Genomic DNA, 72,089 nt, shown 5'->3' with positions numbered 1-72,089 from the left:
GAGGTCTGCTAAGATTCTTATGTATCTTCATTATAAGATAAAAATAGGAAAAATAGATTTGTCTCTTCTAAGGTAAAGAATTTCATTTTGTATGATTAAACCTAATGATCTCCATCTAGAGAGCTCACTATGAAACTCATTTTTGATTTTTATTGCCTCACTGCTTTGTATTTTCTCATGGCATTGCATATCACTTAGTTTTTCCCTTGCCTCCTCAATATACATGGGCAGAGGCCAAAGGACAAAGTTTCCTCCCTTGTCTGCCTGTCTCACCACAGTGTCTTTTCTCTGATGTATTTTCTGTATGAGACATTTGTATCGTTTCTGCCGATTATTTTTATGCCCCTTTTGGGTGGCCTGTTTATTACTTTGTAATGTCTTTAGATCATTCACTACAGCTTCAGCAAACATATCCATAGAATCCCTAGGCGTCACTGAAGAAAAAATTGATTTGGACTGAACAAAGTACTTGGTCTCTTACATGTATTCCTTGTTCCTGAATAAGCCAACCATCTGAGGCCTTAAATTGATCTTCTCTAGACAGACTATGCAATCACGCAATAAATTTAGGTCAGAAATGGCAAGATTACCATTTCCTGCTTGATCCTGTATATTACTTGCCAAAATCATATTCTTATTGTTAAATAAATTGACATAATTTGAGCTTTCTGACAAATTCAAAACAATCAATTGTGGTTTGTATATAATCTAGGTCTGTAAGAAAGCAATATGATCGTCCTAATTATAGAATTTGAGTTTCTTCACTACTCAGTTCCAAATCCGATAAATTTATGATATTCACACTGATGTTTTCATTCAGTGCTTCTTCCTCTGTTCAATTATTTATTTGTTTCCTTATTCAACCAAATCTTCTGTTTTTCCTTTTCCTTTTCCCCTTGCCACTCCCTCTTCGATTCCTGCTACGTTCCACCAGGGGTCGGAGGGTTAGATTGTGGTCCCAGCGCAAAACAAACATTTCATCTTCTACTGTGGGTAATTGAACAATATGCTGCACCTCCTTACTGTCAGTTTCTACTTCTGAACTTAAATCTGAGCTAGACAATGTCCTGTTATCTTATATCACTTTGGATTTAATCACTTGCGACAATTTCTGGTGTTGTAAATTGTCGAATCTTTTTGAAAAGATAAAGATCTGTCCCCTAAAAACTCTGCTAGACAGTTGGGATTCGAAGATTTGGTGGTACTGTAGGGTGCTCCATATAAAGGAGCTGCTCTCCACATAAAGCTGGAGAACTACCCAGTGTATATGTATGTATATATACTGCTTGATCTTCTCCAAATTTGGCATGAAGGTAGAACTTTACTTAAGGAAGGACTTTTGATTGGTGCAAATTCTTCCAGATGTATTCCAAAAATGAAATTTAGTTTGGGATGGATATGAAGACGTTACATTTTAGAGATAATTTTCAGAGTATCCACTGCACTGATATAACATATCTCTGTGGCTCCAAAGTTAACAAAAATACTCAGATCTGATTGGCTGAAGGAGCTTTTACTCCTATTGGCCATTTTAGTACCATGGATCTGAAGACAGATCAGCAATAATGGAATGATCTGACTGGCTGTTTCCCACATCAGAGGAAAATGTTGCTGCTGACATTACAGGACAATGGGACTGAGTCCCCACATTCTGAAAGTTAATGAAAAAGGGGCACTTAAAGGGGCAATACGAACACACATGGCCAAAAGGCCTATGTGGGGGTCTGTATAGGGGTCCTCCATGGTATTTCTTTAACATAATGTACATTTTGTGTGCGTTTTACAAATCCTCCACAACTCTTAGCGTGAACCCCTCGGTGCTGCGCTACTAGACTGAAATCTTCCAAATCATCAAGCTTCGCAGGCTTGATGTCAGAAAGCCATGGCAAACTTCATTGATCTATTTTACTCTATTGTATGTTTTGCGACTCAAGTAAAAAAAACACAGCTCCAGTACATGTCCTTAAAGGTGAACAGAGGACAGACACTTTTGTTCTTTCGGACCTCCCACACTGCACATGGTCAAAAAGTGTACACAATAAGAGTTGGTAGCTTGCAGAGTCCCAGCCCTAAGCACCACCCTTGTTGTCCACGGTTAAAGGGCATGCACAGGGAGGGTAATATACCTTTATAGGATAAAGTACGAGGGCATGCCTAAAGAACATGCTCTGTGCTTAGCTCTTGTTGCTCATGAGATTATTGACATAGTAAACTGTTTGTCATTTGAAGAACCGATGGATTATCAAAAAAGATCCTTACTGAGACAAATGGGGAAACCATGTAGTAGACACCGCTTTTTCAGTGAGGAGTACTCTCCTTAGATTTAAGAGGTCACATGTCGATGAACTGGATGTGACTAAGGTGCATTTGAGAAATAAGCACTGGATGAGGTACTTGGTTTTTGTTGGTGATGAATCTGAATACATATGGACTAATGTGCCCTGAGGAAGTCAAAGGGAGATTGACCCCAGAAGAAACACATGTAGGCTACAAGCTACATCAACAATGATGTTCTGAATAGATTAGAGTGTTCATGCTGTATTGAACAACAGGATTCCATGTATAATCTTGAAGGATTGGCTGTAATACAAATACTGGACGTTTTGGAATAAAAAAAAGTTGGAGTAACTGCATACCTGTGGGATCTGAATTTTATTGGACATTGCTCAGGAGAAGGATTATCTTTTGTAGTAGAATGGGGCTTTGTCTTCAAGTTGTAGAGGATTCACAGGACCAATAAAGTGTGAAATAAAGTTTTTATTACTGTAAGAATTGAGTAGTTGGTTGAGTGGGGTGTGAGCCCTGTCAAGCAACAGCCACAATCCCTTACAGGGTGAGCCACAAAAAAGTCTCTAAATAGACAGTACTTATCCCTGGGTAGCTTGGCACAAAAGGTAGTCAGGCTTAACCTCTTCTGTGCCAATGACGAGATAGTCTCGTCATGGAGCACGGTCGCGCTGTGCCCATGACGAGACTATCTCGTCATGAACCCCACCCACTAATGTAACGACCGGCACAGGAGGGGGAAAGGGCGTGGCACTGAAGGGGTTAACTTAGAGGCAATGTGCAAAGTATTTATGCAGCTCACAAACAGTAATAGAGTGAAAAACTAACACAAGACAAATCCCACACCAATTTGGAAAAATAGAGTCAATTGTAATACATTATTTGATACCAAAATGACAAAAAACAGTAGAACAAGAGTTATAAAGATTCAGAGTTTTAGTGAAAATAGCGCCCAAAAGCACAAAGCCCAAATTATGGATATCTGGTCATGCTGGACCGGGTCAAAGTCACAAGTTCAGGCTGACCGCGATAGTGCGCAGATCGGCTACAGTCACCAGATTAATTCTGCTGAAAATGTACCTTCTAAGTTCAGTGCCAAGAGTCTCAAGGTTGCCGAAATAGTGTGAAAAGCAGGCCAGGCATTACGGACGGGCATTGCTGGAGCTTCAAATTGGTGGTCCCCATGAGCCGTTGATGCTGTAGCATGAAGAGGTGGCTGCCAGCGCTTTCCGTTGAATGTCGACATGGGAGATGAGGCCTTGGTGCAAACGGGCGCATTCACAGTCATGAAGAGCCCAAACACTTCAATAGAGGTCTCTGAGGCCACCCCAGGGGTCCAGGACCTGCGGGGCACCACTTGGGGGTCAGGAACGCACTTCAGCTGGGTCCAGGTGCTGGTGAAAGATGTTTGGGAGCCTTTTATATCCCTGAGGCTCAGATCAGGAAGTCATCATACTAACCCTTGAAGAACTAGGTTCAGGATGAAGTTCTTCTTCCCCAGGCAGAAGGACAGCAGGGCAGAAAAGCAGCAGTCCAGCAGTCCAGCAAAGTAGCAGTCCTTTCAGCAGCACAGCAGTCATTCTTCCTGACAGATTCCACAGGTCCAGAAGTGCTCTGGAGAGTTTGTGTCTGAGGGCCCCATTTTATAGCCTGGTCCTCTAATTCTGAAAGATGGTAGAAGCTTCTAGACAGTGGATTTGAAGTGTATGGAATCTTCTAACTCCCCTGTCTCGAATCCAAGCTGGTAGCAGTGACAAAATGGAGGTGTCAGGTCCTTTGTGTGAGGGCAGGGCATTCCCTATTTACTTGCAAATGGGGCTATGCTCAGCTCCATCTCGTCATCCTGCCAGCAGATGGCCCACTAAGGCACACCTAATCCCTCTATTGGGTAACTGTCTGGGAGGAATTAACAAAGTCATATGTCAGCTACACTCATGTGTCATGTGACTCAAGACAGGCTTCAGACAAAAAAGGGCTAAGGGCAGGAATGCTAATTTTCAATAAGTAACCTGGATTGTTCCCATTCGGCACAGGGTCACGACTGATTTGCATATGGCTGGATTCAAACTGGAATGAGATGGTGAGCATAAAACAATGGATTTATGTCCATATCTCTGTACTGGGGTGAATGTATGACATTGTGCTGCATTCTGTCAATCAATTGTTGTTTTTGCAATTTTCAATAAGTGTAATTTTCAAAGTTGCAATCAAAAAGCCAACTTAACCATTGATAGGGCTTTTCATAGCAAATTCTGTTGCAAGGATTATGCACATACACAGAACTTTGCACAGAAAAACAGGACCTCTGTGTCTGGGGGCTGAGCCTTCCTATCGCCTCAGTACCCCAAATCCCAGAACCAACGAGCTATAGTGTCTCCTGTCTACATAATCAGGAAGCTACAAATGATTAGACAACGCAGAACAAAACACTTCCGACTCTCTCAGGAATCGTGATGCAGGAAGTACCCTTTCGCTCACTCACGCGTACCTGTCTACAATAAGAATTGACAAAGTTATAGTTCAAAATGTTTATTTTAACTACAGTGCTCTATAATGTAGTATACAAGCTACTACCAGCAGCAAGACGCATACACCTAAAGCAGTTAGCATTGTTGCAATTCCATAGATTATAAAGGGGGATGTCGTTGTATACAGACAGTGGATAAAGGACTATAAAGCCTAACCTCCCTCCCCTTGGCTAGAAGAAGTTTTATTATATAAAAGAAGATTTCTGGGCTTTGTCAGCAGACCCCATACCTTAGTGCCTAGATGGTATTTTTACATCATAGGAACAGCATAGCTCTTCTCCCTGTAGAGGTACCTCTCCAAGTGTGTGTTAGAACCACATGCATCCCCATAATATCAAAGCACGAGTTTCCAGCAGTAGCAGCTGTGTTAGCATGTTTTGTCCAGGTGCTAGGGACTGACTAGAACAGAAAAACAGCGGGCATTTTTTATCGACCTTGCACACCGTGTTCAGACTACACTCTAGGAATAGGCAGAGAATGGAGAAAGCAGACAGTTCTGTGAAAGGCACAGAGTCTTGCAAAATAAAGTCATGTAGTAATGTGCGCAAAAGCAGCATCATGGCAGCAAAGCTCATGCTAATTTAGCAATGTTGACAATGACCCTAACGGCCATATGACACCTTCCCCTTGGCCAGATCGTAGCATATAGATAAAAGACCCAAACAGAGTTCAAAGCTAAGCAGAATCTAGAAGCGCTCGAAAAACACCAAATTGGAATTTAAAAAATAATTGTTTTGAGAGAAACCAAAAAAAGGATATTTCATTTAAAAGTTGCTGTTCATTGAGAAAGGGATTTAATTTGGATCCATTAAAGTGCGTGAACCTAAGAATGCATTTCGTTCCAAAAGGTGTTCCCTATCGTTCGCAGCAAAAAGAGATGCCATCTAATCAAGTAGTTCGAAGGAACAGACATGTTTCTCACAATCCAATGTATCCAAGAGCATATCCGGGCAACTTGAGTGGTATTCAATGAAAATCTGTTGCAAGAGGGTCTGCTCTCCAAGTGCAGCTGCACGCGCCATACAGTCATCCCGAGAGCAGGCCTGGTCATGGGCCAGTAATGGAGCCATTAACAGATCATAATCTGGGTTTGTGTATGATGTATTAAAGAAGCGTAAATCCAAGGCCCAGTAGGAATGGCACTGCTGGCAGTAGAACACAGGTTTCACACAAGTAAAGTAGGCAAAGCGAAAAGTTAGTCCATAACTCACGCTAAGCGTCGCTAATAGCAAGCATCCAAAAAGTTGTTGCATTCGGTCACGGTACAGTTGCAATTGGGCGGGTCTGTGCATCACCACATGATGGGCAGCCATTGCGTAACAGGAGCAGAAAAATCAGCATGCTGCCCGCCAGCGCTACTATTAAGGGGAACCCTCCAGAGACGCTGAAAAAAATAGAATGGATAAATGCCGGTATTACTCCAAAAGTCGTCTGAAAAGAAGTCACAAGGCCGAATCCCACAAGTTAAAAAAAATTAGCAAGGCCTTCAGTGTTAGACGCATTAAATATTGATGTATTAGTTCCCCAAAATGAAGTGGGAGATTCGTGTTCAACAATGACTGAATCTCACTAGATGTCCTAGCCACCTGCAATTCGAAGGTCTCTCGAGCCAAAGTGAGAGCCACTTCTTGTTGAAACACTAGAGCTTTGAGTCTGCTTAATTTATTGAAATGTGTTTTCAAAGTTGGAATGGAAGGCCAAATGGAACTATCTACATTCCCATGTGGGGGTGGAAAAAGCACATTGCTACAAGAAGTAACACGTTGTGAAACTGTTACGATATACAGGATGCCTGCCCGTAAACCATAGCAGTCGTGGTTATTCAAAATAAGATAACTGCAGTTAGAAAGCAACAGGAGAGCGGGAATTATTGACGGTACATGCGTCCCTTTCAAAAAGCAAGTCAGATTAGGTGCGGACACATTACAAGCACCGGGCAAAATAACTTGTTTGCAAACTAGGGAATGTACCAATGTGGAATTGTAGTCCTCCCCTGCTACAAAAAAGTCCTTACCTGTTGACATATGTAGGTGAAAAGCAGGGACCATAATTCATGGAAAAACGTACTACCCAGGGCTTCAAAGTGGCCAATTGGAAAATGTTTCATGCAAGATTTTAATTGAAACAGCAAAAATGGCAGAGAGATAGTGCCATAAATTAACCATACAGCCGAAACAGTTTCCGCTACAGAAAATGGCAAGCGTTCTAATTGTTCATTTTGTAACAGCGTGTATGTAGCCTCTTTCATGGACATGAATCTCTGTTTATCAGTCAGAGTAAATGGTGAAAACAAAGCAGAAGTGTTCAAATAATCCCATGGTACTTTTCCCATTTTGAGAGTTTGTAACGTCCATGCAAATTGCATCACAGATCGTAATTGATTTTGACCATGATTTAACACCGAAACATCACTTTGAACAATATGAATAACAGATGAAACACTATTATCTAAAGCATAAATGTGGGAAGACAGTGTATTTATGCTATTGTTGACTACTGCAAGGAATTTTTCCAAATTTGCTTTGTCAATTTGGCCCAGACGGAACGCTGCTTACATCTGTGAAAATTTCCATAATTATTTGTAAGCTTCATAGATGAATCTCTTTGATCTGGGAGTTTTAGGACCCAAGAAAAAATCAGCCAATTTGATGTTGTTTGACAAGAGGGACAGGTGCTGTTTCACCGGCAACAGAGTGCTCCAACCATTGTTGACACCATTTTCCCACTGAATATGTGGTGACAGAGTGTGAATATGGGTAACGGGGGTCAGGTGTAGTTTGTGTGAAACCGGACGTTGTGTTATGAAAACGCAGTTGACATGCATTTGAATTGGTTTGCCACAACAACCATCCTGAGGGGTCAACATCAGAGATATTGAAACTGTCATTTCGAAACAGAGCTTGTAATACATTGATGGTAATATTGATGTCTTTACGCCAATTATCATACGCCGCCATTAACGGAATGGATGGAATATTCAGGTTCTTGGCAGTAGCCAAGCCAAAACAAGTAGTTTGGGGCACGGTGTCATTCAAAAATAATATTTGAGTCGGAATTAGGCATGCATGATGCAAAGCTTTGGTTACCTGGAGCTGGAAAGCCTTAGTGCCCCAAATCGATTTCAAATAAATGGTATCTTTCCAGTGATCATAACCCTGTAAGGCCAATTCAGTTCTAAAGGAATTGGAATAGATTAATTTTGTGTGTGTCTGAATAAATTTAGATTGAGATGGCAATTTCAATTTAAAGAAATAGGATTCTGGATTGGTCGTGTTGTAACTAGTAAAATAGGTGAGCCTATTTCTGAGCGTTTTTGGACATCCCTGTAGGGGAGTTAGACAATGTTTCCACTGCGTGTAATTAAAAGCAGGTCTTAACGTGTTTGTTTTGTGCAAGAAATTATGGCCATAATGTTGATAACAGAATAAATCAGCATTATTGGCAGAATTTAAATATAAATCTTCAGCATCAAAAGCAGCATAATACTTTAAATCAGAAAGCAATGAATGTACTGCTTGTACATCCCAATCATCAGAATGTATGTCCTGTCTTACCACATCTCCTTGTGAAACGCGAAACACATATGGTATCTTGAGGACTTCCGTCATAACATGGATTTCGAAAGCAACTTTATCCCAAACAATGCCATCTGCAACAGGTAAAGCCGAAATGTTCACAAGGGCTTGATCACTTTTCATGGTATGGGACGATATATGGGGAGCCAGAATTCCATCGACAAACTTCACAGCAGAGCGTTCTGGCATAGAGGAAAATCAAGATAAGCACCAACCAAATGTATTTCCAGGGTTGGACCATGTGAGTCTTTTTGAACCAAGAGATGAAAATACTCGTTGTTGTCAGTGGAGGTGCCACAGAGGAAGACGAGGAGGAAGAGTCATAAGAGAAGCTTGTACGGTCCCCAAAATGACCCCTTGCTCCTACATTCATTAACGGTGGTAGCGCAGCATCAGCTTGATGATGTAAAGGACTGTCCAGTACTTCAATGTGGGACTCATCCAAAGGATAAGCCCACTCGACATCTGTGTGAGAAGAGGATGAAGGTACTGCAGGGAAAAGGTCAATAGTAGACTTCATCTCACCCTCAACGACACAGGCTTTAGTCGAAGAGGCTGAAGCCATCGGATTCAAAGAAATAGCGTTGCATGAAACATTATGAGTCACACTATTCAGAATTGACCAGATGATGTAGCTTGACATTGTTAACTGAAATGTATCTGTTTTCTTTGCTACCAGGCAAAGGTGGTAAAATCACTGTACGAGTACCCTTCAATCCAAGAACTGGGACTGGTGCACGCTAAGAGGGACCAAATTCTTTTTTGTTCTCTAGCTTTTCTCGTACCAGATCTCCAATCTTAGGAAGCCAGCTCGCATCTGGAATCAGCATTGCCATGTCATTGGAAGAGTGTATATGCTCTGAGCGTTTCTGTCATGGTTCTTTTGGAGGTCCTGTAACATAGTATAATGGTTATCTACGTCAAATGTTGCAGCTGCCACCACAACGTCTTGACCATCAAGATTTGGCACAAACATTTTAATGCCAAATAGCATTTCATATGGGGTCCGCCCATCCAGACATCTTCTTGGGAGATTATGAAATGCACTCTGAACTCCATACAAATGGGCGAGCCAGTTCCTGCCAGTACCTTAGAGGCGAAAGTTGGACCTTGGTCAGAATGGAAGGTGCCACAGGTAAACGTCCTGACAAAGACACGCAAATCTCTAATGACATTTTGAGTGTCAGTGCTGCGTTGTGGCCAAACTCATAGGAATCTAGTGCACAAATCAAATGCAACAAAAATATATTTATATGCAGTATCAGAAGACAATGGACCGCAGTGACCAAGATATACACAGCCAAACGGCTGATTTGAAATATATAGCGGAGTTTGTGGTGGTCGTGAAACCGTAGACGGTTTGATTTGTTAACAAATGCCACAAGAAAGCATAGAATTATGGGTTTGTTAATATAAACCACACCACCAATAACGATGCTGTAAAACAGAGACAGTTGCAGGCACCTGGGCATGTGCAGAAGCCATGCCCTCATGTGAGGCTATGATCAAAGCAAACCTGCGGTCCACATTCGGAATCAGCTGATCTCCAACTGATGGAATTGTAGCATAAGGAACTTGTTCGGGAGATGAATGATAAGAATACTTTGAAGGGAAGCCCTGTGGTTAAGCAGTTCCATTCTTCGTAGTAGCTATAGCTGTCAAAATTTCATCATCTATCTTAGTCATGGATCTTGTAACTGCTGCAATGGAACACGTGGCTACTGCAGATTTGGCTGCCTCGTCAGCCCAAAAATTGCCAACAGTAGGTGCTCACACACGCTGATGGCCAAGAGTATGTATAATCTGTGTGAGTGGCAGAAGTTCTGTAAGCTCTGCCACTCGAATCCAAAGCATTTTATACTTTATTGCGCTGCCTATAGAGTCCTGATAACTATTCTGAGACCAAAAAAACAAGTTGTCATTAAAAGACTGGACACAGTAGTAAGAATTGCACACAATGGGCCGATTCACAGAACTAATCTGAGATAAAATCCTAAACTTACTACCTTTGATATTCACAGAAGGCATTTAGAAGAAGTAAAGTTAGGACTCTTAACTTTACTACTACTAAACTAGGATAAAATCCTAAACTTACTACTTTTGGTATTCACAAAAGGCATTTAGTAGTAGTAAAGTTTGGACTCCTGATAACCGAGTGTCCATCAGGGCGTCTGCTTCAATATGTTGTAATGTGTTTGATGTGTGCAATATAGTAAGTCACAACTCATTGAACAACAAAAAGAAACTATCAAATGCACTGTCAATTTATGTTTTAACCAACATTTCCTTCATTTTTGTATTTACAATTTGTCAGTAATGTCATTTTATGTTTCCATCGTTTCTTTAATTTTTTGTATTCATAATCTTGAAGTTTATGTGTAAATATGTATGTTACTGTTATATGCAAGTTTAAAAAATGATCAGATGAAAGAAACAAAAAAAAGATAAACATCTAATCTAAGTCAAGCACCTGACACATGAGTTTTGTTTTGACTAAACCAATTGGATTTCATATAAAAAATAAGACATGGGAAACACCCGTTTTTTCAACAAAAGCAATTCTAAGTAAGGATCATTCATTAGTTGAACAACGATAGGGAGACAGTCTTAGCTCTCCATCAATGAAATAAATACAAGTTCTGGTCTGGGAGGCACTATTTTGGAGGGACTTATTATGCACCCCTGCTGCTCTCCGCTCTTCAATGGAGAATCAGAGGAGAGCTCGCCATGAACATTTAAATGGACTTTAGCTGAAAGATCTGTATGTAAAAAGTACAAAAGTTCACCAGGGGAGGGTAAACTCCTTTTTCCAGCACCATTAACTACAACTTGATTCTGTTTACTGGATCAAAGGCACTGGACAGATCCATAAAGGTGAGATAAATAGGAGAATGTCTGGCATGGGTGTATTTGGAAATTGTCAGAAGCAGGTTCAGACATGGCTCATTGGTACCTAAACTTGGATGAAAACCAAATTGAAAGGGTAAAGAATGCCCTTGTCAGCAGCCCATTTAACTAAGCGGACATGTGTAACTCTGCCAATGATTTTAGTTACGCTGTCGATAAGTGAAATAGGACAATAACACTTGAGAGACAGGCAATCACCCTTTTTGAATATTGGCACAACAGTTGCGATGGACCAGAAATGAGGAAAATATTTTGTTAGGCAAGAGTTGAATAGATTGGTAATAAGGCAGCCCCATATATCGGGCATACATTTTAACAAATCCATTGGTACCCCGTATGGGCCTGGTGCTTTCTCACCCGTACTGTGTTGGATTGGCAGTTCTACTTCCTGCAAGGATATTAAGAGTGATGGTGAGTTCTGTAGTCTGTCCACAGAGAGGCTAGCATACTTGGATCATCCTCAATCTGATAGAAAGAGGCAAAGTGTGTGACCCAGTCCGAGCCTAAAATATTGTTTTGAAAGAGAGGATTAGTAGGGGAATTGCTTGTTCTAATTTAATTTATTATTTCCCAAAAGGACTTACTGTCCTTCTCCAGGGCTGCACTTTCCACCTACTCCCAGTCCTGTTTATATGGTTTCCTCTTCCTGTGTGAGAGCGTGGCTTTATATTCATTGCGTGCATGAAGAAGCTGAGTCCTTACCCTCAGGTGTGCATTTAAGGCCTTTCCCAAATTACGATTCACCGTACAATAGGCCCCATCAAACCACCTAGAATCTACATTGAATGGGTGGATTGGCTTGAGCATAGACTCCCTAATGCTACATATTAACCTGTTATAATGCAAGGCCATCAACTCATGTCCCCTTTCTGCTAGAAAATTGAGAAACAAGCCTAAATGTGACTTAAGTAGAATGGACAGTGATTCTGTGGGTTTATTCCAATGCCATACTAATCTTAGGCCATGTTGTGTGATAGAAACTAAGTTAATATTACATGAATGTCTCTTAAGCAGTAACAACATGGAGGCACAAAGGGCATTATGGTTTCCCCACACTGTGGGTAAAATCTCTCCTTTTGATATAGGGTTAGAGCTTGAGAACATTTGAAAAATTGAAGCTCTCCCCTCCCCCTCTAAAAGAGGGAATCACACTGTTAGAACCTCCTAATGCTTCAAGTAAATCAACCAGGCCATGGGCAGTGAGGTAATCATGGTGCTCTGCCCCATACATCCTGGGCGATAACATACCCATCTGTAACGTCATCATGGATCCAAGAGGCCCCATTTAACTTTGCATTGAAATCACCACAGAGAAACAAAACAAATTGTGAATGACTATTTTCAGCTTCAATTTTTAATTCAGATAGAACATTGAACAAGTTAATATAATGTGTACAAATAGCATTAGTGAAGTCATTATTATAGAAATGTATCAAATAAAAACAATATTTGTCTTGGGAACGCAAAGTGTTAATGCTAGGAAAGATGGCGACAAAAAACTGACTTGTGAGCTGTCTACATGTTGGTTTAAACCGACCCAAATAACTAGCCCATCCATGGCCTGACCCTTAGGGTATGGAATAGCAAGACCGGAATAGCAAGCGTAGCCTTCAAAGTGTGGTGCATTAGTGAGTCAGGTTTCCTGGAAGGCAATTATGTCATGCTTTGAGACAAATAACTGCCATTCCAAATCCAAATTAAAGGTAAAGTGAGAGAGAACCAATATTTGATGGCATTCCTTTCAAGAGAAAAACAAATCACCTTTTCAGCTTTGTATGTCGACACCATACAATGCAAAGTGTGCTCTGTGAAGTAATTGGTTTAAATTCATAAGGCGCTACCAACAACTACCAATGATTCTAAAGTTGCAGTTTGCTAAAGAACAGTCTATGCATGGTGAACTTTTCTTCTGACTAATAACTGGGAACATGCTCTGACCAGTGATCCTTGGAAACTGGTTTACAAAAGTAATAGACTTTTATCATTGAGTCAAGATCTAAAAATATTGGCAAATTCAATCAATGACTTTTGGTTCAATTCACAATTTGGCGAACAAGATTTTACTCCTTCAGGGCGACAGTACTTCATTGCCCTGACAGAGTCTTTGCCTGCAAAATTTTGGGATGGCTGATGGCCCACCGGCCATTTCTGTCATTGGCAGTAACTGCTGTCCAGGCGGTTCCGGTTAATGTAATGTAAGTTTGACGAATCGCTATGTCAACATGATGGCAGGCACTACATGGCAAACATATTTTTAAAAACAAAAACCCAAAGGGGGGGGGGGGGATTGTTTTGGACAGCAAAAGAAAATGCCTTCCTCGACATGGTATTTTTCTTCCATGGTGAGGGGGGTATTTTGCAGCTTTCACCACCCCTTACAGCCAGATTGCCTCGCTGTAATGGAGAGTGAAACTGCCCATGTGTTTGCCTACTCTAAATCGGGTGAACCAGCATATGGCCAGACCTTCAGTGGTCCTTACCCCATAGGGCTATCAGAGGTTTATGTTGGTGGTAGAGAAGGACTAGTCTCTGCCGTTGATCTAAAGAAAACTGTGAATAGAGCAAAGCTCTACAGCATGTGCAGTAACCATGGGACTCCAACTGAAGCATTGAATTAAACAAACAGACCCTAAATGTGGTGGGCGAAAGTCAGTTAATCAGAGAGGGTACTCCATTGCCGATGCAACAGGGTACTCCCTCTGCCAACTCTAAATTGGGCCATTTGTTACAACAAACTATACAAAGGTTTAACTCTAACTAGGTATTACAACCTGACCACATGTATTCATATGTTGATAGCAGTTCATAAAGCTTAGGTCAGTTCACAGAATGATGAAGGGAAATGAGTGATTGAATGCATTTGTTCATCATTTTCATTGGAATATTTCCAATACTTTTTTACAAAGGTTTAGAGAATCTGAGTTTTTGATACTAGTTAGGTTTTGTGCACGTTATCCATGTTCTTGCATTACTGTCTGGGGTATATGATGTATTGTTAAAGTTGAAGATCTTTACATGAAAAGTAAATAGATAATAACTAGGGAAAGATAATTAAAGAGAAAATGAGTGATGCATTTTTATGTTCATCATTGTTGAAATATAGTAGTGAGAATTACAGCAGCAGGTGCATTAACCATACTTTATAAAAGATATCAAGAAAGAGTTGTTGCTTGCAAAGTTCAGGAGAATTCATTTTAAATGCTTTGAGAACAAGTGTTCTGCACATGTGCTTTTGCAATGCTTTGCCACAGTAGCATTAATCATGCTGATGTTAGTTCCACACAAACATGCCCACATTTACTAAGGGTTTGTGGTGGTGCAAAGTAATGTAAGTTCAATTAAAGCATTATAAAGTCTTGCAAGGTTATTTACTTTCCAGCACAAAAGTAATTTCGAACTACAAAGGTCCCCTTCTCTCTATGCAAATACCATTACTTCGGGGCATTATTTTAGTGTAACTTTATTGAGTTAGTTTGTGAGTCTCTCCATAGTTTTTGCTGAAGAGAGCAATCTACACAATAGCCTGCCTGGGCTTTGGGTTAGAAAATAATGTCTCCCTAAAGAAGACACTAACATAGAAAATGTTTTCTTTTTCTCGAACATTCTTCACATTGCATTTGCGCTTCACTGTATACAGTTACAATGTGTGGAATGTTTTAGAATTTGTCTAGGCATTGGAGTTTGTACAGGAAGACCATGCATCCTGTTCATATCCTATGCTAGACAGTATGCACATATCTATTCATCATGTTGCAATGGTTTTTCAAGCCAACCTTTAAGAGTACCCATGAAGGGGATGGCGGCAGCAGCAGCAGGTGATTTTTAATAGATATGGATATGGCCGTTTGGTTACTGCACTACATTTTGCAAAAAAAAATAATAATAATCTAGGCCACAATGTAACATAATAGTGAGGCAAACACTCAATTATTGCAACTGCATATTCAAGAAAATAATGTTATTCAATAGAGAAGGGGCAGTAAAGCTTATGTAGGAATTTTGGGAATCCTAGATAATTAACATTCTAAGAAAGTTGTGCACAGTGTGATTTTTGAGTGAGTGGGAAGGGAAAGGCTGTTGAGACATTGGTGTTTAGTGTAATAATACTGTGATTAGCCGGTTTCCAAAACTATGAATAAGGCAAAGCTCCATTGCAAGTGCAATAAACATGGAACTACTACTGAAACACCGAATGATACAAAACGTTTACTGAAATCCCTTCCCGCCCTCGCCCCTTGTGGAAGCAAGCTGACTGTGAAACGTGTGTTGCAGGACTTAGCCAGTGGGCAGTCCCTACAGCCAACTTTCACTGTGTTTGGCCACAGGCCATGCATTGTAGGGCTTGGCTGCCTGTGGAAGAAGGGATTGTGCTTTGAGAGGCGCAAGTTGATTCTACAGCACACCCCATGTTGTGTACAGTTAAAACCTAAGGAGGTCAAAGCTTGGGGCCAACTCAGGCTGAGAACGGCAGCAGGACACGCTCAGCGGGAGTAAGACAATCGTGAAGGGTGGGTCCCACCTATAGCTCACCTCTGTTTGTCCCCCATGGAGGGTGGATCCCGATTCCTGAACATAGGCCAGGCCCTGCAGGGAAAGCCTGTTGTGCATGGCCAAGGCTGTGCAAAACAAGAGTTGACAGCAAGGTCAGATCAAAAGCCAAGATCTCCTAGCAATGTCCTTAGCACAAGACCAAAGACAGAATTTAGTGGTGGTTATCTGAAAATAGGGAGGTTGCATGCACAGCCTGGATCGGTGTCACCAATTGTGAATGACAATAGGCTATGCATCTCAGGGATTGTCAACTCACAATGGATGCAGGGTCTGGTTGGAGACCACAGCCTGTGGCAAACCCACAATATAAACCCTCTTATTCACTTGATTAGTTTCACATGGTCTGTGACTGAATGCCTAATGCACAGTATCACTCACCCACCTCTCTCATGTAAGTCACTTTCACTGACTCTCGTTTGACATACAAAGCAAAACATAATACATTTTTATATTTCTTCAAACCATAAGAGTAGGTTCTAAAACACATTTTTTCCTTTCATATTTTTTCCAGCTTTGTGGCTGTTATGAGTTTTTCTGTGTTTAAAAAAAACACAACTTCAGCAGTAGAACAGGAAACATTTCTATCAAGTCTGCTGATGTAAGTGCACTTACAATTTTTCTATTAATGCTCCCTGCAGACCAAGCAGTGCGAGTCAATTGTGGAGGGAGAGATGGTGCACTGTAATGTGACAGCTTATGTAGATGCCGCCTCTTTGTATTCCCTCTTCCATCTAATCTTATTAAATTGGCATTCATGACAAGCATTACAATGCCTGTGCATAGACGATGTTCCAAAAGAGCCGCAGTTTCTCTGTCTAAGTATTTACTACTTGAATGTAGAATAATACAGTCACACAACTAATGGAATCTTTTCAATGTTCTGTAAGGGTTTATAAATGCTCTTTGGCAACAACGGAACAACCTGGAGACATGTCACTGGTTCTTTAAATTTCATTTCTAAAATGCCTAAAACATGGAAACTTTGAAATTGATCACCAGATATGAGAGTTTTAAGATGCTTGTAGCTAACCTCTACCCTCAAACACTTAAAATTACTGTGTGTCCATTCCAAACTCAACTTTGAAAACCATTACAGGATTCGTAGCCACAGTTTTAGATTTTCAAAACTATGAATTTGTGGTACTCGACATTGCTGGAGTGCAGCAGCACTATAGCACTGTTTCTATTCGAGCAACAAAGGATTCAAAAATAAAAAAAACTCACAAATTAAAACTCCTTTCTGACTGGCTAAACACTCCACACTATTTTAAAATCAATTACACCGACTCTACAAACAATGAGCCCACCCATTGGAGAAATATGTCTGTTGAGGGAGAGACGGAAACATCGTCTGCCAGCATTATGGTATCTTAACTCTCTCGAGAAAGCCAAGATGAACCTAGGACAACAGAAGGACAATCTTCTATGCAGGTACAACAGGTTGATGATGGTGTTTTGGTGGCTATAACATAAAAAGGCTGCTGTTGCACCACAGTCTGAAAGAGAGTTTCTGGTGTGGACATTTCTTTATACACGCTGCAGGAGAAATAAACGTTAATGCCTGCAAAGTCACTTGCATTCTTTGTGAGTAAGTATTGCAACGCGGGCAAGCAGAGATGTAATCATTCTGAACTAGTGGCATACTAAAGCATGAGGCCATTCATCAGAAAGAGTATCTCAAACAGAGATGCAGAGGCAGCAACACGAGGAGAGAAAGAAACTCTGCCCCTGAAGTCCAGCAACAAGCGGAAGAATAGGAACATTTCTGCCTGCATTTTCTCTCCCCGCTACTTTAATCAGTGCAAGAAGTGCAACTGTTTGCTGGAGATGAATAAGAGAGTTATCTGGAGGTCGATTAGTGCCTATCTGAAAACATGGCACAAAGACTTTATTCAAAGTTAAAATCATTTGAGAATTCAAAGAAAAGTTTAAACATATGGGGCCAGATATACAAATCATTTTTACAGTGACAAACACTCCAATTTGAGGTTTGCAACCACAAAGAATGAATTATCTATTGTACCAATCCCATTTTAGGAGTTAAAAACATTTACTGACTACTAAAATGATATTGTAAGCCCAAACCGATTTGGTACTTAGAAGGGGCATGTTGTAGTTGTCTCTTTCAAATATCGAATCAGTATGAGATGCATAATTGTTTGGAGAAGGAAATCAAGTTGCAAAACATTGAAAGGTTACTGGCTGGTGAGTTGGGGAAGTAACCCATTTGCTAAAAGGCAGGGATGTCCCTGGAACTACTGTCCCTTTGTGAATAAAAAAAAAAACTTTAGTGGAAAGTGGACAATTGGTCTAGGAGACTGCTGCCAACTCGTAGACAAATGTTTCTCAAAATATTTTTTTTTTAACACAGGCCTATTTACTTTAAGAAAAACAGGATGCATTTAAAACAAAATAGGAAAAAATGTTTACATTATTTAAAGACATTTAGAGACTTGGGCGCTAATTACGATGGAGGTCGGAAATCCTCTGACCGACTGGCTCTGATCGCTGGTTTCAATTCCCACTGGCTGATTATGTATCACCCGGTCGGAATCGAAACAGCTGGTTGTTCCGGCTGGATTCCGATGGGCTCAAGGAGCCCGTCGGCCAGTTGGAACCGGCTTGTATTCCCAAAGGGTAGTCCTTTCTGCCCTTGGGCTTACGATGCTGGGTTTCTGGCATGGTTTTCATGCCGGCCTGTCTGACATGGAAACCATGTCGGAAAGCGTGTTTGTGGGCCCCCAGCAGGGTCCCCTTATGTTTGGGGCCTCTGATTGGGGGCCAAGGGGCCCTTGATCCATGCACCTCATGGCAGGCACCTTGAGGTGCCAGCCACGGGGCACATGGATGAACAGCACCTCCCATTTTCCTATGGGAGCATGAAGTATGGCCGGTTTACTGCCGTAATGCATGCTCCCATAGGGAAATGTAAAAGTGCGACCAGTGTTCGTCGCATTCTAATTAGGCGGTCGAGACTGCCGACCGGAGGTCAGTTGGTCCCAGATCTGAGACGGTGTCGGGCGGACTTAAGTCTGCCTGAGATTGTAATTAGGCCCTTTGTGATCTGCTCATCCGAGCAGGCCACCGTCTTTGTGAGGGCCACCAATTGGAATAAGTCACAATTTGCAACCTACCTCATTACTATTCATAAGATAGTTTGGATTACAACTCATGCAAAATCTTAATTTATGAACCATTCTGGTAGTAAATAGGATGCTTTATAAAATTCAGTGTCATTAGAAAAAAGAACTGGATGCAAGCTGCAACCATTTTTTGCAACCAGTATTTAGTACATCGAGACCCATAGTTTAAAAAACTGTTTACCTAAAAATTAAAGAAATACAAATATTTATATTATTTGGTGCTCTCTGATGGTATCCACTGCACCTCCGAGCTCCATGCCCCTGGCCGCTATTAAGTAGGTCCTGGAATGGGGGAGGAGTGATGTCACTTACTGTGCAGATGAATGATGGGAAATCCAGTGATGCTACTTCCTGTGCGATGGATGATGGGAAATCCAGTGATGCCACTTTCTGTGCTGGTGGATGATGGGAAATATAGAAATGTCACTTCCTGTGCAGATGGATACTGATGTATATTTGTTTGAATGGTAGAGAGCATGATTTAACTGTGGCATCCATCATTCATGTGTTCCTTTACGTTAATTTTGACAGGTTGTGTTCTGTAGCATACATTACTATTCTTATATCTTTGTTAGTCTTATCATCCATTAGAAAGTGTTCCTCACAGGATCACAGCCAAATTATCTGGGATATTTATGTCTTTGAATTTATTAGAACAGCAGGAGTTTCTGTTGAGGATTTTCTGGTTCTGACTATTAGTCTTTTTAAGTCTGGAAGAAGTATAGTCTGGGTGTTAGGTATCACATCTTTTTAGCTAATTCCTGTAGGGTAATGTGAACAAGTGCTAACTTTCCTAAGGTCTTGTAACACATTTCTAACTACGATTTGTGTAATATTTGGCAGGCGAAAATGCTCTCTAATGTTTTATATAATTTTGTTACTTGTTATAGCCTTTCCAAACATACATTCGAATAATACTTTGTAGTTTTTCTATGCATATTTTCTGCGCTCTTTTGACTGTAAGTATATCGAGTCAGTAAGAGTTAGCCTTTTTGAGATTTGATCAAAGTGGCACACACTGACAATATATCTGTGGATATTAAAATTATATATTTTAATTATATTTTTGTAGGAATTTCATTTTTTAACTAAACATTGATTAAATTTCTTTACATTATATATTTTTTAGATTTTACAATTGAGGTCTTCATTTTTTTTGCTAATTATGGGACAGGTGAATAATTTTGAGCCTGTTTAAAAAACAACATTTGTTAGTGTTAGATGTTTGAAAATTAATTTGGTATTCTTTAGCCTTTATTTTATGCTACATTTATTTTCTAACTATAGTGAGTTTTGTGTTGCTTTACATTAAGCTATATTTACCTACTTACTGTTTGAAGGTGGATTAGTAGTAGGGGTAAGTATGCACCTACCACTAGCAATATGGCCACCAGCACAATATAAGGGATAGTCAAGGTCTCCATACATTAGCCCCTGGCTCAACCCTTGGTAGCTGGCTGCAAGCAGGCAGGCTTAACTTAGGAGACCGGTATGTAAAGCATTTAAAATCACAAATATAGTAAATTAGTAAGAAACAACACACAATAAAAATCCCACACCAATTTATAAGAATAGGAAATATTTGTATCTTTATCATGACACCAAAACTACACAAATCCAATATAGGTTACTTTAGACATGAATTGTTAAAGATGAAACACTTTCTAGCGCTTAAAAACATTTGACCCTGGTCGGATACGCTAAACAGGAGACCCCTTCAAAATGTTACCTTCAGATTTAGAAACCTTTCTGCAGGATTTTCTCTCAAGGTCCTGCGGTCCCCTCCAGCATGACAATTTTGATGCAACATCATCAGATTGCTTCTCCATGAGGCCCCAGTCCAATCCTGGTAAGACAAGAGCTCCGCAGCTTTCAGCGGGATGAACCTGAAATCCACGCTGGGTTGCGATTGAAGGTAGTCGGCCCACTTTTTGGGCTTTTTCCAAAAGTTGCTTCAAACTTCTTAAACTTCTTCCTAAAATTCCTCTTGAGGTTTCAAAGTGTCCAAAACACAAATCCATGGATGTAGAAGCTCTGATTTGGTCCTTACAATTTTGGAACTACAATTATCACAATGCACCAGGCCAAATTTTTGCTTTCAGGGAGTCCCTCCTTAATCTGTTTTGAAGCATGGCACAGTCCTCAGAGCTGTAGTTCCAAGTGTGCTGTAGGAGCAGCCCTTCAGATTGCAATCCTTTGGGGTGCAGACCAGGGTTCTAGCGGGGCAGTCTTATTTCTCCTTGTGGTTTCCGGCAGCAAATCTGAGTTGCTATACAGCTCTCACATATTTACTCAATGAGCTGGGGCAACAAGCAAGGGGGCGCCCCTGTCCAATGAGGTGCAGGGTGTCACCCAAAAACATGACAGATTCCTCAAAGCGTGGCATATTCCTGTCCCACAAAGTACTGCACTTTAAAATTTAAGATGTAGAATTCATCTCCAGGAGAGTAAGACCTGGCTAAACAAAACTACTAGTGTGGATCATTTTCATTAACACTTCCCCTCCAGACCTTCTGCAAGTTCCATTCCTGGGCCTGCCATCTGGCTGGTGGTACAGGAAGAATAAGTAGGCCAGGCTGCCATTCCTTACTGTCCTGCTTACTTTGTAGCCCAGTTTAATTTACGCAACCCCCTTTCTGGCCTGTTCTCTGCAGCTGCAGGGCTCCCTCCCCCAGATAACCTCTGTCCTATGCAGACCACGTATCACCTCATCAAAGCAGCTTGGCTAAGCCTGTTAAGACTGACCAATCAGGATAAGCTACTGGAAGGCTGAATTTTAGCTCAGAGAAAAGAAAGTCCTATAACTTCTCTTCTGTAGTAGTTACCTCCTTCCTAGCAATATGTATACTTAAATTGAATATTCCAATAAGCTTATGTAGCTAAGTATCTACAATGGGGAGAAAATGAAATTGGCAGTTTTTCCCTCGCAAGGGCATTTAAAACATCTTTTATAATGTCCCTGCTTATAGTTACATATCAAACCACCCCAGGGCACCTAGGGGAGACCTTAGGGGTGACTTATATATACAATTAAGGTAGAGTACAACTTTGGGAAGTACCTTTAATTTCAAAGCCAAATTTGCAAATAATTACTTTTAAAGACATTCTGCAAAGCAGGGCTGACTTTACAAAATGATAGTTGGCAACATCGCAGCGCACACTCTAGTGCAGTAAATCTACTAGGCCTCTAACCCCTCTGCCCTATTATATACTACTGAAATATAGGTAGTTTGAATTCCCCTTGTCTATTATATACTAGGGATTTACAGGGGTCTGTCATTGCCAATTCTTATTATACCTAATTATCATATACCTTTATAATCAGAGCACTGGCCCTGGGCTTGGTTAGTAAAGCCCAGGGCACAGTCAGAGTCAGTTACCACCAGTATCAGTCAAAAATGGGGGTTTACAGGGCAAGAAGGATGACATTCTCACATTTGACAACGTTTGTTTGTCAAGTTGTGAGTTTTGAAAGGTGATATGCTTATTTTCGTCTTCTAATTATTGACTTTGCTTTGATGGTGTTTGCTATATTAGAGAAATATAAATAGAAAGCAATATATTAATTATTGGTTTTAATTTAAACATTTGGCAGGTGGTGGAATCCATTTAGTTCATATTACTTACTTTTAAAGTTGACTTTCTTTTTTTGGATGTGGTTTCTTTTTTCGTTCTTTGTAAAATCTGGCGGAGTGCCACTTTCTCGAAGTCTTGGCATTTTTGCTGTAATTTAACATGTGTTTTTGTGCCCTTTTATAGTGGATATTTAATAAGTAAAGTGTCTGGATTGGTTAGTCTGTTTTAAGTTTATTTCATTGATTGCTTTATTTGGTAATCCATTTAGTCCTTATTTGGTGGATGCTAACTGGTGTTTGTTATTGTCAGAAACCCTTTTAGAGGTCCATGGGGCAACCAGGATCTTTGGACCAAATTGTGGGGCTTGAAGCCTTCTAGTCCTGGTGTTCCAGAGCCTGCCTTACTATGGGTCCTCAACAACTGGTCCAAGTACCCCGTCAGCAGTTGACTCTTATTAGTAGTATGGATCAAACTGCCCAAGGCTTCTCAGGGGGGAGGTAGATGCAGGGTGCTGAACGTAGATTCGCTATTCAAAATATATTCAGTAGCAGCATTAAATCATTGTCCAGTGAAATACTTGCATATATGAAAAAATAAGTATTTATATACAAACACAAAGTCAACCACAACATACACAAACAATACACACACTCCCCTGAGGTTGGGGGATCTAGTGTTCGATAGGCAGGTCCCTGAGTCCCACTTCCCTCTCTCTAATGATAGTGGTTATTCCCTTTTCATCATAGGCGACATCCAGGTTAAGCCCCATTGGTAGTCTGCAACTCTGCAGTCCCAATTCAAATCTTTAAAAATGTAAAAGTTTCCCAGCGCCCAAAGCACTCTGTGGCAAAACAAGGCCCCCCAGAGTCCTGCTTTCTCTGTGATCCATCTTACACACTCTTGCAGGGGTTGTGTCACAGGAGCTCAGGGAGCTTTCACTCTCAGGCATCGTGGAAGGCTGCACTGGATGGTACTCACAACTCTGCAAGGGTAAGAACTGGTCCTATATGGTACTTGCTCTGGCGAAATGGTAAGTTCCTCTGATCCTCCTCACAGGTGGCTGGAACTACCACTCAGGTCTGATCCTCAGTTGGGGACTCAGGTGCACACAGGTCACCTTGACATCCTTTCCCCTCAAAGTCTGGGTAATCGGACAGGTTTCCTTGTCTTTCATGGTGGCACCCTATGGCATATGGGGTCATCAACCTCAGTGTTTGCTCTTTATAACTGAACTGTCATCTGCAGTTATTCTTCTTCTAGATTACTCCTTTTACTGATGATTCAATTCTGGTAAACTAAGACATCTGTTTTAGTAAAAGGATTGAAAGTGACCAGGATTTTTTTGAGTTGTGAATCCTGTATTATGGCACAGGTGTAGAATTTGGAGGACACAATCAGTCATCAATAAACCAATTGAAATACACAATCAAATGGAAATAAACCATGGTGAAACAGAGGCAATTGAGTCAGCTTTATATAGATTTAAAGATAAGTACATCAGCACTTAAGCTTGATTAAATTATAAAGAATAATCAGGTTAAATCAGGTTTGCCTTAAAATGACCAAAGCTCTAAAAAGTTAAAAAATGGAAAAGAGTTAAGCCAGTTCAAAGCAGTCTCCCATGGATGAAGAGACCACCAGGGCGCACACATCATATGCATCAGCTGGAATGCGCAAGGGCAAGTCTGGATCGAAGAAATGAATCAGGAAGGAAATCCACCCAAAAATGATGAGAGCCTCTAGGCTCATCCCTCCGAGAAGAACCAATGTATCACCTTGGCTGAGTGGCACATCCTCGAGCAGAACCAACACATCACACCGCTTTTCCTTCCGTTAAATCAATCTATACTATATTCCACAACTTCCAGGGTGACACGTCCTTGGTCACTTCACTAGGTCAGATCACTAAGTCCATTGGTCAGTTCGTATAGGATGATTGTCATGAGTCATAAAGAGGAAACCTTTTCTAGGAATATAGGCAGTGCAAACATGGAACTTGTCATTCCATCCAGTAGTTGTGTAATCTCAAGCAAAGATCCCTTAACAAAGGCACAGGAGCAAGTTTGAAAAGACAGTTTCTCAGGCAGATGTTCCCAAAGTAACAGAAATTGTGTTGAATAGTTCTTGTATGTGAATGGAAACTCTCAAAATAAACTAGTTTCAATTCACTTTGCAATTGTTGGACTATTTCCCATGAGAACAAAGTCGAGAAAAGCAAGAACAAATATGTGCAAACAGACAGACCTGTATTGAATTTAAGCAAATATAAGCAAATACTATAAATATTAAAATATACATTTTCATTGAGAAATATAACATTCAGATACTGTTTCAGCTTAATTGCACCTTGAAAGCAAGTTAATTTTCATTCTACATAGCATGTGTAACTATGATGCATTACTGCATTTTCAAAGTACCAACATGTATATTTATTTAAAATGTCTAATAACTAAAATTGTTTCAGGTGATTCATATTAGTACATTAGTGATAATTTCAGGTTATTTGACTTAATTAGGAGTGTGCAGCACCATTTTCTCTTTTCACTCTTGGTGCACATTTAAGCATGAGCAAAGATGGAATTGTAAATGAAACTCTTCAATAACCATGTATAGTGTCATCTATTTTAAATTTAGTTTTATAAGTTCTTCACATACATGATTATTTGCCGATTCTCAGAATCGGCCCGTTTGCGAACGGGAAAAGGCCTTTTGGGATGTATCATCCCAAAAAGGACATCGCAAATTAGAGAATCGCAAAATTTGCGATTCTCTATTTTGCGATTGCATTTAAGGAATCGCAAATTGCGATTCCTTAAATGCAATGTATGAAGCCTAGAAAAATTGCAATTTGGCCGTAAGAAATCGCAAATTACCACCAACTTCAGTATATTAAAAAAGGGAGAATCATCATCATGCAGGATATTCTGTCCTGAAATTTTTGTCAATAACATTGACTGTGATACAAGTTACTAGTTGAGTTTAAAAGTGTTGGTGAATGAGTCCTGACTTATTACTTTAGAGAACTTAGGCAGAATTCCCCAACATGTTTGCCTTAGATTCAAAGGTAGACATGCTCACTCAGTTCGAGGAATATAGGCATCAAAAGGCATTCTTGGACACCTCCAACTTGCATCTACAAACTGGAAGGGGTTGGATGTAGCACAGTGAGTACGCTGAAGGCACAGGAAAGGCAGGTTTTCTTGAGCTCCAAGTACCTATCAACGGAAGACGTTAGTATAGGGTCACTTGGCAAGTATACAGGATTAGTCAGGACTTTGATGAGGACAGCAATATAAACAGGTAGGAAAAACGTAGGCTAGGTGTGCTTTCACAGGGATATTGCATAAGTAGAAGGCAAGTAGCAAAGAGAGTACAGATACACATGCCATTACTACATCTTCACCTATGGATTCAAACCCATTGGCACAGCATTCACCCCAGTACAGAATTATCCCCTCACACAACTAAGCAGATGACTCCAAACCTTACAGAATGCAGCAGGTAGCCTCCTCCATCAACATCTCAAAATCCACACACCCTGCACTTCCAACAGCTTCACCGACTCTCCATTTGCAGCTCTTTTCAAACTTCTGACACACACATTCAAAGCCTTACACAGCACTGGTCCAGTAAACCTCAGTAACGCCTCAGATTTTAGAAACCTTTCAGACACCTTTCCTCAGTTGGACTCTTACTCATACATATTTTATGCATATGCAGCACCAGAACAAGGAGAAGTGACTTCTTTTAATTGGCTCCAAAAGAGCAGAATGATCTACCTCAACACAAATTCACCATATCTAAAATTACTGCATTCACAGAAATGTTAGGAAAATGCGTAGTTTCAGGCAGCGTCTGAGGTTTGCAGAGAATTGTGGGTATGAAAACATTGTGGGGCTCACACAAGGCACAGCACCCTGGACTCCCCTGCTTGGCTGGTTTTCAAGAATGTTATGGCTTATAGGTAAATACAGCCACTTCCCCTGTTTCTTATCTCTCACCGTAGCGCTTTAGGGACTTTTGTGTTTTGGTCTTTTGGTCCACCCACAAAAGTGGTGTACCGTTCTTATTGGGGGACATGTGGGAACTCAGGGTGGTAGGAAATATATGGCTCCCCAAAGATTGCAAAACTTTCTGTCACAGAAATTTGATAAATATGTGTGTTTCTCAGCAAAGCTTGACAATCGCAAAGGCTTCTGGCTAAAATTACCTTTAAAGAGCCAAATAAGTCAAGCACCCCAGATCGCCCCAGCTAGCCTAGTTTTCAAATATGTTCAGGTTTGCTCGGTTTGCCTAAGTGTCGGCTGAGATACAGTCCAAAATACATGGCTACTCACATTGCAAAAAAAGTGTCTGCTTTCAGTGTAAAAATGTGATAAGTTTTGCAACATTTCCTGTCGCGGGCACTATGCCTATCCACACAAGTGAAGTACCATTTTATCTGGATACTTATGGAAACGCTGGGTGGAAGGAAGTTTGTGGCTGTCCGCAGATTCCAGTACTTTCCAACACAGAAATGTGAGGAAAATGTGTTCTTTTTTGTCAAAGTTTGAGGTATGCAAGTGATTCTGGGTAAAAAAAAAAGTCCACTCATCCTGGTGTCTAGTTTTCAAAAATGTGACTTTAAACTAGGCCTACCCACACAAGTGAGGTACCATTTTTAGCGGAACACATAGAATAATAGAACATTTGTTATTGCCAATTAAACTTTGCTGCCTTTGTGCTTTCCAAATGTAAGCCAGTATATGACAAACAAGTCATTTTGAAAAATACCCTCTAAATCAGGGGTCTCCAACGAGTAGCCTGGGAACTACAGGTAGCGCACCAGCACCCACAAAGTAGCTATCAGAGGCAAAGCCAAGTACTGCATCTCATTCAGAGAGTCTGTGCATATTAAAAAAGACAACACTGCACAACTCAAGACCCTGAGAATGACAGCCAGCCAAACCAAGAGCAGGGACTTATGATAACACTCAAACACATACTATGTGTTCTATGTGGTATGCCACATTACCACCTGCATCCATTTTCAGTCTAACTAAAGCACAAGGAAACTTACCATGTTGTAAACCTTGCTTTATCAGTTGCATAATGTGTTTAAACAATGGACCATGCAAGAAGAGTGGCAACAGTACGTTGTGCTGTAACCAGTGTTGAAAAATTGAAGCATCACTATTTTAGAATGACAACATTTGCCAGTAGCTTTGGAGGGTTTTCCTTGAGCAGAAGTAGCTCTCGCTATAGAAAAGGATGGAGACTCCTGCTCTTAATCTTATGATAGTACAAGTACCCACAAATTCAGTGATGTACAAATAACCACTGCTCCTAAACTCTATATCATATGCCCATTTCAGATATACATTGGCTTCCTTGATACCCATGTTTTACAGTACATTCTTCAGCAGATGAATTTGTCTAAACTCGATACACAATGAAAAACCATTGTATTGTGCAGCTCAGTTGTTGGCTCTGTATCTTGGGTTCTTTGAGAACCGACAAACCCTATATATCCTTGCAACCAGAAGAGTCTAGCGTACCTATTGGTATATTGCTTTTGTAAATCGGCCATTGTGACAAAAAGTTACAGATGTAAACATTGTCACAAATGGTGATTTTTCATTCTCATTTTCAATATTTCTTTATTTCAACAGTTAGTTTCTTTGGGGAAACCTTGAGGGATCCACACATATGACCCATTGCTGAATGCAGACTTTTATCTACGCTTCAGAAATCTATAGCTTTTCCAAATCACCCATGGGTTTTTCACTAGTTTCCATCACAAGCTGGGAATAGGTTGAGAGCAGAAACGATAGAAAGAAATTGCCACTGCTTTAAAAAATATGCCAAAACTGTGGCAACATTTTTTTTTTTCAGCTGTGCATGTTCCTGAAAGCTGGGAAGATGGTGACTTCAGCAAAGCAAACAGTTTGGTGATGTAGTTTTTAGGAAGAAAAACAGGCACTTTTATCCAGAGCACTTCTTCCAATTTTTTCCCCCAAAACTCAAAATCTAGCTATATTTTGCCTATTTTCTTAGTCCCCTCCAGGGAAATCCACAAACCTTGGGTACCTTTACAATTCCAATGATGTTGGAAAAAAAGGACGCAAATTTGGCATGGATCCCTTGGGTGACAAAAAAGGTTATGAGTACTGAGCACAAACTATTTGAAATAACTAAGCTCAGCACGAGTTGGAAAAAGTCCCAGCAGTTAAGGGGTTAAACTACGCTTTATTTTTCTAACCTGCTGTGGAAATCTTTTTGTGTGATATTTTCACTGTTTTACTGCTTGAAGTGTTGCCAAAATGGTTTACACATTGCCACTAAGTTAAGCCTGACTGCTCTGCTCCAAGGTACCAGACAGTGAGCATAGGTTTTTCTGAGGTTTGCTTGTGCCTTAATCTAACTAGGTTTGTGGTTGATAACTTCCTGTGTCATTAACTCAAAAGGAAGTAGCATTTGTGTAGGAACTCTAGTAGCCCACTTTTTGCCACCTCTATTGTCTTAGCTTTGGCAGTTGCATCCCCTCTCATTTAAATTTCATAGTCATTGATAGTCTTGTAATGCTCAAACAGACGTTCCAGCATGGAGTATGGTGACGTCCAATGTGTTGGCAACTCCAGTACAAGGGCTTGTACAGGTCGCATATTAGTATGTTGTAGGATCTTCATCTGCTTCTGGGCTTTGAAAAAATGACTGAACTGAGTGCATATTCTCTGGCAGGTGACCAGTTTGTTGCAGACTACCTGTTTTATTTTGAGAAAGTAATGCACAGTTAGGTGGAAGCAATGCATTAAATACAGAACTCAGAAATATTCCCATTCAGCCATGGCTTTGACGATATTACGGTACAAAAGGGGGTGGTGATGGACGGAGCATCAGAACCAATCAAACACTCACACCCAGTCAACAGATCTGGGTTTGATCCATCACCGTTCTTTAGCCCACTCTGCCACCCCAGTTCAGAAATAGCCATATGCAAGTCAGTCTGACCCTGTGCCTCATGGGAACAGTCCAGCCCGAACTGCCAAGCCATGCCTTCCCTGGACGGAACCAAGCTTCCTAGGACCGGTTTCTGGCATTTCAGCCGTCTTCAGCCAGGCTTGCTTGAATCCAGTGGCAAAGTGAGGAAGGGACTCACGTCTGAGCATACCCTGCCAACGTATGGCGAACAAAGCGGTACAAAAGGGGGTGGTGATGGACGGAGAATCAGAACCAATCAAACACTCACACCCAGTTAACAGATCTGGGTTTGATCCATCACCGTTCTTTAGCCCACTCTGCAACCCCAGTTCAGACATGGCCATATGCAAATCAGTCTGACCCTGTGCCTCATGGGAACAGTCCAGCCCGAACAGCCAAGCCATGCTTTCCCTGGACCGGAAACAAGCTTCCTAGGACCAGTTACTGGCATTTCAGCCGTCTTCAGCCAGGTTTGCTTGAATCCAGTGACAAAGTGAGCAAGGGACTCACATCTGAGCATACCCTGCCAACTTATGGCGAACAAAGCGGTACAAAAGGGAGTGGTGATGGACGGAGCATCAGAACCAATCAAACACTCACACCCAGTCAAAACATCTGGGTTTGATCCATCACCGTTCTGTAGCCCACTCTGCCACCCCAGTTCAGACATGGCCATATGCAAATCAGTCTGACCCTGTGCCTCATAGGAACAATCCAGCCCAAACTGCCAAGCCATGCCTTCCCTGGACCGGAAACAAGCTTCCTAGGATCGGTTTCTGGCATTTCAGCCGACTTCAGCCAGGCTTGCTTGAATCCAGTGGCAAAGTGAGCAAGGGACTCACGTCTGAGCATACCCTGCCAACTTATGGCAAACAAAGCGGTACAAAAGGGGGTGGTGATGGACGGAGCATCAGGACCAATCAAACACTCACACCCAGTCAACAGATCTGAGTTTGATCCATCACCGTTCTTTAGCCCACTCTGCCACCCCAGTTCAGACATGGCCATATGCAAATCAGTCTGACCCTGTGCCTCATGGGAACAGTCCAGCCCGAACTGCCAAGCCGTGCCTTCCCTGGACCGGAAACAAGCTTCCTAGGACCGGTTTCTGGCATTTCAGCCGTCTTCAGCCAGGCTTGCTTGAATCCAGTGGCAAAGTGAGCAAGGGACTCACGTCTGAGCATACCCTGCCAACTTATGGCGAACAAAGCGGTACAAAAGGGGGTGGTGATGGACGGAGCATCAAAACCAATCAAACACTCACACCCAGTCAACAGATCTGGGTTTGATCCATCACAGTTCTTTAGCCGACTCTGCCACCCCAGTTCAGACATGGCCATATGCAAATCAGTCTGACCCTGTGCCTCATGGGAACAGTCCAGCCCAAACTGCCAAGCCATACCTTTCCTGGACTGGAAACAAGCTTCCTAGGACCGGTTTCTGGCATTTAAGCCGTCTTCAACCAGGCTTGCTTGAATCCAGTGGCAAAGTGAGCAAGGGACTCACGTCTGAGCAAACCCTGCCAACTTATGGCGAACAAAGCGGTACAAAAGGGGGTGGTGATGGACGGAGCATCAGAACCAATCAAACACTCACACCCAGTCAACAGATCTGGGTTTGATCCATCACCGTTCTTTAGCCCACTCTGCCACCCCAGTTCAGACATGGCCATATGCAAATCAGTCTGACCCTGTGCCTCATGGGAACAGTCCTGCCCGAACTGCCAAGCCTTGCTTTCCCTGGACCGGAAACAAGCTTCCTAGGACTGGTTTCTGGCATTTCAGCCGTTTTCAGCCAGGCTTGCTTGAAACCAGTGGCAAAGTGAGCAAGGGACTCACGTCTGAGCATACCCTGCCAACTTATAAGTTATGGCAAACAAAGCTGTACAAAAGGGGGTGGTGATGGACAGAGCTTCAGAACCAATCAAACACTCACACCCAGTGAACAGATCTGGGTTTGATCCATCACCGTTCTTTAGCCCACTCTGCCACCCCAGTTCAGACATGGCCATATGCAAATCAGTCTGACCCTGTGCCTCATGGGAACAGTCCTGCCCGAACTGCCAAGCCTTGCTTTCCCTGGACCGGAAACAAGCTTCCTAGGACTGGTTTCTGGCATTTCAGCCGTTTTCAGCCAGGCTTGCTTGAAACCAGTGGCAAAGTGAGCAAGGGACTCACGTCTGAGCATACCCTGCCAACTTATGGCGAACAAAGCGGTCAAAAAGGGGGTGGTGATGGACGGAGCATCAGAACCAATCAAACACTCACACCCAGTCAACAGATCTGGGTTTGATCCATCACCGTTTTTTAGCCCACTCTGCCACCCCAGTTCAGATATGGCCATATGCAAATCAGTCTGACCCTCTGCCTCATGGGAACAGTCCAGCCCGAACTGCCAAGCCATGCCTTCCCTGTACTGGAAACAAGCTTCCTAGGACCGGTTTCTGGCATTTCATCCATCTTCAGCCAGGCTTGCTTGAATCCAGTGACGATATTACTGCCATTGTCAGTGCCAAGAAATCCAGTTATGAGACCTCTGGGTTTAAGCCCTTTGTAACTCTTCCAAGGTGCTGGTAATACTATGTGATTTCTCCATGGCAAACATCGTAACTGTTGCATGCTGCCGAATGCCCTGCAAAGCCTCATTAGCAGTGAGACAGAAGCTAGCCTTTACCTAACTCCCTGGAAAGAAATCCAGTGAGCAGTGATGCACATGTGAGGTGTTACTTGAAAACTTGTCCACATGTCCATCATGATGAGGATGGACTGAACAGAGCTTGGCTTCACAGAATTGCTAATCAATTGCAGTACTTCATAATTCAGCACTGGTGCAGCCACACTGGCAAAATATGTACAGCTGGGCACATTCTGTTTTGGGAAAAGGGTCTCCACAAATTCCAGAAAACCCACCTCTTTCACAAAAGAAAAAGGGAGGAGGTCAAGTTCAAACATTTTCTCCAGCTTCCTTTTGTAGAAACAGGCTTATTCATGGTGCTGGTGGTATGGCAGCTCCTTGAAAAGAATAGCCTTTATAACAGTCTGTTTTCCTTGTGGTAGTACTGACTAAAGGCATCAGCGGCAGGTTGACTTCCTGGGCGCTTTGGGGTGGAAGTTGCTATATCCAACTGTGCTTTGTGCCATACAGAGGTTGACAAAGTTAGGGGCATATCAACAAGGGCTTTATCTCTGCTTTTTTGGCTTTAAAAGCCAAAAAAGGAGAGATAAAACTTGCGCCCTATCAACAACAGGGTGCTAACATGCAAATTTGCATGTTAGCACCCTTTTACTCTACGCTTCCCCTTGCATCTCTAATGAGATGCAAAGGGGGCGTTCCAGAGTAAAATAATAGGAGAAATGTCGCTAAGCGATATTTCTCCTATTATCAAGAATGTCGCTAACCCTGTTAGAGACAAAAAAAGCAGCGCTAACCGCGGTTAACGCTGCTTTTTTACGTCTGGTATTTTTCAGATTTAGCCATGATATCCTATGGAAGAAGGATATCATGGCTAAGTTTGCCTGTCCCTATCAACAAGGTAACGTGAGATTATCGCTGGGTTTCCAGCGATAATCTCACGTTAGCCTGTTAGCGTGAGGATTTTTATCGCTATTGAGATAAGCGTTGCTAATAGCACGCTATCTCAGCGATAAAAATTCACGCTAGCCGGCGATAATTATCCTAGCGCTAAGTGCGCTTAGAGATAATTATCGCTGGTTGTTGTTGATATGCCCCTTAGAAGGTAAAACTTTCAACAAGGACGATTCTGGGGCCAGACTAATTAACATTTTGCAATGTGACTGTGCCAGTTTTGTGAAGCAGCCATGGTGCAAAATGCTTGTAGATATTTAAAAGGCCACAAAAAGGAGCGATTTGTGCCATATTGAGTGTCATAGTAAAGAAATGTAACACAATGCAGCGTCTTCAGCTGCATTGAATTACATTTCGGTCTGGTAGGCAGTCCATGGGCGGAGCATGGTCTGCTCTGAGCACCAACCTATTGATTTTACACAGTACCAGAATTACAAAGGTTTGTAAACCTAGGATTGTGTGAATTTGCTATGCCTCCCAGAGGATGCCATAGTGAGGAGCAAAATCATTTTTTCTCCTTGTCATTTCCTCTTTCTATATGTGCTGCATTCACATAGAAATGGCTCGAGTGATTGTTTTTGTGCTAGAAGGTATCCATTCTGCAAAAAAAAATAATTCTCCTTGTACCGCAGGTAGCCTCACCTTATGGTGCAAGTGTGCCTGAAGTGTGCCAGTGCTATGCAAAAGCAGAAATGTGCCATATCTTAACAGATATGACACATTTCTGCTCTCTCCCTTTCACGCAACACAGCGAAACAAGTTGCCTTGCTGCACTGCATTATGTGAAAGGACAGAAAATCTGGGCCCTGGTCTCTGTATCCGATCCACACTCCATTATGGTTGGCCATAAACCTTACCCTTGTCCTGGTCGAGTGCGACCAGTTCCCATGGTTGCCTCTTTCTGTGTTTTGGCTCTATTTTAATTTAAAACTTAAAAGTTTCCCTTTTTGGATTTTTTGTTGTTTTGGTGTAATTCCGTTCCTTAAAACATTCTCTACTTTTATAAATTGGAGTGGGGATTTTTTATTGTGTTGTGCTTTCAACTACTTATCTGTTTTGGTACTTTTAAATGCTTTACACATTTTCTTAAGGTAAGTCTGCCTACTGTGCATTATAGCTACCAGGGGTTGAGCTCAGGTTCAAATTACTGAAACCTTTACAGGACCTAACAAGGACAGTGCCATTATTATTTGTGTTGGACTACCATCCATCACAACTAATAATCTACTTTCTCACATGTATTTTTTAGATATTTTTAAAAGCAATATTTTTGTAGTCGGTATTTGTGTGTGTTTCTTTAAGTATAGCATGACGATATTTTTACGATTGATTATTTTTTCCCAACATATCTGTACTGTGATATTGTTGTTCTCAATATTTTTGTTATACAACCATATCCTGGCACACACAAATACAATTTTGTATTTATTACAGAATACCGAATGATCATTGGAATTACATAGGAACAAAGTGGACAACAAGTCATAATTGTATATCTGCCTAGAAACATTTTGCAGTGATTTACTGCACTTTTCTGCACATGTAACCTTAATCCCACACGTTCTGGCGTAAGTGGGAAAAATACAATACATTATGCATCTCTCTTTAAAGACGTAATAAGGTCAGGCTTTTAAGTAAAAAAATACTTCTCTAGAACGAGCAAATACATTAAAAGAAATAAATGTCCTATGCAGGCATCCGTCCTCTCCTCAGTAATTAGATAATTAATTCCTAGTGCCAGAACAAAAGGCTTAAGTCAACAAACATGTGTGATTTGTGGCTAATGTCAAGGCGTAGCGATAAGTGGTGCAGCAGGTGCAGTGGCACCATGGGGCCTGAGGGGTCCACTTACCCTGATTATTATGATGCTTTACTTCCAACCGTGAAGGCAGGCAGGTTCATTCCGGGCACTAGCTGTGCCACTGGCTATTTTGCACATGCAAGTCAGAAATGTAATAAATTAGCCAACCAATCGAAAATGATGATAATGTGTCTGCTTAAGCAATGCGTGTTTTAATGTAGAAGTGTTGTTCTGATTCAGGCCAGTGTTGCTCACAGTGATACCTGTTCGTGCTTTAACATTAAGATAGCTGTGAGCAATTCTTATGCTGGTTTAGGCACTACAGTGCGAATTGACACCTAGGGATGCCTCACAGAAATTCGCAGCTTCAGCTGTAAAGATATAGACATATCATTCAAGTAATAACCAAAGTGATGACTGCTAAAATTATACATGAATCTTATACGAAGCCCATTGCTTATCTTTCTTTGCGAGTGGTTTGCCATGAGTTTCTTTTGCACTGGGGTTTCTGCAGCCAATTTCAGCTTTATTAGGTTTGGCTACAATCAGTGTCAACAGCCCGACCAAGCTCTTGTCCTCAGCATAAAACGAATATACAACGAAATACAGAGAAATGGGCTTTGGTACAAACATTTTCAGCCATATGCTTGTTTATGTTTGCCCTCTTCAGCCAATGTGTCCCTTACTTTTATAATCCACCTATGTCAATTTACTGTTACTGTACAAAAGTAGGTGAATTTCAGTGGCGAAGGTGCACTCAAGCAGCAATGGCATAAGAGAAGAGGTTATGACATAACTTCAACTCCTAACAGATTCCCTGTTCATTGGCAGAATGTACATATTTATCTTTAGGCGCTTATCACCTTTTCGGTGTAAATGACTAGTATCTTCAATCACCTCTTTCATAACATTCAGGAGGTGCACCACATGCTTAATAATAGCTATCATCATCATAGCTAGGCCTGCTGGAGCCCAGGAGACTGGTTTGAAGAGAAAGGATCTCCCACCAGAGTAATTTTCTGTTTGAACTTGTGTTTTTATGTGGGAAACGATCTCACATGAATTTCTCGCTCAAGATACAATTGAACAACATTTTGCATTTTTTCTATAACTTTACTGACATTTTGCAAAACAAGTATGGAACTTCACCCATTATTAATCCCAACCCTTCATTGTCTTATTGAGTTATCACATAGACAGCAAGCAAAAATAATTGGAATGATGAGTGTATATGTAAATGTATGAGCCGATGCCGCACCCTCTGTACGAGCAACTGTGCTTAAAAGCGTAGGTCAATTTTTTTCATTGTTCCGATCCACTTTCGAACAAATTGTCATACATTTCTGGTGTCCTGAAATTGCTAGGGCAGTGTGGTTTATTTTAATTGGAGATGCTTAAGAGACCTTTAGTAACAATCCACAGGAGTGCAGCCGGCACTGCAAATACTTGAGTCAAACTCCAAGGGGAACATATAGCAATGTCTGGGGTCACTTCATCTTTGTGAATGGATTTTTTTTAAAAACGTGCCTTACTCAAAAGGAACATCTAGTGACGTCTTTTTTTAAATTAACATTTATAAAAGGATCTTCAAAAGTCTTTTCATTACATTTTTCATAGGATATTGGTGACAATAAAGGCCTCGATTGATCAAGCCTTTGTGTTGTCCTTGTGTTGCACAAAGTGAAGCAAGGACAACTCAAAGGCTTCAGAAGTTTTTACAAAGCCATGCAAGAGGGTATTTTCACCGCCTTGCATTGCTTTGCAAAACAGAATGTAGATTCACCAAATTCCCCTCAGGACCAAAACATGAACCAAATGCAACACCACCATTTTATCAAACATGCATACTGCATTAAAAAACAATTCTTTTATCAGCGAGTACCACACGAATTTAGGAAACTGCATGGTTTTAATTATCTTATGTAAACAATTATAAAATTATTTTTAGATATATGCTCAGCATCCCAATATCATGGTTTGTTAAAAGCATCAAAACAAATAAAAATGTTGTTTAAAAAAATAACATAAGGCAGAATTATTAAGACACATCAATTGGTCTATTAGAAATCTGCAAATCTGTTATTTGTATCAATAAGGATCCATGATAATTTCTGCATCACATATGAAGCCTCCCAGTGTGCAGCAGCTTCTGCTCTACTGTTCCTTTGATGCTTTTTAGTAGACATTCTTGTTACAAGCCACTTTCTTCAGGACAATACAAATGTTTTTTAACCTGCCATACAAATTCATAAACAATCTATAAAAAGGACAAAAACAATCCATTAACACAACTCAATGAAAAAAAAACAATTATTTCTTCCAATGCATAAAATCCAAACAATTGCCTCATTAAAACAGCATGCAAACCCCAAACCCTCAAGGCACTCTTATATTGTATAATAGGGAAAGAGCCATTACAACTAACATTTTACAAGGCATGCATTATAACGCATGCCAACACAACGCAACTACCATTACATCGCAATGACATTACAACGCATGGCATTACAAGGCATATGCTTTTACCACTCATGCCTTTACAACAAATTTCGTTCTTAAGGCAAGAATGGTAAAGGCATATGTATTTTACATATAAGCAGCCGCGGTCGGTAGTAGGTGTAACTGCAGGGCGGTGACGTGGGGAGGGGGAGGGGCAGGGTGGGGGGTAGTAAACTATGGATTACGGAGATTTACAGGTAAATTAACATATACATTAATAAAACGAATTTCGTTGCGTGCACTGCATCGCATTTGGGGATGCAGTGCACGCAACTAAATTAGTTTTATTAATTTATATGTTAACTTACCTGTAAACCTCCGTAATCCATAGTTTACTACCCCCCACCCTGCCCCTCCCCTCCCCACGTCACCGTCCTGCAGTTACACCTACTACTGACCGCGGCTGCATATAAGTATAAGGTAAGTATAGGGTTTAGGGTGGGTTTGGGTTTTGGGGTGGAGGGGTATAGGTTCAAGGTGCCAAGGTTAATTTTAGGGTTCTGGGTGGACTTTGGTTTTGGGGTGCCAAGGGTAATTTTAATTATTAGGGTGGGTTTGGGTTTTGGGATTGATATGGGTTTTGGGTAGTAAGAGTAATTTTAGGGCTCAGGGTTGGTTTGGGTTTTGGAGTGCCCAGGGTATTTTTAGGATTCAGGGTGGATTTGGGTTTTGGGGTGCCAGGGTAATTGTAATTTTTAGGGTGGGTATGGGATTTTGGACAGCAAGAGTATTTTAATGGTTCAGATTGGGTTTGGGTTTTGGGGTGCTAGGGGTAGTTTTAGGGCTCAGGGTGGGTATGGGTTTTGGGGTGCCAGGGGTAATTTTTGGGATCAGGGTAGGTTTGGGGTCGCTGGGGTAATTTTGGGGTTCAAGGTGGAGTTGTGTTTTGGGGTGCCAATGGTAATTTTAGGGTTCAGGGTGGGTATGGGTAGTGGGGTGCCAGGGATAATTTTAGAGTTCAGGGTGGATTTGGGTTTTGGGGTGGCAAGGATAATTTGGGGGTTCAGTGTGGGTTTGGGTTTTGGAGTGCCAAGGGTAATTTAGGGTTAAGGGGGTATGGATATTGGGGTGGTAAGGGTGATTTTAGAATTTTGGGGGTGTATGATTTTTGGGGTGCAAAGGGTAATTTTGGGGTTTTAGGAGGAATTTCTTTGGGGGAAAAATATATAAATGTTATAGACCATAAATATGTATGTAATATATCTATATATATACTATAAAATATATATAAATATGTATATAAAAATATAATTATATACACACATAAATATATATATGAGAACTACTAGACAGAAGGAATTATGGACCGCGTTCTCGCACTTGCCAACAATGAATGTTATAAAACTTAAATACTAAAATAAACTGTATTATTCGCAGACCACTGGCATTTTGATTTCAATTTGAACTTTAAAGATAAAACGAATTTCACTTCATGCTTTCTTTAATTTGTAAAAAGTGATTTGTCCGGAAAGTCTGTTTTCACTATCTATTAAGTTGAATGTCACATGATTTGTTTAAATTACTTTATTGTTTTGCATTCACACTACTCGTGAGCAAGGAGCAGATGCTCCGAAATGCGTAGAGTGACTTTGCTGAAATAAAAGCACGCATAAAATCTGTGGCCAAGGTGTGTTGTCTTTTGGATGATTGGAGATGACACTTTGTTGGATTGTGAAGGGTTTGTGACCCTACCACGGCCCGCCATTGGCGCGGGTTCCAACGCAACTGAACTGTTGGAATATATATATATAGAAAGCCGAGGAACAACGAAGGAAACATAAAAACTACAGGAGGCGACAAAGGAGACAAGCGAACAGAAGACAGATCAAGAACAAAGAAGCAAAGAGGGGGACGTTGGTAGAACAGATAACCAATACCAATATGGAAGAAAATGACAAAACTATAATGAATTTGGCCAATGTAAAACTAAGCGATGAAGAAAAAACGAATTTTAGGTCTTGGATTATCATTCTGTCCCTGGGTGAATTTCAACTATGCAAATACGAGGATGGATATTTACAAAACGGTGAGGAAACTCAAGTTACAGAAATTTCATAAACTTGCTAAGAAAAAGTAAGGAACCAATAGAAACTATGATAATGGGAGACAAAATTGGTAACCTTACACAAACGGATGTACCACTTATGGAGACATTACAAGAACTTTGGCTGCAGCCACAAAATATATCTGAAGTGTCAGGTACTCAGATGGAAACTGGGGCAACCAATACAATTTCATCTCAAGGCAGTGCAGGTAAGCACAGGATCAATTTCATACACAAGTCTACCTTTAATCTTGTAACCTCAAGGGACTCCATTGATGTTTTTCATGAACTGGTAACTGAACAAATCAAAAAACTGAATTTCAAGATACAAGGCCAAAGTAATAAATACCGTTGTCAAGATAGCAAATACAATGAGCTCATGGTCAAACTGAAAGAAAATAAAGCCATTGTCATACGAAATTCCAATAAGGGAGGCAACATAGTGATTTGGAGTAAAATTGAATACAACAAGGAGGCATATGCACAACTAAATGACAGGGACTGCTATGTGAGAATGAGTAGCACAAATTTAAAAACTATCTATGCACAATATCAACATATGCCACATGCCTGGCAAAGGAAGGACCTCATTACCACACAGGAATACACATTTAAAAAAAATGAATATCCAGTTATTCCAACAATTTATTTTATACCAAAGACACATAAGGATCCATTAAAACCCCCAGGGAGACCAATCATATCGGCCCGCAACAGCCTCCTTGAACATACCTCACAGTACGTAGATTATTTTCTCCAACCACATGTAAAATCATTACCTTCCTATGTACGTGATACTAGTGACTTTCTTAACAAATTGCGAGTAATCAAATGGAAAAAGACCTATACAATGATGGCTTTGGATGTATCATCGCTATACACAAGTATTAGACATGAAGATGGTATTGCAGCGATTGAACACTATCTAAACAAAGAAAATGACCACTGTGAGGAACATAAGAGAATGCTCTTAGACATGATTCTATTTTGCCTTACCAATAATGTGTTTATGTTCAACAATATTCTATACCAGCAAACTAGAGGAGTAGCAATGGGGGCCAGCTTCTCACCTAGTTATGTCTGCCCACACATGGGGAGGTGGGAGGAGCTGGTCCTCAAAATGCTACTGCAGAATGAAAACAAGGTGATATCATGGCTACAGTATATAGATGACTTGTTTGTCATATGGGATGGCACTAAAGATTCAGCCCTTCAATTTGTAACAGACATCAACATCAATGAGATTAATTTACATTTCACTGCAACCATAAGTGATAACTCTGTTACATTCCTTGACACTCAGGCATATATTGTTGATGATAAAATTGAAACTAAACTGTTTAGAAAACCAACATCAGGCAATTCTACTTTACATGCGGGCAGTGCACATCCACAGCATCTCGTCAAAAGTATTCTCTATGGTGACATGCTGCGGATGAGGCGATTGCACAGCAATGACAATGATCTCAAACTTGCCCAACATGAGTGCAAACTAAGATTCTTGGCCAGAGGCTACTCACCAAAGACTATTGAATCAGCCATTAGCAAATCTATGGTCAAATCTAGGGTTGAGCTATTACAGGACAAGAAGGAAGACATGACAGTAAGAAACATTGTACAAGGCCCTAATAATGAGGAAACAAAACAGAATAATTTGAGACTCATATTACAGTACAGCAACCAACACAACCAAATGAAATCAATTCTACACAAAAATTGGCCATTGGTTTTGAGCGATTCTAACATTGGGCCTGATTTACCAACCAGGGTGTCTGTGACATATAGTCGGGGTCCTTCTATGAGAGACCAATTAGTAACAACCAATCCAGAAATGACTGACTCGACTAACTGGCTCCAAAAACGTAAAGGTTTTTTCTGATGCAAAACATGCAAGGCATGTCAACACGGAACAAATATGACTGGGTACAACACCCCATTCAGTGATAGAAAGCATGCCATTAATAAGTTACTAACTTGTAAAACTGACCACGCAGTATATGTACTTACTTGTCCCTGTAACCTGTCATACGTGGGCAGCACAAAGCTAGCAGCCCACAAACGCATGCTACAACATCTCAGGGCAATCAGCAACCAGGACAACACGTATCCAGTGGCTCGCCACTTTAAAGATAGTCATCTCTCCAACAACAAAGAACTTAAATATTTTGTTATTGACACTGTGCCTCCGAGTAGACAAGGCGGCAATAGGGAGAGTGCCCTGAGACGTTTAGAAACACGTTATATCATAGACCTTGACACCAAGCAGCCGAATGGCTTGAATATATCGGAAGACCTATATATTTGCTTATAAACTTCTTTCAAACATGATAATCCTCTTTTTGGCTAAATCGATACTGACATATTGTGTAACAGACTGATTTATACACAATATTATGTTAGTAAGAATTCTTTTATCAAATTTATAGCTAAATTACAGACACCCTAAGAATGATAAATTGAATGTATATTCGCTTTACAACCTTCTCTATCAGAATTATAATATGACATCTGGGGCCATATGTATCAAATTCTCTATTTGCGATTCTCAAATAGGGATTTTTTGAGATTCGCTATTTCGGAATCGCAAACGAGATGTAAGTAAAAATTCGCAAATTGTTAGCGATTCCTTGGCATTCCTTAATTGCGATTAGCAAATTGCGAATCCCAATTAAGGAATACCTTCCCATTTATTCCTATGGGCCAGGAGGCCCATAGGAATGAATGGGAAGGCACTCTCAATTAGCGATTCGCAATTAGAGAATCGCAAATTGAGAATAATTTCAAGGGTGCAAGGGTGTCATAAAGACACCCTGATGCACCCCTGAAAGGAGCATGTGTGCACATGTGGCGCACATACATGCCCTAAGGGCATGTATGTGTGCCACATGGCACTTTGAAAAATGCCAAAAAGTGCATCTTTCAAAGAAATCACAAATTACCACCAACTTGAAGTTGGTGGTAATTTGCGATTTCTTAAGGAGAAATCGTACAACTTGGGTGCTTGTTACATCGCATTTAAGGAATTGCAATTTGCAATTCCTTAAATGCAATCGCAAAATAGAGAATCGCAAATTTGCGATTCTCTAATTTGCGATGCCCTTTTGGGATGATACATCCCAAAAGGCCTTTTCCCGTTCGCAAACGGACCGATTCTGAGAATCGTCCCGTTTGCGAACGGGAGAAGGGCTTGATACATATGCCCCCTGGAGTTTTAATTATATGCAAGGTTTAATACATATATATATATATAAATTCTTCTTATACACCTTTTACACAAAATGTTCCCTTTTAGACAAACTAATTTTATAATAAGGTATATTATTGTAATATTAATGTACTATTATAAAAGAATAAGTTTGCACAATTAAGCCCATTCAAGGTAACAATTGAATATACTTTCATATGATCAAACTTTTAGATATTTAATGAATTAATTTATTATATTTAATTCAATAATTATTTAACAATTGTCTAAATTGAAAGAATGGAAAAATGATTTGCACTGTGTATAGCATAGGTTATAACAAATAGCTGCGATGTTTGCACATTATGTCTGTGATATATGTCCTATTCCGTTACTTAGGGAACACAATAACAATAATATCTGCACAATTAGGGAGCAATAGGTATGTAATGGATAAGATTCCAAGTGATACCTATAGAACATGGATAAACTGTTACTACATAAGCTGTCTCTAAATGGGCATTTGACCTCAATTTAGGAATGTCAACACAATTAGATAGTAATGGTATAATTTACATGGATATTGTTCTAGACATAATACACCAGACACACAATCGCGTGGACATATGCCAATAAACATTGCACTAATTGTATTATACCAGTACCATTCTGAGACTTTTTAGATTGATTCTTAAAGGGCTTTGCTGAGACAGTCTGACTCAACACGAATAGCACTTGCACTTTCACTTATGGACATTTCACTAATTTTTATAACTATAATTGTATGTGTAAAACGGCCGCTAGGCAATGACAAAAGTACATAATGACGTCATAACAATGACAAATGATGATTTTTGTTGAAATCATGGAAACAATGTGTTACTATCTCTGTGTGCTTTATATTTAGAAATGACGTTGTTATGCAATAACTATGACTCAATATTCTACTATGTATATTATAAGTTATTCTACTTTCATCATAAGTAAGCACTTTATCAGATCGTAAAAATGATGTTACAAACATGATTGTTTATATTTCTTTATACTTATTTATCTTGTGGCGATTTCAACAACTAGTATGGTTTCAAAGTCTGTCTACTATGTCTATTTCGACTGGGGTCACATGAACGCATTCAATTTTTGCACTGTCACCTTAAAAATGAACAAACTCTCTGTACCTGTGTCATCTGATCAAGGTTCTTGTTGAACCGAAAAGCGTCAGGACCGAGCAGGCAATAAAATTCATTTTTTGGCACTATTTTGTGGTCCGTTTCCATCCATGCTGCAAGCTAAGGAGTGACGGAGAGCTGCGATATACATATATATATATATATATATATTTAGAAAATCACCAAACTGCCCGTCCGGCAGTAGCAGGCATCCACAGCACCCCAATCAGGACTCGAAGCAGTTTTAGATTATCTTATAATTTATTCTATCACCAAGGTAGGGGATACAAACGGTCTACGCATTTTGGCGATGTGCCTTCAACTGGACCATAGAGTTTTCTTCGTCTAGAATGTCGTATTTAAAGGGGTAAGTACAATTTTAAGTCAATTTTCTGTTTTTAAATGTTTTATGTGAGTTTTTTTACAAATGAAACTTTATTCAACATTCACTGTTATTTTAAGACGTATCGCTGTCCCACAACCTCAAAGGATTTCATCATCATTGGCTAAATCGATAATCATTACCGTAAAGTACTTAAAATAATTCATGAAAAACGGGCTGCATATTTTTTCTAATATATAGAGTGCATAGGTGTCTGTGCCAGAATTCGCATAATCTCAAAATTTTAAAAAAGGAAAAAAATTTCATATTTCAGCTGGTTAGTGGTCTTATAGTGATAAATGTTCATTTTTCCATTTTTTCATTATTTCATCATTTTTTCGGATCTTGTCATATTTCCTAAAGTCTTCTATCTAATGTACATTAAAATATCATATATTTTGATTTTTCTGAATCTGTGCAAAATAGCAAAAAGTATCATATATATATATATATAGATATATAGCGTCATATATTTTGTACAATAGAAACAACCAATCCATCCATCAACATCCGTGCATCATAATCATTCACATCTTACAACTTCAAACTTTCAAAGTGAGTTTAACCAAACTCACTCACCCAATGTTGACGTCTCCAGGGCAAACAGCCTCCCATTGACTTACCTACAACAGGGACACTATCGGGAACTTTGCTGTTCTTATCTATTAGTTCAGCAAATGGGAAGTGCTTTCCATCTAACACTATAAGGAAAGTCAAACTATGAACATATTATACTTTCATGTCCATTTCTAAGCTCAGTAACCTTATTGGTTTAATAAAACCTCAGATGATCACTAAGTCACTGCATTCTGTAATTTGTGGATGCTTAGCTATTGGATAAGAATAGAGACACGCCCCCAAGCCAGGAACTCAATGCACTTTATGAGGGAGTTCTTTCAAATGTCAAACCACATTTCTAAAACAATCATAAATAAAGGTTTTATTATAGCACTCTTGCTAAAAGAAAAGTGTTAAAACCAATTAAAAACTTTTCCAAGGCTCTATTAACCCTTACCCATGAATCCGGAACAAATATTTAACTTCTCCCAGGTATTTTATGATTAGGGTCTGTTCTAATAAGCAACTCACCAATACCTACAAGATGTGCAACTCAAAGCTTAATAAACCTCAATCCAATTCCCATATATAAATCAAATGCCCTAATCCCTTGTTAACACTTCGCTGGGTCCTTATGGAGGCTCCCTGAAAAAGAACTCTCTTAAAATCTTATATCTTCCTAACACCAATTTGTATTAAATCCTTGATCTATTATATAAGGGTCACTCATTTTCTTCTAGGAATACTGACTCATGTTTAACATGTGGCTTAACAACGATTTGCCTGTGACATCTCACATTACCATTCCACTAACAACCTTTAGTCTCTGACTGAATCACCTATACATACCCTTTCACTACATTTCAGTTCAAGGAAACTCCCTTACTTGACTCACACTTACCTTTGGGTACACTCTATTGTTTACTCTTCTTTGATATTTGTAAAAAGGATCAGGGGCCATATGTAGGTAGAACAGAATTAGCGATTCTGAAATTGTGATTTTTTGGCGAATCGCAATTTCGGAACCGCACATTCCGATGTAGGTATTTTTTCGCTATTATTTTGCGCTTCCCAAAAAATCGCAGATTTATTTAGCGATTACCCAAATAGCGATTCCTTAATTGCGAAATCGCAATTAAGGAATCTCAAATCCGGGAATCTGCAATTCAGGTGCAGAATGATGACATCACACCCAGGAAGTGTGACTGCCCATGCTGCACCTGATTGCCAGCAGCTGTGTTTGAGCCAGTAGCTGTGTGAGAGGCTGTGTGGAGAGGAGAACAGTTGTGCTCAGCTACTGAAAGCAAGCCAAATGGATTCCCAGGGGCCAGAGAAGCAGCATGAAGAACCAGCAAGGAAAAAAGCATAAATTAAGCAACAGGGAGCTGGAGGACCTCACCCAGGAGGTTGTCACCAGCCATGATCTCCTGTTTGGGAAAAGTTCCCTACGTGTGCCAGAGGCCAGAAAGCGCAAAATATGGAGTGACATCCAAGAAAAAGTGAATGCCATTGGTGTCACACACCGCACAGTCGAAGACCTCCGAAAACGGTGGTATGACATGTGGCAAAGGTCAAAGGAGAGGGTGGCCACAAGACTTGCAGAGGCCAAAAAAAACGGTGGGGGGCCTTCCACTGCAACAGAACCGACGTCCCTGGAGGAGCTGGTGGAGGGCACACTGCAGCCTGAGAGTGTGAGTGGAGTGGCTGACCTGGACAGCTCCGAACACATAGACACCAGACAAGTTAAGATGCATGCAAAACACCCCCTGATACATCCCCAACCCACTCACACCCCCAAAAGGCTACCTGACCGCAACTCCAGTACATGTCAAACAGCACACCCAGCAATGCATTATGGGAGATGTAGTCACATGCACTGATAACTGTGCCAGTGAGACAGAGCCAGGTGGAATAGGGAGGACTCCATCATGCAGATAGTGAAAAACACTGATAGTACCCATGTGAATATATCGTGTGAAATATAATGCATTACAAATGCTAGACAGGACACAGAACTAATGTGTGCCATTCAATTCACAGCACCACCACCAACACAGGAAATTGAGGATGAATGTGAGGAAACAGCTGAGATGGAGGACGAGGCAGGGCAGGAGGACCGGGCGAACGCAGAACTGCAGACGCTGCACCATGCAGGCGGCGCAACATCGTAACACCACTTCCACTATTGGAGGCGCAGGCACCAGGCACAGCAGAAGAGCAACAGCCAGTGCACAGGCAGCGTGCAGGACAGCAGCAAACACAGTCCCCTGAACACTCCAGAGTAGGGAGAGGGATGAGACGCAGGGCACGGCTGTCCACCAGCACTGCTCCTGGCGAAGAGGACACGGTGTTCTCCGGCCTTGAGGGCAGCATGCTCAAACAACAGCGCCTGCAAGTAAAGGGGATATGGTCAATCCAGCGGCAACTGGCTGCACACAACCACAATATGACTGAGTTGCGCGCAGGCGTAATGGCCATGACTGGTGAATTGGAGGGACTATGCAGAGAGATCATGAGGGACAGGGCAGCCCGGCGCAGGGAGAGACATCGCCTACACACACGGCTGGACTTATACACCAGAGCAGTCAACCGCCAGTCAAAAGCCACATGCCTGCTGGCCAGAAGATGTGTGAGCATGTAGCGCGAGATGGCCCACTGCTGCCAGGACGTTGGCAGTGTCCTGGTGCAGGTTACACATGCGGTGGACCAGATGCGCGCAACTGCCACAGGTGGCATAGGCACACTTAGTGCAATGGACACCGATGAACAGTCAAGCAGGAGCAGCATCACTCCCCCAATTCCGCAGGACAGACGCCGGAGTGCACGCCAGGGCAGAGTGGATGAGGACTCCAGGGAGGGCACAGCGCAGACACAGCGAGGCTCAACAGGCCGTGCACGTATGAGGTGAAGAGACACCAGGGACTAATGGCCATGTGTGACGCAACACAGTCCATAATGACTCAGTGGCAGATGGCAGTTATTGCACTGTGACAGAAACATGTGCAAGCACAAATTGTGATGTCACAATGTCAGATACATTCATTCCTGAAGATAAAGAAAATAAACATCCCTGTAAAACACCATACAGTGGCATCGTGTCCTCATTACTCACTTAGAAGTAGTTTTGTGTGATCTCATCTCGTCTCATGCGTCCGGCAGCCGCACCAGCCCCACCTGCTGGGCCGCGATGTGGAGCTGGTCCAGCCTCATCTGATGATTCAGAGTCTGTCAGGTCCACTGGGGTTCCTTTTTTGGTAGCGATGTTGTGTAGCATTGCACAGGCAACCACTATTTTGCAACATGTCTCAGGGCTGTACTGTAGCGCACCTCCACTCATATGGAGGCATCGGAAACGGCTCTTTAGGATTCCAAAGGTCCTCTCAATGGCACAGCGTGTAGCTCTGTGTGCGCTGTTGTACCTCCTCTCACCTGCAGTTGCTGGATTCAGGTACGGTGTGAGGATGTAGTCTCGTACAGCATACGCACTGTCACCTGCAGGGTATAAGCAGATTCATGTTCAATACTGTCCTGCCACTGCATCACTCTACTGGTTCTGTGTCTGAATGGCATGCATTTACCTAGCAGGTAGCCCTCTCCAAATTCGCCATTTGAGAGTCTGCGGTGTAATGCACAGTGGCAAAACATGAATGAGTCGTGTGTGCTTCCTGGGTATTTGGCCACAATATCAGTGATAATATGTTGGGCATTGCACACTACCTGGATGTTCAGGGAATGATATGACTTCCTGTTGCGGAAAACATACTCATTCTGTGATGGGGGTGAGATTGCGACATGGGTCCCATCCACGCAGCCAATGACATGGGGGAATTGTGCAATTTGGTAGAATTCCTGCTTGGTCTGATCCAGTGCCTGTGGTGTGCTAGGAAATTGTATGTGGTGATGCAGCCTCTGTACCATTGCATCCAGGAAAGCGTGGAGGAAGCGCGAAAGTGCACTTTGCGAAACACCTCCTGCTGTGGCAATGACCCCCTGAAAACTCCCTGATGCCAGGAGGTGCAGTGAGCACAGCGCCTGCACATGGGTGGGAAGGGTGTGTGCCCTGCGTGTGGGGTGTTCAAGTATGGGTGTCAGCTCTCCTATTAAATCCAGGATGCTGTTTGGGTGCAGCCTGTAGTTCACATGGATCTCCTCCTCGGTCAGTTGGAAGAGGGTGATGCGTGCTCTGTAGATCCTTTCCTGGCATCTCCTTCTCTGCGTGGCATCCCTGATTCGCAGCCTCCTGGCTATCACGTAGAGGCCAGCCATGGTGGGAAGTCCCAGTGGCATTGTGGGCCTGTTTAAATAGGTTGCACTTGGTCACCACCTGATCAGAGTTGGTGGTAATTGAGAAGTGCAAAAAAGCGAATTTCCAGGATTAGCTATTTGCGATTTTTTCCTACATTGAATTTTGCGAATTCGCAATTTGCGAGGTCGGTAATAGCGATTTCTGCAAATGGTGAAACGCAGACAGCGATTTCGCAAAAAAATTCGCAGAATCTGCTATACGCTAAACTGCTAATCGCAAAATTAGCGATTCGCTTTTTAGAGCAGCGGACCCCATTCCTACATAGGTACAGTCAGTTTTGCAATCGCAAACACCCAGATTCTTGAGAATCGCAGTGTTTGCGATCGCAAAACTGTTTCCTACATATGGCCCCTAATGCCTTATCAGTGCTGATTTATATGCACCTGAACCAAGTCACATCTCTCAACACCTGTGGCGGCCTACACATCACATTAAGCATGTCAGTCATCTATACAGTGAACACTGATCGTCTATTCACCTCAAACCTTAACACCATCTTGGAACAACTGGTCGGTTTATTTCTAAGTTGCACATTTCCTCAACACTTACTCTATCCATTTCCTTAGCTCCTGATTTTTATACATATACAACATAAGGACAGCTAACTGACCATAATGGAAATTTATAAACTGGAATCTTATTCAAGCTTCAACCACTAATGAATCACACCTTAATAGTTCCACGGCCGCCACCGTGGATGTAACTCCCAAATTCAAATAAACCTCAAAATTCCTCACTCCAGGGTTCGCAAATCATTACACCCTATTAAACATCCCAAATCAGTGTGCCAGCCAACCTAACTTTTAGGTACCAATTAAGCGTTCCGATTCTACCCTACTCTTTAATCCACACCTAAATGTGTCGAATTTGGCCATAAAATATTGCCCCCTAGGTTTCATTCTCAGATCAGTATTACCACCTCTTTGGCTGCTTATTACTCTCTCCATTGTAGACCAGCAGAAATCACATTCCCCATGTTGTTTCTCAAGAAGGTAATCCAAAAGGGGAGCCTTATTTTTCTTTGTCCTAATGGCTCATTTATGTTCATTCAGCCTCACTCATAGTTCTCTTCTAGTGTCACCTACATATCCTAATCCACATGGACAGATAAGTAGATAAACAACATTCTTTCGACCATTGCTGAAAGTACCTGTAGTGTTTGTGACACCCTGGCAGGAAATCTTCACATCCCTGATACAACGGTTGCAAACATTACAACCACCACTCATATAATTTTCAACAATCCCCTCTTTTTCACATATTAACCTGGATCAAGAGTTTTTCCACCCTATATGTGTGTACCAAGGTATTCATAAAGTTTCTATTCTGTCTAAAATCAAAAAGCCGTGTCTCCAATCTCACATCATGATCACTATATAAAATGGTCCAATTTCGATTGATGGCGTTTTTTATTGTATTGCTAACTCCTGAAAAAGTACTAACAAAAACAATCCTCTCATTCTTAACCTACCTTTCCTTCATTGGACCATACTATCCCTGTCAACAAATCTCACCCTTTGAATAAATAACTAATACGTTTTTGGGAATATTCCCTCTCCTTCTGTTTCTTTTGAAGGGTCTCTGAATACCTGTAAAAATCATCAATCGAATTCCAATATCTTTGGAGATGGAGAAATTGTCCCAAAGGAATATTATCCATTTGGCTCTTTGGGTGATAACTCGAAGAATGTAGCAAGGTGTTTTTATCAGTAGGTTTGCTTAATAGTTTGACTTCAAGATGACCTGAAACTTCCTTGATAGATATATCAAGGAAGTTTGTATCCCCTAGATTGAGCCAAGTCATAAATTCATCCAATTGTTCCCTAGGACCCCCGCAGACAAAAAATATATAATCTATTAAATGATGCCAATGTTTCACATTCTCAGAGCTATCTCATTATAGATATGTTTCCTCTCAAATGCTACCACATACAGACACGCTTAGCTTGGAGCTCATGTAGCTCCAATGCTGGTCCCTTTCAATTCTAGGAGTAAAGCAAACTTAAACAAAAATAATATGTTTAATATTCATATTAACGCTTCTCCCAAAAAAATCTATACTAACACCCTGCAACTGAGATACAAATAACACACTTTGACCTCAATTATATCATCCTGTGGAATATTTGTATAGAGAGCTTCAATGTCAAGAGTGACAAGAAACTCCCCCTCTTTGTCGAACTCTAACCCTTCTACAATTGAAATCATATGAGCTGAGAACTCTATATAAGATCTCTATATACTTACTAGTGGTTTAAAAAAGGAATCCACATACTTACTCAACGGTTCCACAAGAGAACCTAAGCAAGAAACAATTGGTCTCAATAGGCGGGGGGTCCCTTACATTTTTGTAGACTTTTGGAAATCCATATAAAGCTGGAATCACTGCATCTTGTCGGAGGAATCTTTTACCCTCCTCATACACCCAACCTTCTAACTTAGCTTCCTCAATTAGAATAAACTCCTCCCTTTTTAAACCACCCAATCTAATTTGATTTACAGTTTGCTAATGTTCTTTTACCTATACCGGTCATATGACTCTTGATTAATAATCAAAGAGATCAAAAAGGACCACCCCTCCATCCTTATCAGTTGGCTTGATCATAATCGAATGGAAATCCGTCAGAGAATTCAGAGCCCCCCTATGTTTTTTAGACAGATTATTAAATTGGTAACAGGGATCTTCTAAAACCTCCCGAACTCTAATCTCCACCACTCTTTCAAAGATTTCAAGTTCGTTCCTCGCTTATGTTGACGTCAGAGTGAAGGTAGATTTGGGCCTCAGCCTTGATCTATTTGTAATGGTGCTCTTTCTCGCCTTAGAAAAACGATTCAACCTAATTTTCCTAAAACAAGCACCAAAATCTCTCTCTATATAAAATCTACTGACCTCTGTGGTTGGAACAAAGCTGAACCCCAACTCCAATGTATCCCTTTCCACTTCACTAATTGCCCTGTTAGACAAATTTCTAATTGGGCCCCTTCTAGTGCCAGTATCTCTGGCTCCTAATTCCTATATACTCTTGTGGAGGTTGATTCCTCATTAGTTGTTCTCTTCCCCTCTTTGAATTGTTCCTCTGATTTCTTTCCTGACTCAGTTCTAAAAAGCACAATGATCACCATTGTGATCAGGGCCCTCCCTACCTTCCCTCCTATAACAATCTTTATCACTACTGGTATCATGAAGAAAATGTAACGGGATTTCTCGGTCTATACTGGAATGGGTTACCCCTAGTTTGTCTGTCCCATGTGTGTTCCTACCTTTGATCTTCATAGTTCTCTTTATTCAAAGATTGGCACATTGTTTTATAGCTATGTTTACTAATGTCCTTCTTCAATTTAATTGTTTTCTTATTTACCAACTATTCCCTATATTCCTCAATTTCTTGATTCATATATTCTAATTTCTTTTTAGCTTCCTCCAATGCTGTATTCTCAATTAGACTTTGTTCTAACTCCTCTAGCTCCTTCTTCTCAGTAAGAATTATTTCCTGCGCTGTTTCAATAATTAATAACATTCAAACCTTACTGCACTGCACTGATTTGCATTAAGGGTCAATGTCTGTATACATTTGTGCTTGTCAATAAATAATCCTGGCTCATTTTTTTGTGTTATATTTCTTTATTAACAGTTGAGAAGCTGCCTCATGACAGTAACAGTACAGCAATAATAGTATTTGCCACGCAAATGCAATGCCCATGAAAACAGTTGAATATCATGTGTGGCGCATGCTCTTTACAAACATTACTGTCAGAAGGTATGTAGGAGAAGGAATAGAACAAGATAAAGGAAAGGGAGGGGATGTAGGGGGGGATGGGGAGATGGCGGGTGCCCGCATCTGGGGGCACGTAGCCAGGAATGTCTTTGTTGGTGTCCTTAATTTAGGCGGATGTTAATGGGGTGTACTCCAGTACTAAGGCCCGGGGTCATGATGAGGTCAGAGAGATGTGAGTACAATCTTGTGGCCTGTGCTAGCGTGGTACTTGTGCATGTGAGGTGATAAGGTATGGGAAAGATGCTTGCCAGTATCTGGATGGTTCCTAGGATCTCTGGACTAACAGCTAACATACTATGAGGCTGGGTCCCACTTGTTTGCAGTACCTGGGAGGGGGAGAGGGAGAGAGGGGAGGGGGAGTGGTAGGGGGGCTGGGGAGGGGGGAAGGGGGAGGGGCAGCGGGACAAACAGGGCAAGGGGTATATTAAGGCCAGGTTGTAGGAATTATATGAATGCTGATGGGCCCTGGCAAATTTTTAATCTGAAGCCCAATAGGTATCACACATATTTTTTTTTAAATCAGCATGTAATTCAATACTCTTCAGTTTTTTCTTCATACTCATTAATAATTCCACTTCTCACTGTCATTTGAGATAATGTAACACAACCCAGTGGTTTGCACTGCGTTGCATTGCATTTCAAAAAGGGAGGCATTCCCAGTGCCGAACTGGCCTGTAGGGCAACCAGACAGTGCCGGAGGGGCTGCTCTGACACGTCAGTGTGTGGGCCTTTTTTATTGGATGGTGGGACACTTTTTACTCCTGATATTACCACACACATTTGCCTGCGGTAAGCACAAATGCATGCATTCTTCCATACTTTGAAAAACACCTGTACCACCTGTCTGTACAAGGTTAAAACTGCCCTACACTTGGAGCCATGGTACTGACCATATTAACCTACTATTCGCATATTTACTCTGCCAATAGACAGGAAAAAACTATTAGACTAGCCAAAGAGATAACGGACATTTCATGCTCAAACTACAATTGAGATTTTTCCATTGTTCCACTTTAAAGAAAAGGTGGTATTAAAAGGGGTTTGCTTAAGTCATAATTTTCAGTGTCATTAAAATTAGGGAAAAATAGTTTTTATTTCAATTGAGGTCATCTACTGAACCTTTAGTCCTAAAATACAGCAATATGGTACTTCTTACAATTGTGACTCCCTCAAGAGTCACAAGCAACTTGCAAATACTACACCTGTGTCAAAGATTCTTCGAGGACCTATATCTGACTCCCAAAGGAAATCTAGATACAGCCTGTGGTACTGCACCTTTGTGAAAGAATCGTAAGGCACTTGTATCTGACTGAAGACCGATACCTAATAATGGTTTACAGTCTGTGGTACATAAAACCTTAGCACGAGTCAGAAATCATCCCATTTCCCATCTCTTACAACAAATGTATCTTATCAGAAGAAGAAAACTTTAGAAGATGCATGTGATAGGCAGGGGTGTGCAAAGTTTTTATTACATGAGCAAAGTTTTGCATTGATCCCATTTACTGGCCTACACTTAGTTTGTGCCCTGGTGTTATTTTTCGCTACAAACCAACAATATTTCCTTGTGACTGCTAGAAGGGGATACAAATGGATGGATGTACCATTTTCGTACAAATTAGATGTGGAGCAATGTATAATATGACTTTGAAACTGGCTAGGTGTTAGCAATCTCAGAAAATAATAGAGCTGAGAAATTACATATTTTAGGGCCCAGTTTAGAGTTTTGCTGACAGAGTAAAGGCAGTCAGGGTGGCAGAGAAAGTTATGTTTGCCACTCTTTCCTTACCCTTCCTGTCAAATGTAGTCACTGACTCTGTGGTTTGTATGAACTGCCATCCCAGCAATTTATACATAGCCATGTACAGTGTATAGCGTCATTGGTGATGGATGATTACATCAAGAGTTTAAATCTTTTTACTTTTCCAAAAAGAAACTCACAAAGCAGCAGTTTGTTCTTTGAAGAAGTAAAAACAAATGACCCCAATACCCCGGAATTTTCTCAAATGGTGTGAGAGTCATTTATTTTTATTTTTACTGTCCTCCTGCAGTGACAGTGGCCCCTGTGAAGGTGCAGAGATTTCTGCCAAGCAGGTGAAGTTTTCTAAATATGATGGGTAGTGACCGTCAGGGCAGTGGAGATTTTTACCTGTGTCCCCCCTCCTGATGGATAGCAAGTCAGCTGCCAAACTCTAAAGAAGGCTTTAAGTCTTAATATGAAAAATATGGAGGACATGTTGGGGGTGGATAGAGAGGAGCTCATAACTGTGCTTTGGATCCATTATGTTTCAGTTACCAGATCAGGAGGTTGTACTGGCACCGTGGGAAGGGGCCCTTACCTGCATAGTACTCAAGGAGACCAGGCAAGTAAAATTAGAGGCTCAGTGTATGGCCCATAATTTCTGGATATTTTATATCAGCTTGATCGGGGAGGGGAATACGGAGTAGGGTAGCAGAACCTAATGTAGTGCTAGATTCACATACGTTACAATAATTAAGGGGCATATTATCAAGACAAGCGATAAAATTATCGCCGCTTTAGCGGCAGAAAACTGCCACTAAAACGGCGATAATGGGCTTGATAATATGCTCTATGGAATTCCAATTGAAGCCCATGTTAAATGTGAAGGACATCTAACATGGGCTTCAATTGCAATTCCATAGAGCATATTTTCAAGCCCATTATCGCCGTTTTAGCGGCAGTTTTCTGCCCCTAAAGCGGTGATAATTTTTTCGCCTGTCTTGATATTATGCCGCATAGTTTCCAGTGGTCACTGGCATATGTATGTTCGTATGCAAGAAATGGATGGAGAATTGTAGGAAATCGCAGCAAGTACGAGCCATATGTCTTAGAAACAAGTGATATCTCCTTTCCTTTAAGCTGCTGTGAACCTACAGTTCTTTCATTAGTGGTCTCTTGAAACTAAGCGGCATATCAGCAACAACCGGGGATAATTATCGCTAAGCCCACTTAGCGCTAGGATAATTATCGCCGGCTAGCGTGGATTTTTATCGCTGAGCTAGCGTGCTATTAGGAACGCTTATCTCAAAAGCGATAAAAATCCTCTCGCTAACTGCCTAACGTGAGATTATCGCTGGAAACCCAGCGATAATCTCACGCAATGTGGCGTTAGCTTGCTGATAGGGACTCACAAACTTAGCCATGATATCCACCTTCCATAGGATATCATGGCTAAGTCAGTCCTGAAGCAGGCGTAAGGAAAGTAGCAATAACAGGGGTTAGCGCTACTTTTCTTGCCGCTATGCTTCATAGCGTGGGGCTTGATGATAGGAGAAATGTTGCTTAGTGACATTTCTCCTATCATGTCAGGTCAAGAACGCCCACTTTGCATCTCATTAGAGATGCAAAACTGGGCGTTAGGAATTCCTACGCTAACGCAAGTTTTCACGCGTTAGCGTGAGCTTGCTAATTAGGCGATAAAATTATCGCCGCTTTTCGGCCGAAAACGGCCGCAAAAGCGGCGATAATTTTATCGCCTCGCCTTGCTGATATGCCCCTTTATTACCACTGCAGACGTTGACAAAAATTAAAAGTTGGTTTGTGGCCGAGACATGAAAGGATACAATACTTTTTTAATATTATTATTGGTATATTTATGCTTCTGAATTACACAGCTGCACCTTGTATTCTAGCATGCTTTTACTTGCTACATCTGGAAATTTGGGACTCGAGATCCTACAATGTCTTGTATGAGCCAATTATTTTGCGGCACTTCTACTAAGGACATTTACTGCTTGCTCTTAAGAAATAGAGATGAACAATTAGCAACTGTGTTTTTATGAAACATATTATCAGTATTACTGCAATTAATATAATTTCTGGCGGGTTTAAAAAAAACGTTGCTGAAGCAAAGCATTGCAATGTATCTATAAAGCAGTGTTACAGCAGGGCTACTCTTGACACATTGCGACAAAGGCCATTTCTTTTCAGAAAAATATGTTGCACAATAAAATTGAAGACGATCAGCTTTGGACAAAATATACTAAAATATGCAAACCCCATGCAGTGCAAAAATGTGCATCTGAATATTCATAAACCCCACAGCAATATTACTGAATATGATTTAGTAGAAGCAATCAGAATTTTACCGAAAGTGTCTTCAAACCTATCAAACTCGAGTGCCTCTGCATACATCAGGTTATTGCAATGGCACATGCCAGTGAAAGGCGTGTATGGCATGCTGCCACTTACCTCTGTGGAACACCAGCCCCAGCGGTAAGTTGTGTGCATGGTGGTGTTACTGTGCCGTTCTACAAGACGTCATCGTTTTTTGTTCCTTGCTCACTAACCATATTAATTTGCTACGTTACTGCTAAATAAGAACATAACATTTTTACTTTTTAAAAGATGAGGTTTCCTCACAGACATTTGATACTTCTCTTCCTGGACTTTTTGTGCATCAAAGGACAGAAAGTATTTTTCATTAGAAAGCAAAACAAGAGGATGATATCAGTTTTTTTTTTAAATGCCATCCTCATCTTTTTAAATACCAGTCATTTCACTGCAGAAATATAATTCCAGGAGCCCTCTGAATTTTTAACAAAACCTGTAAAATATCCATAAACATCAAGTAGACTACTTCTCTTTATTCCAAATTATTTATCTGGTATTTATTTTGGTATGTTACTAGTATCTGTAGAGTACACGTACACCGGGACGGTTCCCTGGCGCTTGGGTAAGTATTGCCCGCTGCTTATCAGGACTTAGTCATATGATTGTTTAAAAAGCCATGTTTTTAGTGATTGTCCAAAACTCATGTAGCTAGGGGTGGCTCTTATCACAAGAGGCAGGGCTTTCTAGATGCGGGGAGCCAGCACTGAGAATCTGGAGCCTCCCATTTTCTTCTAGTTGAATTTGAGGATAGTGGGAATGTTCATGTGGGTGGATCTATGGTTTTGGTCTGGAGTGTATTTTTGAATACTGGCTGAAAGGAAAGCTGGGACTGTTCCATGAAGGAATTTGAAAATGATGCAGCTCGTCTTGAAGACGGTCCGTTGTTCTACAGGAAGCCAGTGCAACTTTCTCATCAGAGGGGTTATGTGGCAGTGTCTGGGTTGATGGAATATGTGTCTGGCTGCTTGGGTCTATGCAAGTCTGAGTCTGCGATTAAGGTCTGTAGGGAGGCCTAGATAGAGTGAGTTGGCATAGTCGATACTAGAGATGACCAGGGCCATTACTGCTTGGACAAGGGCTTCAGCAGTGAGGAATCTACTAATTTTCCTGATTCTTCCAGATAAGTGTCCGCTTCTAGCTGAAGCTTCATATCGAGATCCTCATCAATGAGGACCCTGCAACTTTTTACTGATTTCTTACGATGGGCGGAGGTAGAAGGGACTACAAAGGTTGAGCTTGTTTCAGGTGATAACATATTTTATTGTCCCGAAATTAGCTTTAGATGATTGGTGTTCATCCAATCCTGGATGGATAGCATTGTGCTTTGAATGGTTTCCTGTGATTCAGATGAGTTGTTGATAGTGAAGAGTAACTGCATCTCATCTGCGTAGTTGTAGATTTTAACATTCCTCTGTTTTAAAGGGTGTATTAGAGGGTGAATGTAAATGTTGAACAGCCGAGGGGACAGGAAGAATCCCTGGGGTAGTACACAGTTCAACTGAACCATGGATGAGCTACAGGGGGTCAATCGGACTGACTAAGAGTGGTCTCTCAGGAAGGAGATGATCCAATTGACAGCTGTGCCCTGCAACCCGTGACCTCGACATGGTCCATTAAGATGTTGTGGTTGACTGTGTTTATTATAGTTCCCATCTCTTTCTGCAACACTGGTAAAGCTTTGTCAGAGCTTTGTACCTCAAATAATATTGTTTTGGCTTGTTTAGTCAAATGTATATTATTTTGTTTTTAATAAGGTCTCTCCCTTTAATGGGGATTCAACAGCTCTATATGATGTATCTTTCTGCAGACACTATATGCATAACAGACCATACTATAATGCTGGACTATTTTAATTTCTTCCTCATAAACAAACTCAGGTCCCTATTTTGAGTTTGTTAGAGAAGGTACTCTGCCACAAACATGACGGAGTGCCCTGTCTGCCAAACCTTCAGTCCGCCCATCCTATTTAGTGTCAGGCAGATTGTTAGATTTCCAACAGTAGTGGACCGATTGGCTCTATCAAGAGAAAGCTTATTCTCAGTACCAGAAAAAGTGCCGGCCACTTGATTAAGGAGATCAGACCACCTGCACTGTTTAGAGGTGATATTCTGATGCCCCTGTTTTCCGTCCATCACCATCAGAAAAACTTGGCAATGATGAACAGAAAAATAAATATAATGACTGCCAAAACCAGGAAAATAGCTCTGGGTAAGGAGTTTTCTAGTAATTTGTTTATCAAAACACACTCTTACTTTTGGAGCTTGTTTTTAACAGCAAAACTAACAGCAGACGTCCACCAAACATTTGGTGCCTTCAGAGGAACCACTGTGATATGCCGCTAGGCCAGTGTGATCACTAAATTTTGCAGGTAGTGGTCCATCGGGTAGCGAATGTAATGTCCTTTGCTAGGCTTAAGGACAGCAGCCCACCTATCAAACTCTAAATCAGACCCTCTAGTTTTAAATATAAAGGGACATTCTCCTAATTCAAGTACGTTATGTGGTTTATATACAAAAATGATGAAACATAGCAAATACACGAGAATTATTTGACTGTTTCCAAACTGACAAAGTATGCCATTTCCTTGTTTTGAATTTGGAGTGTGAGCCATATTCAATTCCTTCGCCCCATCCCATTGAAAAGATTGCAGACAAACCTTGAACCTAATGAGCAAAAACTCCTTTTTCTTTTTTCTTCAACGCGTTTAAAATATTTGCTAACGAGGTTCCAATTTAATCGTTTAGTCACTGTTGTGTTTCTTTGTACCCATCATATGTTGAATTAAAGGGGCTTTCACATTTATTTTAATGGAAGGAGCTTAGTTTTCCATTTGAAGTTGGCTATTTTTTATTCTTGCTGACACTTATAGTCCTCTATCAGTCTTAACTACTACGAGCACAGATCACTATTAAAATTGTGGCAATTTTGGGCAGTGAAGAGAACCATATCATGTTCCACAATCGCACTTCAACAAATGTTAGAGTGCATCACATGTGGGACTTTCCATCCATTTGAAATTAGCTCTGAATTCAGATATTGGCATTATAGACATTCCATGAACCCTGTTCTATAATGTCATCATTCAACCATGTTTCCACTTTTTTCTAAATCTTGGCTTTAAATATTTAGCTCTCTATTGGCCTGGCCTATTGTTTCCAAGACATTACACATACTTGAGTGAGTTTTGGATCACCTTTGTCTCATTATTGGGTGGGTTTATTGTCTTTCCAAACAGTATTACTCCTGATGCAGTGACATTCATCCCTACACTAGTGCTTTTTCTGCCCAGGAGCATGATTGGATCATGTATCTTCTACTTCTTTGACTTTCAGACTTTGAAGTGCCAGGTAGGGATAATTAGTTCTCCGTTTTCCACCTTCTCTTTGCTCTCTGTTCCCCCATGTCCCCAAGCATCCTGTTTACCCAGGCCATTTAATTATTTATACCTTGCTTATCCACTTTTTGCTGGCCTCCCACAATTTCAATATGGAAGCATTCGTGCACATGCACCCATATGAGGGTCACCTATGAATCATTTTGTTACATGTGATCACATTTTGATCAAAGTTGACAGGTGCTGATGCTCAAAGTCCATAACACTCACTTTTGAACATGCTTAAATAAAATGTACCGAAGTGTATTCAAAGATGACCACAGTGGATGCACACACATCCACAGCAGCAGTCCCTGAATGGCATTTGTTAAGACAAGCCAAATGCATTCAAAGATGGAAACCGTAGATACGTGTGCATCCACAGGGACCATCTATTAATTTACTTTGATTTGTTCGAAAAGCTGTTCCAATATGGACACAGCTGATGCGCATGCCAAATTTGAGCCAAAGAACTAGCCAGCAAAGCCAATGGGCCCAATTCACAAAGGTAGAGTTAGACAAAAGTCTAACTTTGCAAATTTTGGTATTCACAAAGGGCATTTATTACTCGTAAATGCCCTTTGTGAATACCGAAAGTCTAACTTAACGACTTTCAGTATTCACAAAGGGAATTTACGAGCAGTAAATGCCTTTTATGAATACTGAAAGTCTTAAAGTCAAACTTTCGTCTGACTTTACCTTTGTAAATCAGGCCCAATATTTTTAACTGCCAAAACCTATTGGCTTTGCCAATGCATTCTTTGATTGTCTGTGTACATGCATCTGCATAAAATCTAATTTTATTTAATATAGAACAAAGATATGGTATAGGAATTGTTAAACCCATGTAAGTACATATGATGATGTTAAATATGATCTAAAAAGGTAATTTTAATGTATTTGATGGGCGGTCCATATACTTTGCAGTCAATTCTCTTCTGTTCTCTCTTTCCTATATTCTACCAATTTTAAGCATTTTACCCAGCAGGTAATTACTTCCCTTCCCACCTCAATTAACATTCGAAATCTATATGGGTGTTATGCTTTTTTTAACTCTATATAGCCAACCTTCTTCAGGAAGCATGGGCTCAATCACCTGCCTCTAACTTGTTAATGGAACTGGATTTAACTTGTTAATGGAACTGGATTTACCTGTAGCGGCTTGCTTGGAATGGAGGAGATTAAAATATATATTTTTTGATTAACTTGCCATGTCCACTGCACCCCTGCATGCCTCTACTGCCACCGCATGCCTCTCCTCCATCTGCTGGAAGCACCGGAAGCACCCAGACTTCTGGACTCTTCCAGCCAATCACGATGCTGCAGGAGCAGCATCATGATTGGTCAGAGCATCCTGTTTGGATGCTCAGGCAGGGCTTGGGGATGCTGAGCATGTTCTCCACAAGGCTGTGCAACACAGCCCAATGGAGAACATCCCAAGTGCGCACTGTCATCTGCACTTAAAGGACTTTGGGAATTTCTCCCACACAGTCACTCAATGAGGGATTAGGTGTGCCTGATTGGGCCATCTGCTGGCAGGATACGGGTGGAGCTGGACACAGTCCTACTTGCAACTGAATAGGCTGCGCTCTGCCTCCACACAAGGATGTGTCACCACTTCATTGTCCCTTCAGCCAGGCTGGAGCCAGGGTAGAGGAGTCAGAATATTCCAAGCACTTCAAAAAGAAACCTCCAGAAACTTCTCCCATTCAAAAAAGGCACTGTGTATAAAAAATAAGGCCCTCAACCCCACTTTTCAGTTCATTTTCTGGACTTGAAAAAGCACTCTCAGAGGTCTGCCAGCTGTAAACTTCACAAGACTGCATTGCTGCACCTAGAAAGACTGCTTTACTGCCTGGAGCCAGCCTTAAACCCACCTGCAACTGGAGCCCTGTTTCATCACTTGACCCCAGTACTACCGGAGTGACTCCGAGGGCTAATTAGCAGGCCTCCTGTTCCAAGCCTCAGAGACAAAAAAGGCTCCCATTATCCTGAACCCGCACCAGGATCCAATAGTTATCTAGTGGAGATATTTAGGTGCGCTTGACCAGGACAAAGTCACAAGTTCCGGCTGACCGTGATGGGGTGTGGGCTGGCCACAGTGACTCAGGCCCACTGAACAAAGTACCTTAAATGCTGGTTGCGGAGATTCTTGTGGGTTCACGTGCTTGGTCTCATTCTTTCCAGTTACAGAGTGGCATTTCCAAGTGGAGACATCCCATTTTGGGATGTCTCCACTTGGAAATGCCACTCTGTAACTGGAAAGAATGAGATGAGATTAAGCACGTGAATAATGAGAAGATGCGCAAAATTTCCTGAATAGCAGCCTGCGGGGATAATATTGTGCGCATATAACGTTTAAGCCCATTAAAGATATAGTGAACGCTTTCATTTGAAACAAAACGGCCCGCATAAAGAATCCCGAACGGAGCCCAGAGTGTTCTAAGGAATGATTTAAAAGCAATAAAGAACGCAATGAGACACTCCCGGCTGCAGCTCAAGATATAATCCATCGAGCTGATAAGAAGCTTAATGCTGTCAAGAAAACCAACAGTGCTGCCAATCTCAAGAGCCCTGATGAGAGTCCCTATATTGAATATTTGAGACTTGAAACGCGTCGGCTTATGATGACAAAGGATAGAAACACTGAGGAATTAGGAATTAATTTTGTCTAGATATAGCGTAAAGGTTACATGTACTAGACAGTAAATTACCCCATGTGTTTCTCCACGTTTTCTCAATTGAAATCTTGATGCATAAAACATCTTGAGATTGAAAAATCCTTAATATATTGGATGTTCACTTGTTTAGTAATGTCTTTTTTACATTTATGTCTTTTTCACATTGTGTATTTAATATACATAGTTGTTGTTTAATGTTTTGTGATTCAACACTACACATGTACTTTTTGTATGTAGATCAATTTGTCCCTTTTTGGTGTTTGAGTATATATTAAAAATAAAAAAAAACTCAAATGAAAGGTATAAATAAAATACCGGTGCAAGCGAAAATTAACCGTTTGTCCCAGCGTAAATTAACAGACGCTTTATTGGAATAAAACAGGTTCAGGCCCTTTCTCTTGTTTCACATATATATACGGCCCTGCCAGAACCTGGCCTCTTGGACCTAACTCCTCTTGCTATTTTAACTTTCTTAAAGCGGAATTTTCAGAATTGAACTTTAAAATCCGACTTCACCATAAGTTTGGATTTTAAATTGTGATTCCAGAGAAACCTCACTTGAACCAGTTATATCTTCCCATTTGGAAATGTAGGTAATCCTAGTGTTATCCTAATGCAGAGAAAGTCCTTGCAATAATGAAATAGAAAGTATTCGTTTTTTTTTTTCCAGGACATGTACAACTTAAACGTACACGTCCTGCATTTTAAATACATTGCACCCTGCCATCTCGGCTGTCCAGGGCCTACACTGCGGTGACATATATGTATAGAAAAGGAAGGTTAGGGCCTGGCAAAAGATTTATTTTGCCAGGTCAAAATGGCAGTTTAAATTGCTTACCCAGGCTCTCCAATGGCAGGTCTGAGACATGTTTGAAGAGCTACTTAAGTGGGTGGCACAACCAGTGCTGCAGGCCCCCTAGTAGTGTTTAATCTACAAGCCCTGGGCACAATTTACTAAGGACTTATAAGTGAATGAAATATGACTATGGGTATAAGCCAATATTACCATGTTTAGAGGAGATATAAGCACAATAGCACTGGTTACCAGTGGTAAAGTATGCAGAGTCCTAACACCAGCAAAAATAAGGTCAGAAGAAATGGAGGAGGGAGGCCAAAAGTTAGGGGGAATACCACGGCAAGTCTGACAGGTCCAACATGATCCAACAGGAGTGATGATAGCTTTCACACTTCGGCAAAACCACAACTAACCCTATAGCTCCACTGTGTAGGTTTACAGCAGGAAAGGGAAATAAGACAAGAAAGAGAAAAAGGGACGCTGACAATCATCATCCTGCCTGGTTGCACAGAAGGCCTTAATGTGCACTGCAGGAGTGTAAATATTTAAAAGTAAAAGGAGATCTGTAGTTCCAACTCTCTATGATCAAATCAGAGTAGATAGTTCTTCAGAGCTGTAATGCAAAAAAGTTGATATCGTAACCTCAAATTACACTTGGGGTTATTACATGTTGATTGCTAAAGAGAGCTACCTTTAATATAATTATTGGCTTTCTTTGATTCTGTTTGTATTCAATGTAACTAGTTGATAACTGTAGCATGAAACACATTCATTAATATTGTGTATTTGATCAATACCCTTGGTAATAATATATATTTGCAATTATTGATATCTGTGCCACAAAGCTACAATATTTCTGTGTCAACATAATTCCAAGAATAGCAATTAGTTCTTAAACTGCTCAGATAACACCAGATGGAAAGTGAACAAGGGCAATGGAGTTTGGAATCCTAATTTGCTTGCAAAAACAAAGTGCAATAGAATTTGTAATACTAATATAGAACTACTTGAGAAAACAAATACAATGGAAGTCTATAAAATTTCCAAGTGTGATTCATAATACTTCTCTGGTTTCAAAGATGTCATTAGTTAACTTCACGGACAATAGATATCAATAATTTCAACAGCAAGTTGAACAGCAGCAACAATGTATCACAAATTCCAAGCAAGGAAGTTGTGGACCAAGAGGGACTTGTACCTTAGGTAACCAGGATGAAGACCACCAATGGCAAGTCTTGTTAAAGTACTGTAGCCCCACGGGACATGTAATACTTCTTGCTTTTACTCAAAGGTTCAAGGGAGAGTGTTGTACAGAAAGACATGATTTCTGTCCTGATGCAACCGAACTCTGAGCACCCAAAAGACATGCAAGTTCTGGAGGGTCCAATTAGAATGTCATGCAGGATCAGCACGTGGGGACAAGTGAAAATCACACTACATCCTGACATTGAAACACTAAGGAGCTTACTTACAAGCCCCTTGAACCGCCAGCGCATCACTGCTTATGATGCTCCAGCAGCGCAGAGTGCAGACCCAAATCTCCGGGCCATGCAAAGCCACTTTGTGTGGCTTTTCCTCGCCTGGTAGATAAAGTGTAAGGCAACGCAGCACATGCCACTGCGTTGCCTTACACTGTGTAAGTGAGGCATTCCATGTGCATTGCGGTGGGTGTTCCCATGCAACACCCTTTGGCTTTGAAGCATTACAAGGATCTATAAACCCGGGAATGAGTCAAAACTGTACGACACCCCAGGCCAGGCGTAACAGGGAGTAATATGGTTATTTCTTCTAGTTTTTTACTCATTCTACATGTGCTGTATTCAGCAGCACACATTGAAAGAGAAAAACGCCTCGATTGACTGATTTTGTGCAGGAAGGTTTCCCTTCCCGCACAAAAACAATCCTGCCAACAATACAGACACCATTGTGCAAGGGTGCCTGTGTTGGTGGTAGGCACCATATTGTGCGCCGGCACTGACTGAAGGGACAGGAACGCACCATATCTCGTAAATACGGTGCATTCCTGCCCTTTCGATATGGCATAGGGCAGCGCAGCAAGCACACTTGCAGCGCTGTCCTACGCCAAATCATTGTAAATAAGGACCTAGCTTTGCAATTTCTCACTGTTCCTGTAGTATATGCTGCAGGATCGTCTCCCAATTTAACAGGTTTGGGAAATTTAACCACAGTGGCTTATCTAAAGGAAGAAGGTATCATCCCCCCAGTCAACATATGATGATATCATTAAACTACAGGGTATTTTAATTATAAAAATTGTTTTTTAAATTTCAACTGGGTATCCATATTTGCATTTACTCTTTTACCTGGTACCTCTTCTATTACCATGAGAAATTTTGCTTCTGAAAAGGGAGTAGTGAGTTTACCCTGTTTCTGATTTTTAGTATGAGGAATTTCTTTATTTTTTATAATGATGATTGACATTATGAATATAAATGATAGCACTTTCTGTTTCATGTACTTTTTATAATGAAGAATTATGTTTTTAATGTGTTTATGATCCCTAATGCTATTAGATGTATCTGAAGGTTTTATAATTTGTATTTTTCTCTCAAGTGACAAGCCTAAGATTTTACCTATGAATAAATTGTCTTCATTGACTTTATTGACTATTGACCAAAGACTAATACATAATAATGTTAAGGTTTCTGTTTGCCTTTTCTCATATCAACAGATCTTCTTGGAGGATGGAGACCTGTTTTTAACATTCAGATATAAAGATATTTTCCTTGAATACTTTCAATTGGAACTTCAATTTTTTTTTAATAGTAAAGGTCGTATCCTTATCCTCCTAGGTGTTGAGTTAAAATGCATCCCAAAGTATTGCTTTGTCGATTGAAGTGCAAAGTATCTAGACAAAGGTATATAATGAATTTTCAGACTTTATCTGTAAATAGATCTTTTAACAAGAGTGACTTGTGTAGCCACATACACTGACATTCAATAAGTCAAATGCTGAAGAGTTTTTAAATTTTTGAAGTAGTCAAATCTGGAAGCTGTAGTATATCTGGCTTAATGACAAGCATTTCATATGTACATGATATGTTATTCGACTACTTAGGATTTTCTGATCACAGATATCCATTAATCCCAATTCTTTTTTTATTTTTGTTATAGCATTTTTCATTTTTTTCTTTTTTCGCTGCCCCCTCTTGGTTTCAAGGGTGGTTGTTTGAATAATTATAATCACCACCTATGATAAATTCAGAATTAGTAGTCTCTAATTCTACTATTAGATCATTACTATTCTTAGAATTATCTTCAAGTATGTCTAAAAAAGTACCTATTTGTAATATTGTATCCAGTTTTACATGTGATATATACCCAACAGCTTTTTTGATTTGATTTTAAGGAAGTGATTTCAATTGGGCGATTTTTCTTAATCAATTTAGTAATGCCCCTGTCAGATTCAGAAGTTGAAGTTCACTACTTTTAGATGTCTTTCAAAGTGGCAAGCTGTACCAATGCCACTAAAAGGAGTGAAAAAAGAAATAGAAAGACAAGTCTTACCTGGAGGTTCTCAGTGCCAATTTGTGGCTCCCCAGGTACACTGGTGCACAACTTGACAAGCACTTCTCTGATGATTTTAACACTTGGCTGTTTCCAACTCTCTGGTCCTTTCCTCCTGTGCATCGTCTACTGCTTTTTTCACTCAGTAAGAAATCAGGTATTGTAATCAGCTGAATGTTTGTTGTAATTAGAAACCTTTTCTGTATTCACCTCTGCACTGTGGTTTAGTCTTCACACTGTCAGCTAAAAGTATGTAGATGTGCCTTATGGAACCAATAATTTACCAAAGTGTATGTTAATACTTTCCTTTTCAGTGGTCTAGGCTGGTAAACAAAGAACAGAGCAAAAACAAAGACTAGGGCAAAAGCTTGGGCATGGAGGTGGGCATTACCTCTTGAAATGATCAGCGAGGCAGATAGACCCATCAGCAGCAGAGATAGGGCACCATCCTGAAGAGTTACTTGATCTGCCATCAAGAGACTCTGGGTGGACATGAATAGTCACCTGAGGGGGCATTGGATGTGGGAACCAACAGCCAGGGGGAAGAAGTTATTGTCACTCCTCCTGACCAGAGCAAAGAACCATCAGTAGTGTCCCAAGAGCAGGTACTAACATCATCCAAAGGCCCCCATTTCATCGGGATTTCATATACACCCCCTGCATCACCTCTTCCTACCAACGCCTGCTCAGAAGAAATAGGCAAAACCAAAGGGGATGATGGACGGAGTGTTGAACATTGCAATCGCTCCCCCCCAGTCAACTGATCTGGGTTTAATCCATCATCATTCTTTAGCTCATTCCGCAACCCCAGTTCAGACATGGCCATATGCAAATCAGTCTGACCCTGTGCCTCATGGGAACAGTCCAGCCCGAACTGCCAAGCCATGTCTTCCCTGGACCAGAAACAAGCATCCTGGGACTGGTTTCTGGCTAATCAGCCGTCATCAGCCAGGCTAGCTTGAATCCAGTGGCAAAGTGAGCAAGGGACCCACGTCTGGGCATACCCTGCCAACTTAGGGCGAACAAAGCAAAACCAAAGGGGATGATGGACACAGTGTTGAACATTGCAAGCACTCACCCCCAGTCAACTGATCTGGGTTTAATCCATCATCATTCTTTAGCTCACTCCGCCACCCCAGAAGAAATAGAGTTGAGGAACACTTCTGCCCCCAAATCCAGGCAGCCATCTTGTGCTGCCCAATCCCTCCCCAGATTCTATATCAACCTCTGCATTCAAGAAGGTCATGTTACCAATTATAGAGGTTCAGGGAGAGCTGTCTCAGGACATCTGAGACTTAATTGGAGAGGTCTGGAGGTTACAAGAAATGGTCTTTGGACAGCTACAACATTTAACATTTAACTGGTTTCATCACCCCTTAACTGCAGCGATTATGTCTCATCTACCTCCCCACCCACCACACCTCCTTTCATTCCATCTGCCATATTTGTTTTCCTCACTATTTCCCCTGCTATCCTAAATTTTCTTTCTTCCTGGGAGTTTTTGTCCTGTGGCAGGTAGCCAATTTATTTCTGCGTCAGAGGAGGACCTCAACATAATTGGGAAAACTGAGAAAGAGAGAAGCAGTTTACTTTTGCCCCTTAGCCAGCAACCTGAGTTGGCCACATTTTCTGGCTTGGGGGTTTGACTTTATTTTATCTTTGACAGTGCACTCTGGTTTTTGGAGTCTTTATGGACTATGGACTTTATTTAATCCCCCTTTGTACATAGACTGGTTCTCTTGGCACTGGTGCTTTGTAATATTTGTCCAATCTCAAACTAAATTGGTATGGCCCCTCTACATTTTCTTTCCTGTTCGAACCTTATTTGAACAGTTTTTATTTACCCTACAATATATGTTTTTGTCGAAAAATATTATTGACTATATATATAGTCTTTGGCCTATAATAAAAATTGCTTTCTTGCATTTACACATCATATTGTACAATGCATTGCAAGCTAGCCAATAAGGAATGTTAGGTTATTAGGGATGGAGTCTCTGGGGCCTCTATGAGGATTGAGGAGGGGGGTGGACATCCTCCTGCCCTAAATGTAATACTCAGTACTATGGATGATGTTCCTGGGTCCTCTATCAGCCTCAGAGAGGGAGAGAGGCATGATCTCTTCCCAATATGAATGACTTGGCCCTGGGAAATGGGTGCCTGGGGCCTCCTAAAGGCTTGGGAAGGGAGGTACATGTCCCCTCCCCTAATAAATATGTTGGTGGCCCCACAAGGCTTGCCCCTTTAGGAAAAATGCTCCCATGGATAAGCTGATCTTCTGTGAATTCAAGGTACATTTCTTTCAAATTCATTTAAAAATTAAGTTGTTGGTCACAATGGGGTTCCCACTGACCTCTTAGGGTGTGGGTATCCCCACCCTGCACAATATAGGTTTGTTATTACGACATTATGACATGGGATTGAGTCTCGAAGTCCTAAAATGGCTGCCTTCACATCTTTGCTGATGTGATGGCAGCAGATTAGATCTTATCTTTAGGTCTGTTGGCTCTGGGTATCCTTCAAGATGTGACATCCATACATTTGAAACCTTGAATATTCATTAACCTCTGAACAGATTTACCCCAAATCCTAAAAAACAGCCTTTTGGACCAAGATCTACTTTTCTGCCAAAATTAATTGTAATTCTGTTCAGCTGTTTTTTGCGATATTACTGTTCGATTTTCCTAAGACAAATTGCATGGGGATAATGTGTATTGGGACCCTCCCCACTTTTTTCAACCCCTGCTTAACGTATCACCACAAATCTTTTTAGGAAGGATCTAAGATGGATGAACTTTTATTTTTAATGTTTTGGGAAGATTGTTCAAACAGTGCCAAAGTTATTAGCAAACCATACATGCTTCCTATGGAACCTTAGTCCTTAATATAACTACCCTATTGTGACTGCCATAAATGAGGGAAAAACTGTTTTAAAAAGGGGCAAGATCACCCTATTTCATTGCAATACCCTGGAGGTGGATCAAGGTCTAGGTCGGGGAAAATTACATATTGGTAAAATATGGGGTGGGGTGTGCCTGAGCCCCCTCCCTATAGTGGGATGGGTGGCAGACATGGCCAGCTATGGGCCCCAGGGACCCAACCCCCTGACGCCCAAGAAAAGATAAGTGCCCTGGGGACCCAATCCCCCAGGGCACTTAATACTGAATGCTGCCACCTCTGGCAGGTCCAGTAATGCACCAGGTGGGTGGGAGCACAAACCTAACTCCCTGCCGCTGAGAGTGTGGGCTAAGAAGAGTGCATTGGTCTTGCTGCGTGAGCAGGAAGAAAGGCTGCTTCTGCCAGGGGAAAGGACATTAATTGTGGCCAGCTCCTGTTGACACCCAAGGATGGGTTCTGGCTTGAAAGCCTGTGGTGCCGCTGGGGCCTTGAGGCTCCCCTGCCCAACAAAATAATTTGTTGTATGTTGCTGGAGTGGGACAGGGGCACTCACCAAAAAAGAAAAGTGTAGCTGGCTTCCACCAGCACCAAGGTTAGATGCTAGCTGGGGAGCTGGCAGAGTTTCAGGGCCTTGGGCCTCCTTCCACGGCCCCAGGCATTACTATTAATTGGGGGTGCCCCATGTGGGACCAAAACCCCCAAAATAAATAGAAATAGAAAAGACGTGTAGCACTATGCCACACAAGAGCTCTGCACTCATAAAACATTCAGTTCTCCCGAGAGTCACAACTTATAATGCCTTGCAAGGGCAATGCTTTTGCAAGAGATTTCTTTTGTGGTGCTGTCTCAAAGAGGGTTTGGGGCATCAACGATTTGTTTAAATATTGTGAGGGGATGCAGAGAGCACAGCAGCCCACCCCCAGTGACATTGTTTTAAACTTTGCAGTAATTCTCCAGGGTCATTGATAATATAACCTCAGAAGAGCTTGCTGTAGCTTGTAGGCTCTTCAGCTGCAGTGCGAAAACACTTTTTGTTAGGTTCTATGGCTGCATCATGTGGCTTAAAGAATGTTAAAAAAAAGACTAAAACATGTTATGTATTTATATCAAAGTGTTTGATTTAAAATATTTTAACAACAATTACATTTACTGTGTATCAATATTAAATGCATTGGATGACAGATCTTGATTAAATTGGTTTTATTGGTAAATTAAAACACATGATAGACTTATTAACTGGTGACCTTTCGGCAAAGGCATTAGATCTGCATTATATATGTTGTAGAGGTGACCCCTTGACAAAGCCAATAGGCCTGCCTTTTATATATTGATGTTCTGAACCTTTGACAACACAGGTGTGCCTAATTCAAAATGACATCTCCTTATATAATGAAATTCATTGAAAAAAACGAATGTTAAAGGGACATTATAGTTAGGTATGGTAATATTATGTTATATTACATGTTGAATTGACAAAAATTTACTGCATAAAACAAAGATTAAAGTGACGTTGAAGTTAGGCGAAAATGTCAATTAAAATATAACATTTTTAACAAAAAAAAACACTGAAATTGACCAATCACCAGTAACTGAAGTAACTATACCTTGCGGCCTCAGCATGTACTACTTATGATTAGGGGGGGGGGGGGATTTGCAAAATTGCCTTTCCCAAAATATCGCGAAATGGCAAAAAATCTCAGCGAACACGCAAAAGTTCACGTGCTCGCGGAGATTTTGGGCTGAGAAATGCGTTACTGAATTTGACCTTCAACTCGGGCACCTGCTTTATTTATATCTCTAAGTGCTTTCTGTTGAGGTTTAATTTTGTGACAGGAGCATCGTGCCAGA

Source organism: Triturus cristatus, chromosome 2_1, assembly GCF_964204655.1.
Source record: "Triturus cristatus chromosome 2_1, aTriCri1.1, whole genome shotgun sequence".
Classification (NCBI taxonomy): domain Eukaryota; kingdom Metazoa; phylum Chordata; class Amphibia; order Caudata; family Salamandridae; genus Triturus; species Triturus cristatus.
The sequence above is the reverse complement of the archived record's forward strand: the minus strand, read 5'-3'. Positions refer to the sequence as shown.